General features: G+C 46.3%; 1 protein-coding gene across 1 annotated transcript; it reads left to right on the top strand.

The window, feature by feature from the left end:
* The first annotated feature begins 30,114 nt into the window (after positions 1-30,114).
* LOC125941143 (uncharacterized) lies at positions 30,115-45,692 on the top strand. The gene is made up of 4 exons (XM_049658101.1): positions 30,115-30,315; positions 31,953-32,045; positions 44,804-44,988; positions 45,663-45,692. The coding sequence occupies exons 1-4, from the start codon at positions 30,303-30,305 to the stop codon at positions 45,690-45,692; spliced, it is 321 nt and encodes a 106-aa protein (XP_049514058.1). The 5' UTR covers positions 30,115-30,302.
* The last annotated feature ends 26,397 nt before the right edge of the window (positions 45,693-72,089 follow it).

The following is a 72,089-nucleotide window of genomic DNA, read 5'->3' as shown; positions in this document are numbered from 1 at the left end:
AAGAAGAGACGCTAGTGGGTTCAACGCTACTGGATCAAAACGCTAGTGGGTCGAGCGCTCTTGATCGGCAACGGCTCTCGTGCTTGAAAGCTGTTACTGCGCTGACCGTTGACGTTGCGCTGCTCCAAGCTCTGCCGAATAAACACCTTTAGAATTGGTGGAGGTGCGGGGTAACCTCAGTATATCATCCTGGAACTCCGATCCCGTACCCTACCATCTGCCATGCCCCAAGATGCCTCCGAGCAAACGCCTCATGCCACACCCACTGCGTGTCCCGGGGTACCTCGACACCGCGACCCTCCGATCTACACAGGAGCGGACGACACTGACGTGGACGAATTGCTCACGGCGTATGACAGGGTAAGCGCCCATAACAAGTGGGACGAAGCGGACAAACTGCGCCATGTTCTGTTCTACCTTGCTCGTGTGGCCAGCCTGTGGCATAACAACCATGAAGCAGAGTTCCAGACATGGTCCGAATTTAAGACTTCCTTCGCCGATGTATTTGGTCGCCCTGCTGTTCGCAAGATGCGTGCCGAGCAGCGTTTGCGAGAACGAGCTCAACAGCCAGGTACATTCACCAGCTACATTGAAGATGTCCTCGACCTATGCCGGAAAGTCAATTCGACTATGGCGGAGTCTGATCGACTCCAAAACATACTGAAGGGCATTGATGACGACGCCTTTAACATGTTGCTGGCCAAAAAACCGCGCTCTGTGGCCGAAATTATCCTGCTGTGCCAGAGCTATGAAGAACTCCGCAGGCAGCGATCACTTACCCGTCGATCTCTACGGGACGAACACCTCGCTGGTTTGCCTGCCATGTCCGACCAGACAGCTTTGCTCGCAGAGATGAAGGCGTTCGTCCGCGAGGAAGTTGCCCGGCAACTCTCGTTGATGGATTTTGCACAGCCGCAGCCGGTACACGCGCCAACGCCGAGTTTTGGGCCTCCGCTTCGCCGCGCCATAGCGCAAGAAATCAACGAAGTTTTGCCTGAACACCACCAGCACGTTCCGGCGGCTGCACCACACAGCTACGCTGAAGTCATGGCCAGACCCCGACAGATCCCGACGGCTGTACCACTCAGCTACGCGGAAGTCGTCACCCAGCCCCAACAACTCCCTCAACGGGGCCCTCTCACCTACGCCGAAGCCCTCGCTATGCCTCGACCACAACCTGCCATGCAATCATTTCACCAGCCGCCCCGTCCAACCCGCCCTCCCACATGGATGGGACCTGTCGCAGCGACTCGGTGGCGTACAGCGGACAATCGGCCGATATGTTTTGCGCGCGGCTACGCAGGCCACGTCGCACGCCACTGTAGTCGCGTGCAGTCGCCTAGCGCTACACCATATGCGCCAAGTCGTATGGTGGATTCACCGCGCCCATATTACGATGATGAACCTCGTGTTGCGTCACCACCATTCCGCCGGTCTGCCACCATCCGCCGCTCACCTTCTCCACGTCGACGCTCCCCATCATCAATGCGGCCTCGTCCCGAAGATCGGGAAGAGGAAAACTAGTCGTCGCAGTCCATGAGGCAAGGGCTGCGATGCCGTCGAAACGCGAAAGTCCTCAACGTAGCCCGACCAATGTGATAGAAGTGTTAGTTGACGGTGTGCGCATATATGCCCTCGTAGACACCGGAGCCGCTGTATCAGTTATGGACGCAAAGCTTTGTCGCTTCCTTCGAAAGGTCACGACCCCCCTTGCTGGATTCTCCCTCCGCACAGCAGGCGCACAGCGTATTGACCCGATAGCGGCGTGCACCGCTCGTGTTATCATCGAGGACGTTGTATACGCCGTCGAATTTATTGTGATTTCATCGTGCTCCCACGAAGTTATCCTGGGGTGGGACTTCCTTGCCCGCCACAATGCCGTCATTCATTGCGCACGGGCCGAACTAGAACTGTCGCCGATGTCAGGTATGACGCTTGCCGATAATGCTCCTTTTGTGAACAAACTACTCGTCAGGCACGATACCAACGTGCCTCCCAACTGGTCAGTGATTGTCGCTATGCATTGCAGCAGCCTCTCCGACGCCGTCGCACTACTTTCTCCATCCGGCCGCATTTATAATCGAAAAAGTCTGCTGCTACCTTTTGCGACAGTGAACGTGAAACAGGGCTCTACTGCTATTTTCGTCTGTAACCCCTTGCCATACCCTGTGATGCTGCTTCAAGGCGAATGTCTTGGCTATGTGGAAGCGATCGACGCCGTACAAATTACGGATGCTCCCGAAGACACGTCCTTAGCCAGTTACACCACGCTCGGTTCTATCTCCGACCCTTTACCCACAGCCACAGATGTGTTCGATTCATCTATTGCCAATGGTCTCACCCCAGCTCAGCGTTCTCAGCTCCTGCGCATCTTAGAAGAATTTCGTTCTTCTTTTGATGTTGGGCAACCTTCCCTGGGCCGGACGTCTGCTGTCACGCATCATATTGACACTGGCTCCCAATCGCCATTGCGGCAACGCCCATATCGCGTCTCTGCCGCAGAACGTCGTGTGATTAGTCAGCAAGTCGACGAAATGCTTCACCGCGAAGTAATACGACCCTCAAACAGTCCTTGGGCATCTCCTGTCGTCCTTGTTACGAAAAAAGATGGCTCTGTACGGTTCTGTGTAGACTATCGGCGCCTGAACAAGATCACTCGCAAAGATGTATACCCGCTACCGCGAATTGATGACGCTATCGATAGCCTACAAGGAGCTGAATTCTTTTCATCTCTAGATTTACGCTCCGGCTATTGGCAAGTGCCCATGGCTGACGCCGATAGGCCGAAGACAGCCTTTGTCACACCCGACGGCTTATACGAATTTAACGTCATGCCGTTTGGACTTTGTAATGCGCCAGCAACCTTCGAACGCATGTTGGGCACAGTTCTGCGCGGCTTGAAGTGGCACACATGTTTATGTTACCTAGACGACGTGGTTGTTTTTGCCCATGACTTCACCACTCACCTTCAACGCCTCCGGCGTGTTTTGACGTGCCTAACAAACGCTGGCCTACAACTGAACCTAAAGAAGTGCCGATTTGCAGCGCGGCAGCTCACGATACTGGGTTACGTCGTCTCGAAGGATGGAATCCTCCCCGATCCAGCCAAACTTCGTGCCGTCGCCGAATTCCCGAAACCGACGTCCGTCAAAGAACTGCGCAGTTTCGTGGGCTTATGTTCCTACTTCAGGCGCTTCATTCGTAATTTCGCCGCCGTCATATCGCCCCTGACGAAGCTCCTTGGAAGCAACGGACCCCTCCATTCGTGGTCATCCGAGTGCGACGAAGCGTTCGCAGAGCTCCGTTGTTTGCTGACGTCTCCCCCATTTTGCGTCACTACGACCCAACGGTACCTATTGAGGTACACACGGATGCCATCGGTATTGGCCTCGGCGCTGTCCTAGCGCAACGCAAACAAGGCTTTCCTGAATGTGTTGTGGCATGTGCAAGCCGTACGCTTACTAAGGCCGAGACCAATTACACCGTCACGGAAAAAGAATGCCTGGCGATCATCTGGGCGCTTACTAAGTTCCGGCCCTATTTGTATGGTCGCCAATTTGATGTCGTCACGGACCACCATGCATTATGCTGGCTGTCGTCATTGAAGGATCCCTCAGGCCGTCTCGCCCGCTCGGCACTTCGATTGCAGGATTACGATATCCGCGTACTTTACCGCAACGGACGCCAGCATGCTGACGCTGACGCCCTCTCACGTTCTCCCTTGCCTGACGACAATGCCTGCGGCTCACTATCCCAGCTTGACGTTTCTTCCATCGACATTGGGACCATCGCTTCCGGGCAGCGCAAGGACACCTGAATTGCCTCCATCATAGACTTCCTTGCTGATCCGTCATCGCAGCCAACCACTCGTGCATTGCGCCGTCAAGCTCGCCATTTCTCCATTCGCGATGACCTGCTTCACCGACGCAATTACACCTCTGACGGAAGCCAGTGGTTATTAGTACTACCTCGAAGCCTCCGTTCGGAAATCTGCGCATCGTTCCACTCTGATCCACAGTGTGCACACTCGGGACTTTTCAAAACTTACCAGTACATCCGACAACGCTACTACTGGCGAGGAATGTACCACTACGTTCAGAAGTTCGTTCGCTCATGCCCCGACTGCCAGCGCCGGAAATCTTCACCCCAGCTCTCGCCAGCTGGTCTGCAGCCTCTACCCTGCCCTAACCGGCCGTTCGGTCGCGTTGGAATCGATCTGTATGGACCACTTCCTTTGACATCAGCTGGTAACCGCTGGGCCATTGTTGCAGTCGACCACCTCACGCGATACGCCGAAACGGCCACCCTTCCGGCAGCAACAGCGCGCGACGTTGCCACATTCCTGCTTCGCCGATTCATTCTGCGGCATGGTCCACCTGAAGAACTGCTCAGCGATCGCGGACGCGTCTTCCTGTCGGAGGTAGTTGAAGCCATCCTGAAAGAGTGCCACGTTGTTCATCGCACAACTACGGCGTACCACCCTCAAACGAATGGCCTCACGGAACGCTTCAACCGTACGCTCAGTGATATGCTTTCAATGTACATCGCCTCCGACCAACACGAACTGGGACGCCATCCTACCCTTCGTAACCTACGCGTATAACACCGCTACGCAGACCACCACTGGTTTTTCACCATATTTCTTACTGTATGGTCGGCACCCTTCGCACACCATCGACACAATTCTGCCGTATCGGCCGGATGCATCAGAGTTCGTGCCTATCTCTGCCACGGTAATACATGCACAAGAGTGCCGCAACCTCGCTCGGGCATTTACTACCGAAGATCAAGAGCGCCAGAGGAGCACTCGCAGTGACGCCACTTTCAAGCTCACCTTCGATCCGGGAGCGCTCTTGTGGCTCTCAGTCCCTTTGACTGCCCCTGGCCTCTCATCAAAACTGGTTCCGAAATATGAAGGCCCTTATCGTGTCATCGAACGGGCATCTCCTGTGAACTATGTAATAGAACCAGTCGAGCCATCTTCCGACATGCGCCGCCGTGGACGAGACATTGTCCATGTCGACCGTCTAAAGCCTTACTACGACCCACTCATTGTGACGAACTGTTAGGTCGCTGGACGGCTCCCTTATCGCTCCCGGGGGTGATTGTAGCGAAGAAGAGACGCTAGTGGGTTCAACGCTACTGGATCAAAACGCTAGTGGGTCGAGCGCTCTTGATCGGCAACGGCTCTCGTGCTTGAAAGCTGTTACTGCGCTGACCGTTGGCGTTGCGCTGCTCCAAGCTCTGCCGAATAAACACCTTTAGACAATAAAAAAGGGGACTCTCAACGGCAACGCCGATGGCTTAAGTCGAATCCTCTAACGCAGGAATGAGATTCGATGATATCTACCGTCTTTCTTCCCGACTCAAGTTTGGGAACATAAGCTTTTATTTTACTCTCTTCGATGAGAAAGCGTTTGGCAGGGCGGCTAATTCATGTGCGATTTTAGTGCTGCCGTGATATTTTGACAGATTAGCGTGACATTGGAATGGGGAAATAAGCCTGGTGAAGCTTAGCGAGAATGTCTCCTCGTCCGCAAGAAAGACTCCGGCGGTGTGCGTGCCATTACCTGTGCTCTGCCAGTGGCGATTAGAGCAACCGTTGAGCTTTCATGCGGTGGCCTCAAGCAAGGAGTGTTCGCTCTCTCCTTCCCCTGAGCGAGGGCGTTCCGGACTCTATACAGCCCGCCCCCGCCAACGAACTTCAGCATTCAGCTTTTCGGCAAGCTTGACTGTGGGTCGTTATCCGAGTGGAGGCTTGTAGAGCTGACCGCTCCGTAAAGATGTATTAAACCTTTTGTTACTCTGTTACGTGGATCGCCTTTCGTATTTGCCTGGGCGCCTTCATGCTGGTCGAGATCCACTCTGCTATGCCCGCGCCACCTCCACTATGCTGGGTGAACGGTCTTTAACAAGGCTCATAGAAAAATGTCTTACAAATAAGAAACAACACGCTGTACTCTAGCAGTGTTTTAACACGAAAGTGTTTTATGCCGGGGTCCACCAAGACTTCACTGACGTATTTCCGTCACGGAAATACGTCAGCTTACAATGTACACGAACATAATACAAAGAAAGAAACCAGAAGAAAAAGTTCCACAAACATGCAAAATTTGGAAATCGAACCCACGACCTCTCGGTCCGCGACGATAGATCGCCGAGCGTTTAACCCATTGCGCCACAAACGCATTTGCAGAGAGCTACACAGACGCGCCTTATATATCTAACACTCCTCCGTGTACCCGCGCTCTTGCTCGATGCGGTGCCGCCGCCTACGAGCAGAAAAGAGAAGTACTGCATTATGACACTAACGCGCACCGACAGTGAACGCTTCGGTGGTCTCAGCACTACGACGCCTCGATGCCAGCATTCGAAGGGATGCTGGCATCAAGAAGCACTACCAACGCCACCTAGGTGGCGTTCACCGTACTCAGCACAGCGGAGCGTGGCCTCCGCAATTAGCTCTGAAAATGTTTCTGAAGTTGATCGCGGAGGCTGCAATTACGACGCGCTGTACGCGCTGATTTGACTCGGTGACGATTCAGTTACGTGCTTTGTCTTGCGCGTTGTATTAGTGTGTCAGTTACGTGCTTCGTCTTTCGCGTTGTGCTAGCGTGTGCAGCGTAGTGCAGCTTCCATATGCACGACGGTTGCTCATGGTCATCGACGTTGGTAGTCGTGATGGAGGAGACGTGCCACCAGGCGTCAGCGTGGGTGCATCAACGCCTAAGGGCGCTTTAGCCACAAAACACCAATAGACATTATATATCAATGTGCAATAAACATTACACTACTTCTGTGAAGACACGTTTCACTTTCGTGTTCTATACCGATTCCTATATAAGAGGGATCAACCACATTTTTTACGGACACTGATAGTTTTTATTTCTAGTGATCCAACTCAAGTAAATTCATAACGCTATAAAAATAATGAAGAGAATGATCTGTGTTGGGAACGTTGTAAATAGAGGATATCAACAGCTAATAACGCTGCCGTTCTCTTATCTAAATTTGCAGATATCTTGCACAGTTCGTTGCGTCATAAGTGATTGCAGTATCAAATCACTCTGATGTAATTATTGCGATCTCCGAGAGAGCAAGAACGATGCCGAGAAGCACAAAATGCAAAAGATGTTTGACTCAGAAATTAAGGTATGCGAGAATTACCACTGACATTCTTTTCAATTTGTTTCATTTTTTTTGGTCGTCTTCGCACTCATCATAGCCGCGCCATCGCGCATTGGCACTGGTAAGTACCTTAGTCGAGTGTCCTACTTGCAAATGTCTCCCCATACATTCATTGCGAGATGCTTGAGGACACTCACAAACTCTGTATTCAAAAGACGAAGGCATACTTTCCCTTCTGCAGCACGGTGTTAGGATTAGGTTTCCTGCAGTCATACTGTTGGTTCACGCTCTTGCGAGGATCCTAGATAAATCAGGACAGGTTTATTTATTTTGCTTGGTTTTAGTGATCACTTCCTTGTTTCACATACTAAGCTCATTCAGAAGAATTGACAAATCATCCCCCATTCCTAGTTAATTGGGTTACAGCATATTTAACTATAACCGCGCGCACTTTGCTGCTAATAGTTTTGCGTCTCGCCCATTACCCATTTCATCTAGCATCCCTCAAGGAAGAGTTCATCAACCCTTACAGAATTTTTATTTTTTAATAATTACAATGTTTACGTAGTTGAACTATAGCAAGTTGAAGTCATGATCTTTGCGGATGATTGTAGTTTGTATTCTGATAACTCATTACCACCAATCATCAGCTACTTTAGGCACAGCCTTCCGTCTCGAATTCTATCGGGTTGATGAACATCAGTATCAAGGTGCAACGATAACCAGCGAGCTAAGTTTGAACTCGCATATGTCTAATATTTATGACTCAGCGTGTCGCAAACTTTGTCTTCTAAGGCATAAACTAAAGCATTCTCGTGCAAAACTAAACCTTTAGCCTATGTGTCCATCATCAGATCTAAGTTGTAATAGGCGTACATTATTAGGGAGCCTTACACAAAAACTAGCTTCGACGAAATCGAGATTATATAGCGCAAAGCTGTTCATCTTACCAAAATATCGACAAGCAGGCTCTGCCACACCACTAATGAAAGGACAGGGCGTCCGAACACTCCAGACAAGGCGTAAAATTTATAATAATTCTAACTTCATACAACTAACTCCATGTAGCTAGAACGGCATCAAGCTCAGAATGCTAAATATGTTCGAATCGGAGATTAAGATATGCAAGAAATATCACTGATGTCTGTCTCATTTGCGTCATTTTATCTGTCCTTGTCCTCTCGCTCATCATAACCGTGGCCACAGGCGCACGCACGGGTAAGCACACGGGGTCAAGTGTGCTACCTCCAAAGTTCTCTTTATGTACTAACGGAACCTATAGCGCGGCCCAAACTCCAACGCCGCATACTCCAACAAATGCAAAACGCTAAACTTTTCTGAGGTAACCCCGTGGCCGAGTTTCTACTGACTGCTGGAAGTGTCATTTTGATTTATGGCCGAAGCTCATACAGGAGCTTGTATAAAAAAAATATTCGTCCAGCTAGACAAGTTTAACTGTCAAAACTTGGACAGAGTTCCTTGCCTTTACAAAGAACTCTAAACGATTATACAACAAGCACATAAACGTTACGGTACAGCACACAAGGTGTGCGAGAACATTGTGTGCTCCGCATTACTTTTATGGGCATTGGTGACGTCAAAATTAGTTTCGAGGCGTCATGAATAAAAACAGCTGCACAGAGAAAAGCATTGGGTCAATTTTGCAATATTCTATAACAGATGAGGCAACGTTAACATGTACGTTAGAACGCGAGGTACTGAATTTTTTTGATGAATGCCTTGCAGCATGCATTTTGCTTCGTAAGGTTACGACTAAAGACAAAACTACGGCGATATCGTGTGAATGATACTGACACACAGTCACGTGAAGTTTGAGCTCCGGCCCAGTGCCCGTGTTGGTAACGGCCTATACCCTGCACGGCTGCACTGACATGCGAAATACTGGTTTAATAAATACCAGTAATAGGAACAGTGTTAAGCTATTCAACTTTCAGTGTTAGCTATTCAAGTAGGCACCGCTCTGCTGTCATGGGGGCCCCTTTTAACATGTTTCACCCAACAAGTTTTAGCCCAAAACCAACGAAGCATTGATCGTGTTAACCCGCCGTGGTTCCTCAGTGGCTATGGTGTTGGGCTGCTGAGCACGAGGTCGCGAGATCGAATCCCGGCCATGGCGGCCGCATTTCGATGGGGGCGAAATGCGAAAACACCCGTGTACTTAGATTTAGGTGCACGTTAAAGAACCCCAGGTGGTCCAAATTTCCGGAGGCGTGCCTCATAATCAGATCGTGGTTTTGGCACGTAAAACCCCATAATTTTTTTTGATCGTGTTGTTGCGTACGCCAGTCGTCTGCCGCAGGCAGAATGTCTCTCTCGTAGCGATATAAAGCCCTACTGGGTGGGCTACATTTTTTTTCAGTGTCTTTAGCGTCCAAGAACTGTTGCAAGATTATCGCTTGGCTCAAGATACGCCCGCATGTACTTGAAGTTCCCAGAATGTTGTCACCGATTCAATATCGAGACAGCCTTATCTATTAGGACTGCTCGCGTGAACTGAATACTGGCGCTAATTCTCGGCTACACGTGAGGGCTCAGCCATTGAGTTAGAATGTACAAGCATTCTGATTAACCGACGTCGTGACCCGCACATTTGACTCCGTTGACGGACGTCATTGCGCGTAGCCATGCTTGTGCCTTAGCGTCACGTCTTTTCCACTAGTATGTCTTGTAATGAGTTCCTTTCCTTCTTTCTTGCATTCATCGTAGCGGTCCCATCTTGTGGCGCCACTGGTAAGCATTTCCATCGCCTCGCCTGAATATATATATAATTTTGAAGTCACATGTCACTATCAGCGACGTCACAGCACGGACATACATGTACGCACAGGCTCACTTCCGCTTATACGTCACCTCTCGGTTTGGGAGCGCGGCGCTCGCGAAGAGAACGGCAAACCGCACTTGGTTTGAAATTTAAGCTGTTTCTGCGGTGCGTAGCGATGTAATACATATCAGACACGACCGTTAGTGCTCGTTGTATGCACTGCGCGTCCCCGCTCACGATGGCCTGACCTGCATGGTGAGAGGCGCTGCTGTTCCCCTCTCATGGAGGCACTACCAAAAGTTCATCAAGACGGCATAGAAATGACGCCGAACTTTTCGTACTGTAGTAGCCTCCATGAGAGGGGCACAGCAGCAGCGATATATATATATATATATATATATATATATATATATATATATAGAGAGAGAGAGAGAGACTGCATAGAAATGGCGATGAACTTTTGGTAGTGTAGTAGCCTCCACGAGAGGGGCACATCAGCAGCGCCTCTCACCATGCATATATATAGAGAGACGGCATAGAATCCTAGATTTTACTGAAGCTTTCGACCTTGATTCACATATTAAGCTAATTCAGAAGACTGTAAGCCTTCCCCATTCCCAGTTCATTGGGTTATCGCATACTTAACAGACCGCAGTTTCTTGTTATTGATAGTTTTGAGTCTAACCCATTGGATTAATCTCCATCCCTCAGGGAAGCGTTCTCTGGGCCTTACATTACTTTTACAATTTAATAACAGCATTGTTTACGTAGATGATGAACCACTTCAAGTCAAGTCAAGTCAGGCTGTTTGCGGATGATTATAATGTTCCCTGAAGTCACTACCGCCAATGATCAGTGCAGCTTTCCGTGTCTTGAACTCAGTCAGGTTGACGAATACAATTATCAAGGTCTAACTATAAGCAGAAACCTAAGTTCAAACACGCTTACGTCTAACAATTATGACCCAGCGTTTTGTAAACTTTGTCGTATAATGCATAAACTAAAGCGAGGCACCATCACAGCCACTCCACACATCTGACTCCATAAAGCTAGAACGGCATCAAGAAGCACGAAATGCTAAATATGTACCACTCGGACAATAAGATAGGAGAAAAATGCCATCTTTTTTATTCGTGATTTTTTTCTCGTTGTCGTTTCTCGTTACTTTTCATAGGGGTGGATGCGGCTGCGCGCACAGGTAAGTACCCTGGCACGAAGGTCCCACCTCCGAATTTCTCTTTTATAGTAAGGAAGCTTTAGCTCGTTCCCAACTCCAACGCCACCTGTTACAATACAAGTAAGCGCAAAAATGCTTTTCTGAGATAGCCCCTGGGACACGATTTTAAGCAAATTTGCCTTTTGCATCAGCTTTTTAGTCTTTTTTTAGCACATGAAAATGTGCATTACTGCCGATATGACCAACATTTGCCCCATAAATGAATAAATATTTTTATAAAATATAAAGATAGAAAAAAGAGATAGGTGCGAATATGGGGGCATTTGAGATAAATTCTAGTGACTGTTCGAAGCACGAAACAAATCCGCAGCTCTGCATTTAGAACAAATGTCGGAGTTGTGTGAATTGCATCCTTCAAAACATCCAAAGCAGACAAAGAAGGTTTTGCCAAAGTGCTTATTACTTATTAGTAACATACCACTTATTGGTGGTGTATTTGAGATTCGTGTATCTTACGTCCACTTTATCCGGTTTGGAGGTACTATTATATGCAACTAAGAGAATTATTATCTTAATTTTTATTACTCAGAGTTGCAAACATGATTGTTTCGTTGTCTTGAAATTGGAAATTTTCGAAAGTTTTATTTTAAAAATCCGCTTGGAACATTAACCTTTCACTTTGTTCTTTTAATTGCAACGAGCCAGTCTTTATTGGGCCAGTTTTTTAAGATTGGCGCAGTAGTGCAATAAACAACACAAGGATTACACGTTTGTCGTTATTTTATGCGGCTTCACAAACCTGCACGATGCACGACAATGTCATGGGCATCCTAAAACAAATGCTTGAGTTGTACGTTGTTTACGGGGATGCAGCGTGAGCCCATGAATGCGACCTGCGTTGACAAGCGGCGACCTTTCTCAAGAGCTGCTGCACAAACATGCGTTTTCCGGCTCCCCAGGCCTTCCAAATCGCTGTGCTATATCGCTGCAAGGAAAGGGAAGAGGAATATTTTTGAAAATAAGAATCTTCCAGCTGGTGCCGAAGGAAGCGCCGCGGTCGGAATCGCATGCCAGTGCTCTTACTGCTGCCTGTCGCGGGGCTGTTCCTCAGTGCCCTATTGGCGCATTACTACGGCCGCCCTGCATGTGACTATTGGCCCATAGCTCACTCTAGTAAAGAAGGGTGCCTATCACTGCGCTTCCTGCTGTACATCACGAGACGTGGTTAACTAGACAGGCTAAAGTAACTGAAATTGTGTGTTCCGAATTTTGATAAGGACTTTGCGCCTCCGGAAGAAGCCTGCTGTAGGATGCTAACACTCGGACGCGCCCGCCTACGGATACAGGAATGAAACTTTCACCTCACGACTTATCAGTGTCGTGAATACCCTGGTGGAACCACGAAGAGGGGTTCCCAGTGCAGTCTTTTTCTTTCTTAAATGTGCAGATATCTTGCACAGTTCCTTCAATCATAAGTGATTGCAGTATATCAAACCATTGTGATGTGGTTATAGCGATCTCTGAGAGTGCTACAACGGTATGAAAAAAGCGCGAATTCCTATAAATGCTACAAATGCGAGAATTAGCACCGATATTCCTTTTAATTCGTTTCATTATTTTTTCGTTGTCTTCGCCCTAATTATAGCCGCGCAGACGGGTGCGGCTACGGGTAAGTACGTTAGTCGAGTGTCCTACTTGCAAATTTCTCGTTACATATTCATTGTAAGATGGTTTTGCACACGGCGGAAAACTTATAAACTTTTTCCTTGGCAGCACTTTTTTAACCAAGTGCTTTCCGCAGTCACCCGGTTTGTGTGACGGTTGTTCACTCAATTTCGACTAACCTAGTTAAGGCAGGACAGGTCGATTCATATTCATTTATTTTAGTGAAGCTTTCTACCTTGTTTCAACATTACGCTCATCCAGAAGAATGTATGAGACTTCCTCCATTCCTATTTAATAGGTATACAGGATATTTCACTAACCGCGCGCAGTTTGTTTTTATTGACAGTGTTTCGTCTAAGCCTTTACTGGTTTCATGGGGCGTCCCTCAAGAACGCGTTCTCGTACCGTTGTATTATTTTACCTTTTCACTAATGATATTGTTTACGTAGATGAACCACTTTAAGTTCAAGTCGGGGTGTTTATGGATGACTGTGTTCTTTTCGGTGAAGTCACTTCCACCAATGATCAGTTCGGTCTCTTGAACTCAATCATGTTGGCTAATACAAGCAACAAATTCTAACACTAATCGGAAACCTATTCGTATGTGTCAAAAAATTCTGACTCAGCGTTTCGGAAATATTGTATGCTAAAGCATAAGCAAACACTGACGCACTAGAGGACACAGCGAAAGCTGTTGTCCAAATATCGACCAATCGGCTCTCTCACGCCACTAATAAAGAAACGGCGTCCCAACGCTCCAGAGATGCTGTAAAATTGAGATTAAGGCGCTTCTTCCAGCTTAAAACAACTTTTCTTAACCCAGAAGTACAGCTCCATATAGCTAGAACGGTATCAAGAAGCACAAATGCCATTAGATGTTCTACTCGGAAATAAAGATATACGAGAAATATCACTAGAGTGTTTTAGTTGAGCGTCTTTACGGTCCGCTCCGCTCCGAGTTGCCCCGCTAAGCCATAGCGGAGCGGCGGGCGATTTTCACGTTTTAGTTATGCGTGTAGCGTAGCGGAGCGGGCCTTTCGTAGTTGCAGCGCCCTCTGGCCAAATTCAGCGTAGTGAAAAAAAAAAAACCCGTTTTGTCACTTTTATAAAGTAAAACGAATATATATAACTTATGTGTTCATGAAGTATCTAGACGGGTGCTTGTAATGCGTAACCGCTCCATTTTATCGTGTGGAAAATGAAGCGTCGACTTGGTGAACGCCACGTGATAACCAGCAAGGTTGCATTTCGAATCCAGTCCAATCTTTTGTGACGCCAATGCACAGGAAACGTTTTTGTTAGCTGTGAGGTTCACTTTATTTCCTTAAAGAACCATTTGGAGGTGCATTACACAAGTTATTCGCGCTCGCGCGACTAGTACCTCGATGCAAGGTGCTTCGATGCACGCGCGAGAGAGGGCGCGTGCATCGCCCACCCTCGCTAGCGAAAGACGGCAGCAACGCTCCCCGCTCCGCTTAGGCAGCTTGTAAGCGGACCGTGTTTCTCGCTCCGCTAGCCCGCTTGCGGCTAAGCGGAGGACGCATGCGCATTCGTGCTTCCGCTCCGCTCAGCAGCTAAGCGGAGCGTAAAAACGCTAAACTAAAACTGTCTACTGACATTTCGTATTCGTTTGATTTTTTTTGTCGTCTCAATCATTATAGCCGCAGTGACACGCGTGCAAACCGGCAAGTACCCTGGCAGGAGTGTCCCACCTCCAAATTTGTTTTAACACGAAAGTGTTTTATGCCGGGGTCCACCAAGACTTCACTGACGTATTTCCGTCACGGAAATACGTCAGCTTACAATGTACACGAACATAATACAAAGAAAGAAACCAGAAGAAAAAGTTCCACAAACATGCAAAATCTGGAAATCGAACCCACGACCTCTCGGTCCGCGACGATAGATCGCCGAGCGTTTAACCCATTGCGCCACAAACGCATTTGCAGAGAGCTACACAGACGCGCCTTATATATCTAACACTCCTCCGTGTACCCGCACTCTTGCTCGGGGCGGTGCCGCCGCCTACGAGCAGAAAAGAGAAGTACTGCATTATGACACTAACGCGCACCGACAGTGAACGCTTCGGTGGTCTCAGCACTACGACGCCTCGATGCCAGCATTCGAAGGGACGCTGGCATCAAGAAGCACTACCAACGCCAGGTGGCGTTCACCATACTCAGCACAGAAATGGCAGAAGCGGCAGAATGAGAGAAATGGCAGAAAAGCGGTGGGCAAGGAGAGTTTTCAGTTATTTGTACATGAGGAATGTTGATACAAAATGGAGGAAGCTGACCAGAAAACTGTCAATCAAATATTTGGACTGCAGGAGGGGTGCAAACCAGGAAACAGCGGTTAAGAAAAAGGTTAAGGAAACAGAGAGGGGTCTGTGGAAAGCAGGGATGCAGACGAAATCAGCACTGGGCACATACCGAACTTTCAAGCAAGAAATTGCCAAAGAAAATATCTACGATAATTCTAGGGGAAGCTCTTTGTTGTTTGAAGCCAGGACGGGAGTATTGCGGACTAAGATGTACCGAGTCAAGTACCAAGGTATAGACACGTTGTGCTGTGCGTGTGGAGAAGAAGAGGAAACGGCTGAACACCTCATACTTTTCTGTAAGGGGCTTAACCCTACAGTGCAAGGCAACGGGGCTGATTTTTTCAAAGCATTGGGGTTTAGGGACAGTGAAGGCAAAATAGACTTTAAGCGGGTAGAGATAACCAAACAGAGGTTATCTGATTGGTGGATAAAATTAAGGCAGGGGTGAAATTTCACCCACCACAAAGTACAAATTATGTTGATAGCCATGGCTAGGTGGCGTATGCCACCGCCCGATTTAAAGGGTTGAGCCTCATCCATCCATCCATCCATCCATCCACAGCGGAGCGTGGCCTCCGCAATTAGCTCTGAAAATGTTTCTGAAGTTGATCGCGGAGGCTGCAATTACGACGCGCTGTACGCGCTGATTTGACTCGGTGACGATTCAGTTACGTGCTTTGTCTTGCGCGTTGTATTAGTGTGTCAGTTATGTGCTTCGTCTTTCGCGTTGTGCTAGCGTGTGCAGCGTAGTGCAGCTTCCATATGCACGACGGTTGCTCATGGTCATCGACGTTGGTAGTCGTGATGGAGGAGACGTGCCACCAGGCGTCAGCGTGGGTGCATCAACGCCTAAGGGCGCTTTAGCCACAAAACACCAATAGACATTATATATCAATGTGCAATAAACATTACACTACTTCTGTGAAGACACGTTTCACTTTCGTGTTCTATACCGATTCCTATATAAGAGGGATCAACCACATTTTTTTCTACTAAGAAAGCTTTCACTCGGCCTACTCCGCCTATTCAAATACATGTTAACGCGCAAATGCTTTCCGAGACAGCCCGTGGAACAATTTTAAATTTGTGGATTTCATAAGCTTTTTAGTCTTCTCAGATTTATGAAAAGATGCCAAACCGTCAATATGATTTGAGCGAAAATGCTACATTCTCGAGACTGCTATAAGCGTAATTCATATTTATGGCCTGACGTTTTTACAAAAATTGCCAAACGTTCGTGAGTATGAAAAAAAAAAGCACGAAGTTTACAAATCCAGAGCTCTGCACCTAGAACACATGTCGCAGTTCCGTGAATTGCTCACGCGAGAACATCCAAAGCAGACAGATGTGATATACGAATTTGTATCTGATGTGAATTCGTTGCAATGTTTAATATTTTCCCGAATACTCACCTTTAGTAGTGCATTTGAGAGCCATGCATCTTACATTTTATCCGCTTAGATGTACGGTGAGATGCAACTGAGAATTGCGATATGGTTTTCCATCGTTAAATAAGAGTTGTTACTCTGGTTTCCTGAAACCTTGCGACTTTCAGCAATGTTAACTATACAATTCACGGCCTAAATTAAAGAAATCGCCACCAACAGCATCTAGATATCATGTTTTCCTTTTAGATGCAGTAAACCTCATGAAATGTGGTGCGGTCGTTGCCAAGAAAAGCAATTTCTCCGTTCAACACAGATGTACGAGATATCATTTAGGTGAACTTAAGATATTCTTAGCAATTGAGCTGCAGCGAATACGTGCTCATGCCCAGCAATTTCGGACATTGCCCGTGGGCATGCTGTGGACCTTCACCGCAGTGCGCCAGAGTAACTGATAGAGCCCAATATTGAAGGAATTATATTTTAAAATATAGGCCGAAATTCACATAAGCACTTACGGCATTTCCTCGCAACATTCCTACTGCGTCGGAGCAATCTTTCGGTGACGGATGAGTGGTGAAGTCACTCTAAAAAGCAAGTCGTTTTGCACCCTCCCGGCAGAGGCTGCCTTGATTTGAAGATGCCCCAAATCTAAACCGTAAAGCGATTTATTACAGCTGGAGTCGGAACACGGTATGACAGAGCGAGTGCCATCCTGTGGTTTTGCGCGCGCACAATTTGAGGGGCGGCAGGGAGTGAGTGAGTGATTCCGCGCCTGCGCGCTTTGAGCGTGCTTGAGCGTTCTTGCCTGGGTGTCGTCGCACGTATTAGGTTATGTTAGGTTAGGTTAGGTTAGGCATAGACAAGGGGTGTTCATGCTTTACTGTCAGAGTAACATAGCAAAGCATGTCAATGCGATCCCATGAGCGATGTCTGGATCCGCGGAATGCTCAGGAGCTCATCGAGAACATATGCGAAAAAACAAGTGAACAACAACACTGATACGACTTATTCCTTTTTTTACCTCCATTCATGCCTCCATCATAGTGGCTGCGACGATGGCACCTGGTACTATGTGCCCACGACAATTAAAAATCTAGTGTAGAAAAAAATGTACCTGAATGCTCCTTTCTGTCATTAAAAGATGCAGGTAAATGAAGACAAACTTCCGGTCAAAACCGCCCGTGTGCTTGCGTTGTAGTGCACGTTAAAGAACCCGACGTGGTGAAAATTAATCCGGAGCCCTTCACTACAGCGTGCCTCATAATCAGAACTGGTTTTGACACGTACACCCCCCCCCCCCCAAAAAAAAAAAAAGACGTAGTAAAAATTCATTTTATGTTTGCAAACAGAGTTCGTGGGGGACTTCCGGTAAAGCTCCCTGGAACAACACCAGTTACAATAGCTTATATATTTTCTATGCTGGCACTAGCTCGGCAGTCGAGTTGGAGCGATCGAAAAGTTATTAACCTATTTCTTAACTAGTTATTAACTTTTTTAGTTATCGAAAATAATTTTATTAACTCCAACAAAAAGCACATACATGAGCTGGACGCATGACACACGTCATGATAAGTCATGTCTGAACACACCAAAAATATGTGCCTACATTATACTATGTGACAGAATACTTCTTTTGTCCAGGACAAGAAGTTTTCTAGGGTCTTGAACACACTGCTGCCACAAAGCGGATAAAAGGGTCTATAGTTTGAAACGCAGCGCGCCAGTCGTCAGCGATAAGATAACGAACAGCTATCATGTTGTTTTTTTTTTGGCTTCGCAAATACACTTGCACCCTTTAAATTATTTACGCGATAATTTCCTTGCGAGCTTTGAGATTTCGAGGCGAAGTTAATTATGGCATAAATGTGAAATATGCTTTTTTTTGCGTAGTCAATAATGCTTGACATTTCACCTGGTAATATCGCTTGCGAGGATAAAGTTTCTTCTATAGGTATATCTTTTTGACACATGACGCAATGGCTTTTTGCTATAAAGAAGTGGTAAATAATTTAAATTGAGCTGATACCTCATTGTCAGCTCAGCGTCGTCGTATCAATGCAAATAAGAGCTAACAAAACACCAACATTGGCGGTACGAAGGAAAAAAAAAAGATCTCCAATGGACGAAATCTCCACTGCCAGCATCCCTTTCAGTGCATGAGCGTTGTCGTAACTCAATATCCAATAGAAAGCGTCATAGCAAAGGTGAAGCCGTTGCGGCAACGTCCATTTACACTGCAGTTATAGTGCATTTTTTGACCAATTTTTTCGAAATACCTGCAACATTTATTCCAATTTCATCACAAAATATGCAATATCTATGCCGCAAATATATCTCCGGTACATGTTTATTCAAAAAATTTAAGGCAGTCGTCAAATTTTGCAATGAATTTTTAACTTAAAACTGACGATGTAGACGGGAAGCACTGGTTGTACACTGCATGTATCTACGTCAGGTAAACATTGTTAGATTTTTCAGAAAGCTTCAATTAACGATTCAGAGTTCCACGCGTAGTGCATCATGGTTGTGGAAAAGTTGCTGTGCTTTTCTACTGACATTACTAAAGGAAGAGTGCCAGCGCAGACAGTCACAAAAGTATGGTCAAACAAAGTGTTTCAACGCGATTAGCAAGAATGTCGGATCGATGTCTTCAATCACGCACTGCGGAAGGGTTGATCGATAAATTTGACATGTAGAACAACACGACAAGCTTGGCATCGTCAATAGATTTACGCGGCAATTCTTGCTACGCGCACTATTTGTTTGTCACTAGAGCTCACGTGTGGCTCAGTCTGCGGGGACAACGAAGCGGCTGTCATGTTTTTGGATTGCAATTAAAATTCACCATTTGCAAGGTGCACCTTAATTCACTGGGACACCCCAGATGAGTTTATTTAGAAAACCAGTGTTAACCTGTGTCATCGATTGTGATTTCTTAGGCGCACTGCGCAGGTACGTTTTTGCGGTCATTTTTGGCGTTGTGAATTGAATTGCGCGGCAAAAATCTGCGCTTCGTCGCCGCTTCTCGTGTTGTTCAGCAACAGCAGCGCGCCAGTCATCGGCGTTGATATCGAGGCAGCTGTTATGAATCCAATTGCCCACTTCGAATTCGCTTAGGAATTCGGACCTTGCTTGCTTGTGAATTTAATTTCAATTTTTTTTCTTCTAACTTAAACAGCCGATATTTGCTGATGAGATAATACGACGTCTCAGGGCTGCGGTGGCACCATGCTGAACATATCTGATTAAGAAATTTCACCTTTCAACAGCGACCGCTTTTCACCGGCTAACAAATGTTAAACGTTATCGCCCGCCGCAGGACGCGCCTGCATGTATCGGGAAGTTTCTCGAACGTTATCGATGCTTCAATCCGTTGTCTGTTGTCGCCGACGCTTACGTAATCTGATTGTATGAACGACGCGAATTGTCTAGTACTTTCTGAAAGACTAGGGACGCGATCTTGTACGCGTTCCAAAATGGAACGGAGGCGTTCCGTCCCATCGAGCCGCACACGATTGGTCAATTTGAACGTCGCGGTTGAAATTGACCAATCGTGTGCGGCTCGATGGAACGGAACGCCTCCGTTCCATTTTGGAACGCGTACAAGATCGCACCCTAGGGCACCAGGGATTACCGTGGAACCTTCGATGACTCGTGTAGAAAAGCCGACGCGTTTCGCCGCTGATCAAATTTAGACATCGCGGGATGTGTTCGCCGCTATCGTTGTGCTTCGAGTGCAGCTTGCTTTTGTGGGCACAGGTTCGCCCAATAAAAAATCAGTTTCGTCATACGCAGGTTTACCACTGTTTACGTGCAATATGCAAATGCCATCGTAATCTCCCTCCTTATGCTCTTATTTCTCTCCCTTTTTTCTCGCATCCATTAAAGCCGCCGCAGCCGCCGCCGCAGCCGCCACCACCGCAGCCGCCGCCGCCACCGCCGCAGCCGCAGCCGCCGCCGCCGCCGCGCCCCCTCCAACCGGAGGTACGTACATTGGTCAATAAAACTGCGGTATCATCTCTCCTACCTCAAAATGATCTGCATTGGTGTAATAGCTTTCATCACAGCAATGGGGCACTTTCCATTGCTTGAGAACAGTTGCACACCACTGCCACTTATGTGTCATCAGATTGCCTCATGCGGCAGGCGTACTGTACAAGTCATGTTTTTACGGCGATTTTGTTATTGTGAATCAACTTAGGCGACATTCACCGTACGCCCGAAATAGTGGAGCTTCAACACTGCTTTCGCATTATTATGGATTTTTACTGACGTCATGTTTATAACGGGTTGGTGACAGCTAATGGGCCGTTTATTGGGAATTCGCTGTCTTAATGACACACTTCAGCGTCGTCCTATTGATGGTGCTCATCGAGTATATCTGACGCCGACTCCGTGCCAATATAACTATGTGCAAATATTTGCTTCTTTGCCGCTAGAAGCTTGCACCTCAGGTACAATGCCTAAAACAGTGCGAATGTTGTTTAAACAATGCCAGACCAAGCCTGTCATAGTATTTGGGTCTGCGCTACTGATACTATTCCTTCCAATAAAAAAATGTCATTAATACAGGAGGAAAAAAATGTTGCATTTATTTATTTCTGGTAGACGGTGTGGGCAATTAGGATAAATAGTTCGGATATATTCACTGCAAAAGTACACTGCTTAGAAGGGTTGTTTTATGCATATCGTTAATGGAAAACGTTTGCCACAGTCACAGCAGCATAACTGTTATATAAATATGAAAATATTTCACAAATCTGACGCTCGAAAACAAGTTTTTTTTATGACATCTGCGTTTTCGAACGATTTCTTCAAACCAGCAGCACTGGAAAAAATTCTACTGAAATGTTTTTGCCTTCTTGTTTCTGTTTTCTTGCATTCATTACAGGCGCCCGAGAGCCCGCGCGTGAGTACCTTGTCAAACAAACCACGACATTGAAAATCCAATCTCCCGAACATTGAAGGACAGAAGTTATAAATCAGCATAGCACGCCAACCTGAAATAGCGCTAAAAGCCTAGTTAGCCTGAATACTGTAAACTGGGTGATGCATAACTTTTTCCCTCCTATACTCTACATAATTTTTGTGCCATGGTGATTGAGACTCCACTGAAAGAAAATCAAGCTGGTAGAATGACTCTTCGTGCATTTTGTGATGTCATCATAATTAGTCATGCTTCATAAGGAAGACTGAACCACCCGCTCAAATAACATGCAGAAGTTATTTATTGGTCATAAGCATTTCAAGGAAGAAAAATATTTAGAGCTTGCTACCGACATGCCGCACGTCAAACGTCACGTAAAACACGGTAGTGACTTCACCAAAGTGGTACTTTGTAACGATACAAATTAGTCGGAAGCAAAATGAAAGTAATATAGGTTAGCAGAATGTTGAATTTACCCTAAGCTTAACGTTCGTGCTCTATTCCTTGCTATTGCTGCACAGAAGTGGCAAAAATAGGTCGGGTCCACTAATGTGGATGCCGTATGTGAAGGGGATAATTAGGAGCACCCTAAAAACCAGCAATACAAAAAAAAAACCCTACTGAAACGTGTTTGCCGTTTTCTTATGTCTTCTTGCTTTCATTACAGGCGCGGAAGCCGCCGCGCGTGAGTACTTTTGTCAAACAAACCATTGCATTGAAAATCCACCCTCCCGAACACTGAATCAGCATAACGCGCAAACAGCGCCCTAGAATAAGATCTAAAAGCTCCGTTAGCCTGAATACTATAAACTGAGCGACGCATATCTTAGGCCTAACATAATAGCCCATTTTTGACTAGTCCTTTTAAAGAGCCTTTCACCAGCTTCGGATATTACAAAAAAAAAAGCAATAAAAGAAACTCGGTCGGTAGATAACGCAGTGCGAACCGCGGCTACAAATATGAAATGGCTGCGTGTTGCGACAATGCTCTAAACTGGTCCTTCTCTAGGGAGCCGCAGTTCCAGCAAGAGTGAGTCACACGCACAAATGCCTCAACACGCGAAGCACCACTTGCAGCCTCACTGATTCGCTTATTAATCCACTGCGGTGTGCGCAATGCCAGCTCTGGAAATGCACCGCGAAGCAACATAACAGAAGAGAGAAGAAATAAGAAAATATTACTACCGAAAATATAAGGGGCAATTATGGTGGTGCTAAGCTGAGCGTTATTTCCTCTTTATCTGTTTTATTATGGTAGCGCTGTGTATGTCTGGTTATTTGTGGCCCCTGACGCAGAAGCAATGCTCACCTTTTCTGGGTGGAGCACTTTGCTGACTCTGATGTGGCCGTGGTAACCAAAGGACCAGTGGCGCACCAACGCGGAGCGGGGGGGGGGGGGGGGGGGGGGGGGGGGTTGCACCCGGTTACAACAGAGCGCAACGTGGAGCACGACTGAATGACGAAGTAAATTTTGCGGCCCGCCGGCATTGAAGCGCTAGCGACATCGACGACACAGACGCTCTTTTTGCGGCCAGTTTCGGTTTCACGGAGTCTGCCAAGGGAAACTAATTGTTCGCGTAGCTCCCCCATGAACTCCGCTATTCAAGTTTTCATCGTTGGGATAGGTAGTGTCCAGGACGTGCCCCATAGTACTCATTTGCTGTAGCCACCTGCTGTTGATAATTTGAAATTACCGTAACTTCGCTAATTACGCACGTAAGTGCGGAAATTGCTCTGTATCCAGAGGCCGCCAATCCGTACACTCGAATGCTAAAGATAACGTGACCACGATTTATACGTTTCTAAGTTTACAAATTTGGTGCAGCTAAAAAAACAAAACACTGTATATTAGAAGGCCTAGTTTATTATTGCTACATTATTTCGCCGGATTGTTAAGCGGGGAATTCTGTCAATTCATTCCAAGTGGACACGCCTGACAAGCTCACCGGCTACAATTCGTAAATTGCAATATGTGTCGTAATGTAATTCACTAAGAAGTTAGTTAATGAATGTTTGTTAATTAATATGTGTTTCGATTGCTTGTGCTTCTAATGTCCGCCTCATCGAATAACCTAGCTCAATGATAGGAGTTATGCCGGCTGCCACAGGCCATTCTTGAAAATTCTGTAAAGCTTAAAAATGAGTATGTGCGTGTGTGTTGCGGGGGAGCGGGGGGGGGAGGGGCAGTAAACGTTTTAAAAATTAAATTATGGGGTTTTACGTGCCAAAACCAGTTCTGATTATGAGGCACGCCGTAGTGGGAGACTCCGGAAATTTGGACCACCTGGGGTTCTTTAACGTAAATCTAAATCTAAGTACACGGGTGTTTTCGCATTTCGCCCCCACGGGCAGTAAACGTTGTCGAGCCCTTTCGGCACGTATACGACATCGCTTTCCCGACTGTTCTTTGCTGAGGATCCGTTTCAACGTCATTCTTGAGCTTCCATTGCTTGCCGCCCCGATTTTTCGACCAACCACCGCAATCTAAGTAACCGAAAGCGGACCAATCGGAGACCGCGGCACCACCCTCTTCATCCAGTTATCTATTTTCACTGCGCTCCTTCGGCACAATCAAAACCGCCTCTACTTGAGCGTGCTCCTCGCCTCTTGTCAGCCAATTCGATAACAAAAACCGCTTAGTGTAGGCGATGTTATTCGTTTTGGAAGCGAACAAAGGTGACCCCCTCTAAACGAGGACAGTGTTTGATTAGGCTGTTCAGACAACGCCGCGGGTCACCACCCGATGCCTGCGTCGGCGGTTACGTAAATTTGACGTCAGGAGATTGAAATAAAAGCACATTGGATTAGTTTTACGTTATAGGACCCCAGGAACGTGACGCGCCTGAAAACCTGTTAGTTAATGAATGTTTGTTAATTAATATGTGTTTCGATTGCTTGTGCTTCTAATGTCCGCCTCATCGAATAACCTAGCTCAATGATAGGAGTTATGCCGGCTGCCACAGGCCATTCTTGTAATTCTGTAACGCACGCGGAACTCATGCCAACATTGGCCTTGGTGGCAAGATTTGTAACCGCCTGAACGTCGGCGATCTCCAGCTGAAGATATGACAGCATCGCATAATTTAAGCTTTGCATTGCGCATCAGAAAATTTTAAGCGTCATCTGCCATTGCCATAAGCAAATTCCCGACTTTGCCTTTCTTAGATATTTTTTCGTTTACTTGCTTACGTGTATTCAATATCTGCTCGACCGGCCTCTACAATAGCCAACGTGTAGCGGCGCACTCTGCGTTAGTGTCTGCTCTACACACTTCATTCATTTTTGCGTCCAAGAGTTCAAAACATCCTATAGCCTTTATTCTATGCCAGAATTGACGGCTACACTCATAGTCGCCAGAAACCTCGAGCATCTCCTTCGTCGCACGTGTCAGCAACAGTTTACTCGCGAAATTTCAAGCCCAGAGAGCCATCTACTCCGGCGGGATTCCGGTGCTTCCGTGTCAGCAATTAGTTGTGTGCACCCATCAGCCCTATTTCACCTGTTTCAATTCCTGCATCTGTCCTTTTGTGCTTGCGTGGGCAGCACATTAAGGTTGTGTGGTGTCTCAATAAACACACCCGTGAAATCAGCGCGTTTACTCCCTGCACTAATTTTAACACCATTTTTGCTTTCGCAGCTTGTGAACCGGCGCAAGCCCCAGTGCCGGAGCAGTAAGCACCATTTGCCTCTTGCATAGGCGCGATCCTTGCAATATTGTCACATTGAGATGCCATATAAGGTAGACCATGGGATATAATGAGTCCCGTCTATGCCATGCACGGGTTTAATTCGCACTGTATTTCGTTGGTATGACTTGATACTGCAGCCCACTGCTTCGGACATAGCGCGGTACGTTTTGTGTAAAGAGAATATTTATGTCGTAAGTGGTTGAAGGATGGCGCCATGGTCCTGTGGATCGCTGTTTTGAAGGAGTCCCAAAGTGTCCTTCAAATTCAGAAACATCAGCACATCAGGAACCTTACTAGGTAGGGAAGGCGCTAATTTCGCAATGGACGCTATAATAAAAGTGTTTTTATACGAGACTGGCCCAATCGCCTTCACAAGTATGTTTGCTCTTATGGTTAGGTTTTAGTGGACCGAGCACGATTCCTGTAATATAAGGAGAATGACGATTCGCTGGCGTCTATCCTTTTACAAACCGGTGCTTACTTACAAACCCCTATGTGAATGTGACGAACGAAGTAGTGGGGGATTCCAAATTAATTTGGAGCAGCTGGGCTTGCTTACTGTTACACAATGCACGGTGCAGAAACGTTATTACAATGTGGCCCTACGAAAATGTGGCAGACGCAGTGGTGAATCAAACCCGCAATTTCCGGCTTACCACTGCGAAGCCATACCCACTAAACTACTTCGGCTCGCTTCACAATGCCTCTAAGCGGCTTCTGCGTGAGCCGGCGTTCCGTGCGTAGCCAAACCACGGCACCACGGCCGTGGATTCGAAAGCCTTAATTCTACCTTTATTGACTATACCTTCACCTTAACACCCCCTGTGCTCCAAGGGGGTGTTAAGGTGACGGTACATTTAATTAAGGTAGAATTAAGGCACTCGAACACACGACCTTGCGTTGTGCGAACCTTGTGACGAACAACGTTGGTCGCGTGACGTTCGCGGCGTTTGTGCTGACGTGTCCGCTCGGGTCACGTGACTCCGCCAGTGGTGCCCCCGGACATCGCCGCGCTTCTGCAGACGTGGTCGCAATGCTGTCGCATTCGTCCACGTAGGGATAACTTAAGTGCCTCTTCAGGTATTTTGCTTACCTTCCACTATTTTATCTTCTTTGTACAATCTATCTGGTTTACTACTCTTTTTTTCCCATTTCATTCATCTTCCACGGCGGCCTGGGTTAACCTGGTGTTAGGTTACCAGCCTTGGTTACAACATAAATGGTTATAGTGACAATGTACATCGGCAGGGCTTGCTTCCCCACATAACCTGCCGTCTCCCGTCATTGGGCTCCTTGTTAGGTAAATGGCACTGACCTCGAATATCCGATACATTTTGAGATCTTCCAAACACTTCTCCACTGATCATTCCTCAAAAAAGGGGGTGCATCGATGCTACATTCCAATTATTTTTAGAGAACACGGAGACATCCCCAAAATAGGACAAGAAAGCCAGAATGATTTTGCTTTTTGCTGTCCCATTGTCTCACAGAGACCATTGTAAGTTACTATGAAGCCACCGAGTGAGCCAATGGGGACATTATACCTAAAGTCGGAGACCAATCGCCGTGCGTTAAGATAACAACAAACCTTGTGTCCTTTGGAGATGCCCTTATCACCGTAACAACACACCGAGTCCTGAATACTGTCAAAGGCGTAAATTCAGAGAATGAGCTGCTAGTTGATTGCGTTGTCATCCTTGCAGGAGTTCCTGGAAGGATGAAAACGCAATCTACAAATGATCAAGATCAGACTCGACGACAAATAGCTACCAACTAAGTATCCAATCGTCACATTTAGTTTAGCACATTGCAGGAGGCAGAGAAACAGGGTACATACTCCAAGGTCAGAGTACGACTGTACATTCCAAATCGGTGACAATACTTTTAAGCGCCAGGTGTGTTGGCCATGCTTCTCCGATCTATCGAGGGTAGCTTACCTCTCCGAAATGTGGTATTAAGGAGCATTCTGCTGACGATTGGCATACCGAGCTCTATTACACAATTGTGATGGTGGCCATGCTGCATACTCTAGATGTGCAGTTTGAAAGAAGAAAAATAAGATAATCGCATTAGCATGATAATCGCAAATGAAAACGTAACGTCTGAGAAGCACGACAGCAACAGTTGCACAGAGCGCATCCTTCGCCACAGTGGCGCATCGGGGGGCAGCATCACAACGGCAGTTGGCTGCCATCCACGTCACGCCCAGCAAGCAGGCGGCATCGCCAACGGCCTACACGGTAGGAGCAGCCGAGGCTGCCCTACCTTCCCAGAACTACCCCACACCAGTAGCCTCTGCTAGCACTGGTAGCACCGTTCAGAGGCTTCGGTGTAGGGGTGTGCGATTAGTGTATTCTTTCGTCGATTTGAGCATATCATATCCTACACTAAAGCCGTACCTCAGGTTGAATGTTATTGAAGATCCTTATCGCAGCGACCACCTTACTTACAGTGCTGAACGCAACAAAGTAGGATAAATGATTACCACACGTTCCTCGGTTGAAGGTCGAATTCGCTGACTGGAAGCTGTTCAGAGAACTCTCACATTTATCGAGGGATGACATTTGCGCCTTAAGGATAATGTTCTTGCATACTTAACAGCTTCTGTTACTTATGGTGCAGTGAAATACATCGCAGAAACAAAGGAGTGGCTACCAGAGGGCGAGTTCCACGATGGAATGATGAATGTACGAAAGCGCAGAAGCAGCAAAAAAAAAAAAGCGTGCGGACGCCTTCACAATTCTGGAACTTCGAAAAACCTAATTTCTAGCATGGTAAAATCACGCGGAAAAAGTCACCCCAATACGGTAGGAGGCACAACTATCTCCGGTACAAATACTTATACGGACAAGTGAAAATTATGGAATAGAGATAATAGAAACCAAGGCCAGCAGGCAAACCTATTACATTCGGTGAATACGGAAGTAGATACGGAAGATCCGAGGTATTTTCCGCGTGTACATTTTCAACACGCGTGTACATTTTCATCTCCAGCGCCTTGAACTTTTCCGGAACAATCCTGAGCTCAATACACACAAGCAGAACCGTAGTCTTTCGAAAAAAAAAATGCGCACCAATTGACACATACAACGATGCATAAGCTTAGCGGAGCCCCAGACATCTTGAACTGCTGTAACACTGCTCCATTATCCCGCCAAATTATTGATGTAATAAGACACCGATACACTGAACCCCAGGAAACTCTCCGGTCTCTTATCAACGCCATATGGTCTTCAGAGTATATCCCATCTTCTTGGAAAGATATAATCCCAATTATCAAATAGGGCAATGGCCATGGACCTGGTGCCAGTTTTGCTTGAAAAATTAAGAAACTATTGACGAATCTCACACTGAAATGTCAAATAAGCTGCTTTTGATTGAGCCGGATTGGGAATATTAACATCCAATAAAAAGTACGACAAAATGAGCTAATTTTGTCTCAACCTTTTACATATCGGCATATTGCACACGCTCTGATTTGTTGAGCCGTGAGGAACCTCCTATCTGTGGCAAGTGTGACGATACGTTCACCATCCTCCACGTCTTGTTGGAGTGTCGGGAAGCAAACAATGAGAGAAAAAAAGCACTTGCCTGTAACTTAACGACAGCAAACGCCACTACATCCGGCAATACTTGTTGGCACACAACCTTTTTTTTACAGTGAAGCAGCTTTCAACTTTACGCACGGCAACTGCCGATTTTACCTTGGCTTCCGCGAAGTGAGGAAGTAATGGTGTGCCGCTTAGGCTTTCATATACGTGTTTCATTGGAATGGCTGATAGCGCCAAGTGCAATCCCTACAGTGTCGTTTAGAACACCTACTGTGATATGCACATCTTTTGCAAATGAAAGACATCTGTACAGCTCTGTATTACTTGGGTAGTCAACAGTTCACCTTGATCAGGATCTTGGGACCATGACCTACAATAAAAAAGTACGATTGGATCGTTGCTCGTTTGAAAAGCGCTGCTGCGATGTTTAAAAACTGCTGTATTGAGTGGCCGTCTCTGATACGGACTGTGTGACTGGAACGTATATAGAGCAGAAAACTGTTACCACGTCGGCGATATCCACAGTGGAGTTTCTATTTTTCTCCTAATCTTTCCCTCCCCTTTTCCCTTTCCCCAATGTAGGGTAGCCAACCGGGCTCAGTCCTGGCCTCCCTGCCTTTCATTTATTTTCTCTCTCTACACGAGCAAAAATATTCGGAACAGATGTTCTCACTGAGGGCTGCTGCTACGATATAACGCTTTGTAGTTCATGTGCTTCCATGCCCTTGCGTTCAAGGGTCCTGCCTAAGCGCATATGTTTTAGTATCTCATCCCATCGTTGCATATCCTTTATATATATCACACGTCTCGCACCTCGCGTGTGATTTCCATAGTGTTATTAGCTATTTTACGCACTTTCCAGCGAATGCATTTAGGCCTCTATAGAGCCGCGTTGCATCTACCCATCGAAAATCATTTCATGCACCACTGGAATGACTTACCCTATGCATTTAAATCATCATAACCTTTGCATACATATAAATATCAACTTTAAATTGTATAAGTAGTTGTCCTCTTACACACTTTGTTACATAAAGTGTGTACTTCATTTGTTATAAAGTTTGTACAATTTGTATTGATAATGTGCATAATTTTTATTTACATGTATGACTCCTTGTATATAATCGAATCTATTCATATCCACTACTACGTTCACAATATATTTACTTGTAGATTGCATATTATTTATACTCCTCTATCAATTAATCATTCTGTAATCTTCTTGTTAACCGAGGGTCCCGCTGCAGTCATTGGACTTTGAGAACCTCGCCTGTTTACTACTAACAACCAACCATGCATCTTATATCAATAATAAACTGAAACTGACAGCTAGTCGCCATAGACTTGGCGCTATTTGGCCATATTCGCCCTTGCACTTATAACATCAATAATGATCGCCAATGCTTTACGAACGGGGGTCTCAACTTCCCAGCTTCCTAAACAGTTGAAATCTCATTCTCTAGTTTAATGGCCCAACGTAATACCCTCGGTACATGAGAGGGGGCGGCTAGATTAAGATTCATTTTGCATGCATAATGCAGGCTCCGTCGAGAAGTGTTGCAAGCTAAATTAACCTACTGTTGTTAACTGGCAATGCAGCGACCGGTCACAGTACGTGGCCAGCACAGTCATCGTACTGTGCATCGTAGCCCTGGCGCTGGGCTACATTTTCATGACGACAGAACGTAAGTGAAAAACTTCAAGCTTCGTTAAACGGCGTTATGCGGCATTGACTGAGAGGTAGGGGGAATGAAGGAGGGGAGGGTTATACGACTTAAATACTGCGTGTCGCTTGGTAGACTGCGACAAGTTTCTGCACATGAACTTGTGCCACGATAACGAGCGCAAATGACGCTCTTACATTCTGTGCTTACGAAGGCTTTCAAGAGTATAGAGCGGGCTGGGTTTTATGGGGGCGGGTGTATCTTTACAAAGAAGGCGCTTTATTCCTGTGCACATGCGCTATTTAGGCGTTTGTTCATTCGGTCGCTGACGCCGCAATAATTAGGTGGCCCTGTGAATAGTTTTAAATAAAGCTCGCATTATGTGTGAACTTGTCTGCTGGTCGGCGACACGTGGCGTATACGAGCATACCAGGACTATCGCACTACTGTCGGCAAGCTGCCCCACCTAACCTAACCTTAACATAACACAACCTAAACTTATAGAACGAATCGAAAGAGTGAAATTCTCTCGCAATGTTGTCCCCGAATAACTGGATAACGCTCATACGTGCTTTGCTTTACATTGCTTTTGAGAGTATACAGGCGTTCATTTTCAAGAACACGGGTGTAGCTTTACATAGGGAACACCTTATAACTATAGTAACTATAACTTGGTTCTCTAGGAAGTATAGGAATTTGTGTATCTAAACCCGTTTCTGGTGTGTACGGGTGAGGGTTCTGGTGAATATCACTGCACGGTTTCAAATTTGCTTTCAAAAAATGCTTGAAATGAGGCATTTTATAGTGAATATTTTCAGTAAGTTGGGAATCCAGCAAGCGTTTGCATTCTTTGATACCTACCAGCCCTTCAAACGCACGCGGCTATTTCAAGGGCATGTGGCCTGCGTTCTTGAAAGATCTGTAAATTTGTATAGCGTAAAAATAATAAAATTAGTGAACGAGCTCTGTAATATTATGTATAGGCAACGTTATTCAAGCATTGCACCACCAGAAAAAAAAAACGCATGTTACGTTTTAGGAAGGGAAGCGATACAGCTACCTCTAAATTTAACGATGTGGTGAGTATTGTGGTCAGCGCGGCTTGAGAAAACTCCACATCCCACGGGCAGATTACCAAAGGCATGCATAGCCACACAATATTAGGTGACTGGTTTCCAAGGGCTATTTTAATTCATACATTTTAGTTCATAAATTCACGCACTGCTAAAAGCTCCTCCAACGTTACAGCGCGTTCCGGTAGAGATAGTGGCATATAGTGGAAAGCTACACAAAGCATATTTATTTGTCAATATTAAGAAATTTTTGTGTCCGGCTTCTATTGGGCCTTAAGGCTTGCGCTTCAAGAACTGATTAACGACAGAACACATCCTATTTCTGGTAAAACGGGAATATCATGGTTTTCGAGGTCAAAGGGACGGTGTGGGATTAGCAGCTGCTGCGGTCCGATTCGTGGGGATTGCATGTCTGCCTCCAGTACATGAAGTGAGCCTGCATAGTGTAGGAAAAGTGGAAAAAATGTTAATTTTGATGTATCATCATCATCATCAGCCTATTTTATGTCCACTGCAGGACGTATGTATATCTGGTTGCAAATATATTGAAAGGCGTCTTATAACTTTGCCTATATTGTATCACAGGCCCGACATCCACGGCCATCCCGACAGCGGGGACTACTCCAGCACAGCTGAAGACAACCACCTCGACTACCACGAGAGCTCCAGCCATTACAGGTGAGAGTTGACAACACGACGCATCGCAAAGATTCGCGGAGCGATAAATAGTAACGGGAATTAGAGTGGGGTTAGTTTAGTTACGCGCCAACGGACGGCACGTTCATCCACGCAACACAAAGAGAGCACATGCATAGATGGGCCCATGCCGAACACATAGTGCTTCGTGTGTGTGCCTCTTTTGCGCATCAAATGCGATCCCGTGCAGCAGTGTGGTTTTCTTACACGTGAGCGTATAAGACGCCCCTTCCTGTGAAATCGGCGAGTTATGTGTGACCGTGAGGGAAGCAAGCGCCTGAGGAAGAAGGCGCCTGGAGGTGAAGAGCACCACCGGGTTTGGTTCCTTTTCGTTCGGGCTTCGACGCCATGGTGCTCGCTGTGCATATTCGCGTCGTTCATACGCTCGCGCGTAGCCCGCTTTCACGAAGTGAAACGTCACTACCTTTTTATTTGCAAATAACTTATAGAAGCTTGATTTAGACGCTTACTATAGTGAGAAAGTGTCTTCATGTTGGTATTCTTAGCAGGCACCTTTCGTGTTGGTCTCCCAGCCGTTATCCACTGATACCGAATCGTCAAAGAAAACTTAACATTAAACAAATCAGCAGCGACGGACACGGCATGTGCATTTACTAGTGTGCTAAGTACGCGCGATCCGGTGCTGACTGGCGTGGCTCCAAAAAAAAAAATATTGCAGTTTCGTAAATTCACGCATTGCTAAAAGCTCCTCCAACGTTCCAGAGAGTTCCGGTAGAGATAGTGACATATAGTGGAAAGATACACAAATGATATTTATTTGTCTGTTTTAAGAAATTTGTCTTACGTTCTTTACGGGACCAATGTCATCATTTGAAACATTTGCTTTGATCCTACTAAACATTTTCTCAATGATATATATAGCACTTTGATTTGCATATTGCTTAGGCCTTACTCTGGTTCCCTTATATATCCATGCAAATCTACCTCAAGCTCGTTACATACAAGTGCGTTCACATATTGCACTAGTAAAACACCATAACATAATTGTCAATATATAGGTACAAGCAACAGGCGGGAACTCAATATTGCGGCACCTGCGAGCGCTTGCCAACTCGCAACTTGCAAACTTGCGCTAGCCAACTTGCAACGAAGCATGCGCACGGTGTCGATTCATGGAATTGCGAATGCACCCCCTCTCGTTCACATCGGCTGTCCAATTCAACCCCTTCTGGACAGTCCGCTCATCAAAGTCGTGAAAAGAGTGACATTTGTTACACTGATTTCCTTTATTTCTTCCGTGAACGAAGAAGCAACCAGAAGCACTGCAGACAAGCGAGTTTTTTTGTTGTTGTTGTTGTTGAAGTCAATCTTTTAATACAAAAACGTGGCTACGTTTATATGCGGTAGCTCAGTTTCTCTGAATTTGTCCTGCTGAACGCAATGGCGTGGGTACAACTTCCTTCAGTGCTGTCTGTGCTGCTCTGCAGGCAGACGAAAATAAGCGCCTGTACTTGTATTGAGCTAACCGTAAAGAAAAACTGGTTGTATCGCATATTCCATAGCCTTCATTGCGGTATTTCATACAGTGGTGTTGTTGATTTTGGGCATGCCGCCGAGGTTGCTTAATGGCTTTGGAGTTAAGCTGCGAAACACGAGGTTGCGGAATCGGACCCTGGCTACGGTGGCTGCATTTTGATGACGGTGAAATGCAAAAACACCCGTGCATCGTGCATTGAGCGCATGTTAAAAGAGTTCCAGACGATTAGAACTAATCCAGAGTCCTTCAGTATGGCGTGCCACATAATCGCATCGTGGTTTTGGCGCGTAATACCCCAGAATCTAATTTTTATTTAAGACACGATGCAAATAAGGGAAAGGGTTGAAGCATGAACAGGAAGTGGCTGAGGGTAAAGCAGGCGCCACAAAATGCAACAAACGTTGTTGCGTTCGTGTACGGAGCCATGGCATGGCAGCCCGCTTGGTGCATTAGCTAAAAGCTGACTATCAGCGGGTAAGAAAGCAGGACGATATTAGTAATTTTTAAAGGTAACCATGTCGCTGAGAACTGTAGCCGTTCGCAAACGGCCAAGAACGGGGGCTAACTCGAAACTTGAAATCGGTGCATGCCACCTCACGACTCGCTCTGATGCGAAATTATGGTAGAAGCGCAGAAGATGTTTCGATGCGTCATAAATAACCAGCGCGAAAACACACGGACCACGAGAAAACAATAGTGCACTCTACGTGCATTTAAAATTTGATTGTAAAAACAAATATGTATTCATAAAAAAATGACGAGGAGCGCTCTTTTTTGCTTCGTGTCTGTCGCTGTTCCGTGTGCCTGTGAAGTGCAAAAAAGCAAGGACAGGAAGCCTCTTTCCTGGTTCTGCGCTATCTTGCGCACAAGATATTTACGATTTCAATGTACACTTACATTGTGTGTCTTATCTATTACCGTTGCAATATTTCGTGTTATACGTTAACAGTAACAGACCAGACACACAATGTGAGTGTACATTCAAATCGTGTCTGGTCTGTTACTGTTAACTTATAACACACGAAATGTACATTCAAGTCGTGCCCGCCGTGGTTGCTCAGTGGCTATGGTGTTGGGCTGCTGAGTACGAGGTCGCGGGATCGAATCCAGGCCACGGCGGCCGCATTTCGATGGGGGCGAAATACTGAAAACACCCGTGTACTTAGATTTCGGTGCACGTTGCCCAGGTGGTCCAAATTTCCGGAGCCCCCCACTACGGCGTGCCTCATAATCAGATCGTGGTTTTGGCACGTGAAACCCCATAATTTTTAAATTCAAATCGTAAATATCAAGCGTGCGAGATAGGGCAGAACCAGGAAAGAGGCTTCCTGTCATTGCTTTGTGGCACTTCACAGACACGCGGAACAGCGACAGACACGGACAAAAAAAGAGCCGTCCTCGTTATTTATGAATACGTATATATTTGTTTTACAATCAAACAAAGTTCTAAGTAGAGCGCATGCTATTGCTCTCTTCTCATGGTCTGTGTGTTTTCGCGCTGGTTATTTATGACGCAATCAAATCATCTTCTGTTGACGTGGACGTCAACACGTCTCCTGATCTATTCTCCTACTGAATTGCTTCGAGACGAGAACTAAAACTCCTTAGCGCAATTGATGTGCACTACCTGCCCACGGCGCTTGCGTTCAATTTATACATACAGAGAATTAATTTGATGAGCACAGGAGTGTGCCATTACCGCTGACGTCTGATGAATCGACACATCGACAGGTAGAGCAGCCGGAAGTTTTTGTTGATGCCGTTCAATTTAAGAATTAAAATTAGCCACATTTTTAAATACCGCTCTGAATGGCTTGCGGTCAGTGAAGAAATTCTAAGGGAACCTAATACTGGCATGTTTGCAGCCAAGTAGCGTTCGCCCGTTTATTTTTCTCGGCTGATACAAGAACGCCACAAAAATTAAATATACCACGTGACTAACCGTCCGCCCGCATCAGAAAGCAGCTCCTTCAAAGACTCCACACGAGTTACTGGAGATCGCAGGGTGATGCCTTCGTCCTGCAGTGGACATAAATATATAGGCTGATTATGATGATATAGCTGATATAATTCATCCCCTCGGTTCAAAGCCATGTCTACCAAAAAAAAAAAAAAAAAAAAACGTCGCGCTTTGAAATGCCTTATGTCATAACGCCTGTTCAGCAAAATCCAGGTACAGGAGCTTCATTTCGTTCGTCCCTGTTTGCATACTGCCACCTCTACACGGAGTTGCAGTGGACATTGCGTGCACTACAAGGCTGGTACATCTTGTGCGCTAATGCCTTGTAATATAAAATCACATGTTTTCTTCTGCAGCGCTTCCTGTTGCTTCTGAGTTGATGGAATTCGAGAAACAAACGCAAGCCATGATTGAACGTGGCTTCGGGTTACACGATGCTAAAAAACAAGGCCTCGGGGCGCTGAACACCCCACCGCCTTTCGCTGCTTTCTGCTGCAGTCCGGAGAAATAAAAGTTTTTCTCGCATACATAAAACTGACGTGAGGAGATGATCTGGGGGATATTTCAGCAAAAGAGGGTATATGCGTAACTTCCTGCGTGTAAGCACGAATTTATAGCGTTTTGCAAAATGCTTTGATGATGGCTCCAAATAAAACGTGTATGAGATAGACTATATACGCTCTCACAGTAATTCACCATGGTCAAGTATGCATATCACTAATTCGGAGAGAAACTCGCATAGGCAGCGCAAATTAGAAAATCGCTGAATGCCATTTTTCCGGCCGCCTGTTTCTGCCAGCAAAAAATGTGTAATGGTTTAAAAAAGTGTGAAAGGAGTTTTATTTTGAATGATCTGTCAAATACACAATAATTTTCTATGCCGTAGAAGCTATTGTGCATCTTGCCTGCGTTGAAAAAATGAGATTGGTTATGTTATGCAAAAAGCTAAGTGTTGTGTACACCCCATATGACTGTCGGTATATGAAACACTCAAGAACACAATTTCGTTATGCCATGATGACGAAATAACGAGGCTTTTCTGTTCTAAGTGCTCTTTGCCATTTTCCGCCCTCCTGCGCTAAAACGTCCGGCATCAGTAGCGGTTAGATGTGCACTTACGGAGAGGCTTTGCACACAAGGTTTGTGTTCTAAAGCGTAGTTGCCCCCCCCCCCCCCATTTTTTTTCAATCGTCATATCGACACTGGTAGCGACGAAAGCGAAGGGGAATGAAAATTCGGCAAGTCGTTTTATTTCTTAGTCTCTGAAAAGCCCTACGTACACAACTTTTGGTTTATTTGCCCGTGTTAGAGGGCTGGGGGTTTGCTTTTTTCCGTGTTGATTGAGGGCCAACTACATTGAGTGAGCTGCAAGATAAATTGCTTATAAATAAGTAGCAGTTACTGATTCAATGTTGGCAAGGCTGAAGGGCAGGAAAATGTAGATTTTTTGTTTATCTCGCACATAAGGAAACACGTCCATCAGGTTATTATAGGATAAGGTGTCAGCGCTCGCACGTGCCCAAGCCCCACTGGTGGTCATTGTTTTAGTCATGCAGCACTTCTTTAAAACAATAAAGTCGGTGTTTTTTTAACACGAAAGTGTTTTATGCCGGGGTCCACCAAGACTTCACTGACGTATTTCCGTCACGGAAATACGTCAGCTTACAATGTACACGAACATAATACAAAGAAAGAAACCAGAAGAAAAAGTTCCACAAACATGCAAAATTTGGAAATCGAACCCACGACCTCTCGGTCCGCGACGATAGATCGCCGAGCGTTTAACCCATTGCGCCACAAACGCATTTGCAGAGAGCTACGCAGACGCGCCTTATATATCTAACACTCCTCCGTGTACCCGCGCTCTTGCTCGGGGCGGTGCCGCCGCCTACGAGCAGAAAAGAGAAGTACTGCATTATGACACTAACGCGCACCGACAGTGAACGCTTCGGTGGTCTCAGCACTACGACGCCTCGATGCCAGCATTCGAAGGGACGCTGGCATGAAGAAGCACTACCAACGCCACCTAGGTGGCGTTCACCGTACTCAGCACAGCGGAGCGTGGCCTCCGCAATTAGCTCTGAAAATGTTTCTGAAGTTGATCGCGGAGGCTGCAATTACGACGCGCTGTACGCGCTGATTTGACTCGGTGACGATTCAGTTACGTGCTTTGTCTTGCGCGTTGTATTAGTGTGTCAGTTACGTGCTTCGTCTTTCGCGTTGTGCTAGCGTGTGCAGCGTAGTGCAGCTTCCATATGCACGACGGTTGCTCATGGTCATCGACGTTGGTAGTCGTGATGGAGGAGACGTGCCACCAGGCGTCAGCGTGGGTGCATCAACGCCTAAGGGCGCTTTAGCCACAAAACACCAATAGACATTATATATCAATGTGCAATAAACATTACACTACTTCTGTGAAGACACGTTTCACTTTCGTGTTCTATACCGATTCCTATATAAGAGGGATCAACCACATTTTTTTTTCTTTTGCCTCTTTTTCAGCTTTATTGTTGCAAAGCTTCCTTCTCCAAGGTCTTCGTAATACAAACATCCGTATTTCGGGCGCGAAAGTTTGCATGGAGGCTGCTCTGTAGCGGCTATTTGAATCTTAGACTTTTTTCGTGGTTGAAGTTATCATTTTATTTTGCGTAACTATGACGCCCATGCTCAAGAAATAGAATATTGCCAGCTTCTTCGCTTCGCGCGGCACTGCAGGCTTTGCTAGCGCTTCCCTTTTCATTAACCAAGAGGTGGTGCGCCTTGTGTAACCGATAGACTCCAGAAAGGGTCGCCAGATATTTCCAGTTACTTCATGGCACTCCCCAGCTACTCAGTTTCGAGAACAGATTAAAAATTTTTCCGCAGTACTCAATAGAATTAATTTCTGCTCTTTCTTCTAATTCGGGGTCAATTGTGAGCAGCATAAAATCTTCCAATTGTTATTAGCTACCAACTATAATCAAAAGTGTACAATTATTGAATTCTACTGGTGCTAACATATGGGGCAGAAACTTCAAGGTTAACAAAGAATCTGGGGCCGAATTCACAAAAACTTCTTACGCTAGAATTTTTCGTGAGACGGAATTCTAGCCAATCAGGATGCCAGCCATATCATTAGCGAAGGCGGCTAGCCAATGGCAAAGCGAACTTGTGAAATATAAGCTTTGTGAATCTGGACCCTCGAACAGGTTCTTGACCGCAAAAAGAGCGATGTAAAGAAAAAGGTTAGGTTAAGAGACAGGAAGAGAGCCGTGTGGATCAGCGAGCAAACGGGGTTAGCCAATATTATAGTTGAGATTAAGAGAAAGAAATGGAGCTGCGCAGGCCATGCAATGCGTAGGGTAGATAACCGGTGGACCATTAGTTTCACAATGGATACCAAGAGAAGGGAAGCGCAGTCGACGACGGCAGACAACTAAGTGGGGTGATGAAATTAGTAAATTTGCAGGCGCAAGTTGGAATCGGCTAGCGCAAGACAGGGGTAATTGGTGATCACAGGGAAAGACCTTCTTCCTGTAGTGGACATAAATATAGGCTGCTGCTGCTGATGATGATGATCATGATAACTAATCAACTTATCATTAGAGAAAAGGTAGCGATATGGATTACCGGCTTTTTGATTCTCGCACTTGCTCTGATACTCGGGCTCACGTTTTATGAATGTTCAGCGGTCTTAGCTACCACACATGATATACTTCATCGGGTTTTTCTTCAGGTCTCAGAAAGAGAAAGCATTGCTGTTGTCTATGGTCTACCCATTATAGCGGCCAGACAAACGCATTGCTAGCGCTGTTCAGCCTGGGCGGATGGAACGCCGGCAATTTGATGGGTGACGTGCTTAAACATATCAGTGAGCCGTCTGCCATGACGGCCACTAACAAATAACTGTCTAAAACATGAGTACTAATATGAAGTAGGGGAGCCGGAAAACTGCGGTGTGCCCTTTCCCGCTAAGAGGATTATAAAAAATTTAGTGGTGATAAAAATTACGCATCATTTCTGAGGCTTACCCTGCCGAAAGAGATGATAGTAATGTCGGCTTCGAGTTGAACTTGCTTGAAAACGCAGTTCTCATTCATGCTAGAGGTTATTCGATATTTGGTGCTGCGAGTACATATGGCCCAAAAACGGCACCCGCATTATTCCCGTCATATTGGTACATTTGGTAATATATAGGTAATATATCCTGATCAATCTAGGGCACGCACAGTCGGAGTCTGTATAATACTAATTATGGCATGTTAACAACTTATATCCATAACACTCGCCATTTAGCTTGTATTAGTCTGTATGTGTTTCTACTTGCGCTGCATAAAAAATACAAATATATGGGGCTGTATTTTTGAGGATATGCCATATAAACAAAGCCATCAAGCTATCCTCATCGAAAACCGGAGCAGGGAAAGTTTTTTTGCTGTATTTTATGCGATTGTGATTACCTTTCTTTGCGCCAGAGAATAAGTGCTTTTATATTTCCAGTTAGCGTTTGTTGAGTAGTGACGCTGCGTGTATGGGATGCTGCACGCTGTCTCATGAGAAGTGCAGTGTATTCTCAGTTCCTAAAATGTCTAAAAAAAGCAAACTTTCTGGTCTTGTTCGTCTGCAAAAGCGCATGTGTGAGATTGCTTCACCATTAACGTGAGCCTAGTCAATGATGTTAATATCGGCCAGTATGCTCTCTTGAAATGGTGACGCGCAGCAACGCGAGCATCACTGTCTGAGTGGTAGGAGCCACTGCATTTTTGAGGATGTCCAAAAAAATATCTGCCCTTTTAAAGCATGCCAGCGTCGTGACACCATTGTCGGCATTCTTTACCACAACGTGCCTACCATGCAACAATGAGCCACCCTGAAACAACGTCGCGCAAACGGCTTGAAATCCCTGCACTGCAGTAGGGGAAAACGTGGCATTCCAGGTGACCAAGACCAACAATGGAAAAAAAAATCTTATCGTTATATCCGTCCTCGGCATCTCTTCCATAGGCTAAGATTTTTTCATAATCCCGATGCCCTTTGTGTTTCTTCCTTCTGCAGACATCGCAGTGTCATCGCGTCTAGTAATCAGTCTTGCGCGTGCACAGTTCCGAGAAGACCACACCGACAAAAAAAAGTTTTAAAAATTGCTTACTGGCTTTGGCAATAAAAACAGTTTGCCTCGAATGGCATGCCTTTATTTGTGCTAAAACCTGAATACCTGAAATATCATTGTAATTACTCGCGCTGTATGGGTAGAAGTCCTTTTGCAAAATAGATTTATCATAATTCATTTATCATATAAGGTACGCCTTGCAATGTGAAGGAATATAATTCCTAAACTACAATGTATGGCCTAAATGAATTAGTTAAACTATTATTTTGTGAATTCTATTGCGTTTCTCCTTTACCGCAGAAGGTTGGCCTATTGCAGTGGTGAAAGTCATACATTAGGGTTTCGGTACATGCCACAGGTGAATTTTTTAGGAATGCCTCCCCTCCAAATGTATACGGTCTCGTACCTGTATTTGTTTTCCCCTTCCGGCTACCGAATAATGGTGGTGGTTGATCCGTTTCAACGTCCGAAACTAAACATAAGCTCCGTACTTTCATGGCCCTACACAAGCTCTAAATCTGAAGCACTTTATGCATTCGTTAGAAGTACTGTTCCACACACGCTGAATGTTATTGCTAACCAAAAGTATTCAGCGTGATGCGGATAGTCCAGGAAAAGTGACTGTTCCGGTTTACAGAATATACGTCGCTTAGCAAAGTACTCGCTTGAAGACGACGTAATTTTGTCTAAATAAAACGGGCATACACATTTGCCAGCAAGCCCTATATTTTCTAATAGAACAAAAATTGAATTATGGGGTTTTACGTGCCAAAACCACGATCTGATTATGAGGCACGCCGTAGTGAGGGACTATGGAAATTTGGACCACCTGGGGTTCTTTAACGTGCACCTAAATCTAAGTACACGGGTGTTTTCGCACTTTGCCCCCATCTAAATGCGGCCGCCGTGGCCGGGATTCGATTCCACGACCTCGTGCTCAGCAGAGCCCAACACCATAGCCACTGAGCAACCACGGCGGGTATTTTCTAAAAGTTTCACCAACTGTTCCTACAGTTAACGTTGAGTTGCAGGTTCTAAATAGTAGCGCAGTACAAAAGCCCCCTTCTCGCATTGTGGGAAAACAGTGTGAGGGTATAGGGCGAGAATTAAGGTGATTGGCTTGTAATAATCCGCTCGTCTTCCTGCAACGTTCGCATGAAATTTTCCTCTTGATTTTTGTGCAATAGATTTCTCACTTGAATATAAGGGGTCTGGGATGGGGGCACCTTGCAACATCGGATGTGAACTAAATTTACGAAAATGTTTCAGGTACGATCATCTGCATAATAAAAGCGATAAGTGATGAAGATAAGCTCCAGAAGACAACAAAGGCTCTGAATGAGCTGTGTACTACAGTTTTAGTTTTACTAAATCTTGACGTTAGGGAAGAAGAAAGTGAAGAAGCAGGGCGAGGTAAGTACAATATTTCTGCAGAAAAAGAGCTGTAGCGTCTCGTTCTGTTTCGCTGAAACAGAATATGCGGGACCACGATAAATTAGCGTTATAAAGCGATCCAATTTTCACCGACGCAGTAGCGCCAAAATTGCTGATAAATTGACACCCTCATCGCGTGTCACCCTATTTTTGTCGAGCTTTGCGGTTTAGTTGGTGCTGTTAAACTCTTTAATACAGTCCATGAAGGTGCACTTCAGTTATTACAAATAGTTTTTCTCGCGCTAACCGGAACTGGTGAATAGCGAAGCAAACCGTCAATGAAGCTAACGAGAGGAACAACTAGGAACGTTTTGTGTTGAAAACATAGAATCTGGGGGATAGATTCCTGCGTAACCCCACATTGTGTGTGCGAAGCACTACCAATTTGGCGTCACGAAGTGCTCAAAAGCAATGAATGAGCCATTGCGGATAAGACTGCGAATGCTTGCAATATAGGCTGCAGTGAAAGTTCCCACTATGGGTCGGTGCGGCTTTTGCTACATTTACCATGATAGCCTTGTGGGGGAGCTGTGCAGAGAGATTGTTGCTGTTCAGATAAAGCAACTACAGACTAGACCACTAAACTAGATCGTACTGGAGTATTCGCTTCTTTGCAATTATGCGAGAAATGACGGTTGATGCTCATTTATGACGCTTTTCAAACCAATAGTTTCAAAAGTGCCATTTGCACATCTGTCCTGAATAATGCCCCGCTCTATAGCCAGCTCCCAGCGACGCGTTTTTCAAGAGCCCGCTACCCTCAATAAACGTCGCGTCGCCCGTTCTCTCTCAAGTCACGTGACAATATTGACATGGTGTAGTGAGCAGTACGAAAGTGTACGCATTCGTGCTACGCCGCAAAATTGTTACTGCTCGCGTTCCCTTAACACATATGTCTGCACGGACGGCGAGAGTGCTTTTCTACCGCATATTTTGTATTTGTCGCTGAACCTCCAGTCAGAACATGAGAATTTGTTGTATTTGTTAAAGCAACTGGCCATTTGTAAAGCGATGAACATCGCAGCCAAATGTGCAGAACCAGAACCTCTTTTGACACTCATATACTTGCGAAGGTCAGCACCATGAGGAATTCGGTGCACCAGTTTAAAGCCTTACGCTAATTCTCAATAAAGCAAATACATGTGGTAAAAATGCCTAAAGAAGGTATTCCGGAATAAATGACGCAGTCGTGCTCTAATTGAATGATCGAAGAATAACAGTTAACAGAGACACGCCGGTGTGCTTTGTATTCGTTCCAAATGAATGTGTATTAACTATCCCAACAGCAATATTCTTCCAGTGCACCACGCACCACCTTTGCTTTGCTCATCTGTTAACTACACCTATTATTTTGTACCGTTACTGCAATGATCATCTTGCAGTGCGTGTATGGCATGCTACATACCACCTCATGAGAAGTGCAGGGCATTCTCAGCTCTTAAAGTATCTAAAACGATAATATAGCTAATTTGCTGGCCTTAGTCGTCCTCGAAGGCATATATCCCCTTCATTCAAGGTGTACACATTTGTGTACGCGACTTGCAATTTTGGTACAGTTGTGGCGAGGAATCTAATCTTAGTGTGAATTAAACGTTCTGCTTACCTCAAGTACCTCCATTTCACTTCTGAGGGAAATCTGTCGCTACCGAAGACCGCTTTGGAGAAGGCACTACAGTGTTTCACGGGAGGTGTGACGTGGGACGTTTCTGTAGCAATTGCGAAATAATTTTTCTTTCTAGTAAATCTTGCAACCAATAATTAACTTGTGCAGGTAATTGACACTAGTGATTCAGTTATTTTTTATGAAGAAACGTGTCGCAATAGAGTGCACAATAATTAGATACTTATTCACTCTATAATTATGGTGACATCATAAAATGTAGAATGTCATTCTACCATCTTGAATTGCTTTTAAGGGGGGAAGTGGGTATTAAAAAAAATTTACTCTTCAAGATATGGTGCTGAAAAGTCGTACATATATGCAATGATGTGTGCTTTTGTTGAATATGTAGTCCATTTTTGGGTTATCTCCTTTGGTTCTAATTTTATATGAGCTTCTTTGAAATAATTTTTTGCGTAGGTTTGCAAGATATCTTATGCTTAGATTTCTCAAAATAGGGTATCAATGGCTTCTGTACGATTCAAGCAGTGCCGTAGGACCAACCTTATTGCTCTGCCTTAACTAGAACACGAGTTGCGAGACTTCAAAACACTCCTACGAGTTTCAACTTCAAAGCCTCGCAACTCATGTTCTAGGTAAAGTAGAGCAATAAGGTTGGTCTTACGGCATTCCTTGAATCATACAGAAGCCATTGATACCCTATTTTGAGAAATATAAGCATAAGATATTGTGCAAATCTGTGCAGAAAATATTTAAAGGGCACTATAAAAAAAGGGGTCCAAAGGAGATAAACAAAAATGGACCTCATATTTGAAATAAGCATAAAGAATTACATATACATACGAGTTTCCAGTGCTATACCTAAAAGAATAAAGATTTAAAAAATATTCGGTCAAAGGCCCACATCTCCCCTTAATGAAGTCTGCAACACTCATAGGTTATGTAAATTTATACATTTATCGACAGTCGATCATAATTCATGACTGTAGGGGATATGCGAGAAATTTTCACGAATAACATGAACCCACTGAATGACGTCAATATCGGCGAGTGTTCGCGTAGAGTGTGTACAGTGGCCTCAAGTGCGCGTAACAACGCCCCCTTTACCGTGGTGTGCCACTATTTTTTTCTGCTGCAGGTCTGCTGTCCTTGGAAAAGATTCAAGATAAGTTGAAAGACAAGTTCATGACTGCAATACAGTGGCAAGAGAACCAGGAGTTCAGTTACTTCGAAGCTGTGGCAAAGAATCCACAGTGGAAAGTCTCTTCTTTCCATGCAATAACGGAAGTGAATCTGACCAAACAAAGCGCACAGAAAGTTAAGGTGGGTTTAATAGCACGCAAACCACTTTGAGTGTTAATTTGCATTTCCGTCCATACCAGTAGAATTACACAGGTGAAAAATTTACATGCACGAAAATAATCAGCATGACGTAAAAGGGTTATGCGAAGCGCTTCGCACCTGCGGAGAAACAGCAGTTCCATTCAGAGGTGCGGGGAAGATTCTATAATATAGAAGCATTACGCAGCGCTGTTTCTTGGTACATTTCAATTGCTTGTTATCAACCTGCCTACGCACAATGCTGTCTGAGCTTGTTGGTTCACGGCTTAAGCCCTGTGTTAACCACGTAATTAAAAGACGCGACAAAGGGATACAGACTAGGATGTTTCCGATTCAGTCAGCGCTGGTGAGCTTTTCATTGCAGACAAAGGCGGAGCGCTTCTTTTGATAACAAATCCTTCATCTCGCATAAGCAGGAAAGTGGCACAGTTGCTACAAGGGAGACGCTGGTTGGGTTACCATATCGAACGCTGGGTCACCAGTGACCAGTCAACCAGCACATGAAAACGAGGAAGCAGCATCCCGTAGTGATAGTCGTGCTATGCGCAAGTATTCCGTTCCATGACATCGACAGTATTCGCGGAGCCGGCAGAAGGTCAGAAGTTCAGAAGGCAGAAGGAGAAAGATGCTTCTCATGATGGTTGTTCACAAAACAGGAAGAACTGATTGAGGAGCGGAAGGCTTAGGAGTTGCAGCGACTTAGGCTGCGAACCCATGGCGAGCTGCGCGAACAAGATTAGAATTAACCCCAGAGGACCTGCATCAACCCCAGCGTATGCCCTTCGAAATAGGACAAAAAAATTTCAAGTCTCCAACATACCCAGGAATGTGCATCCTGAATGTAACAGGAATGTGACACGATGTAACAGGAATGTGTCACATTCCTGAATTTAACACGCTCCGCCACATAAGAGAGTCCGAGCAACCGTTAAACTCGCCATATTGATGGCGAATGCCGCGAGGTGCATGCGAACATATATGCCAGTCGTTCCGCAAACTTTAAAACGATATTAAAATATGTTCAAGTCTACGCTCGCCATTTATACTCGGTCAGAGGTACCTATGTATGCGGGATAACCGAACGTCAAACATTTCCGAAGAACACAAGCAATCGAAAAACGTAAAGAAAGTTTAGAAGAATATTTATGTGTAGCTTATGGCAATGACTGCCTTTAAGCCGCACTCTTAAGTAATACACAATCTTCGTAGTTTCACCGAATTTTCACTCTTAACTAATGCGGTTAACCTAGGACATAAGACATGCATCACACAAGATCGTAGAACACTCGTTTGCAGAAGCAATTTACTGCAATTGTTGTACGACATACGTTTGACATCGCGTGCACACGAGGCATGAGTCACTTTGTTTTCTACAGCTGTAGGCTCGTTTGTGACTTCAGCTAGCCGATGACATCACAAAAAGTTTTATACACTCACTTCGTACAGCACCTGAAAATAGTGACATCTCCATAATTACATGCAGAGCCCTTAACTCGCAAACATCAGCTGACGTTTACAAACATGCTACGGCTCAAAATCATCAAGCAGTGCAGTGAACTTTCCACGCAGCGTAAACCACTCGGAGGACCCAATGAACAGACTGTCAGTCAGCGGCGTATTATACCACGCCCGTGCTATAGACTGGAGAAGATGCGGCAAGAAAGTGGTGTGGGCCTGACCGTCGGCTAATCGTGTCACAAGCGTCGTCGTCCTTCGACCGTTGAGCTTGATAATACTGGCGGAAATAATTCAGATATCGTGCACTGTAGGGAAGCTGGTATGAAGGAGGCCCATTAAAAAGTGGCCTGTACCCAGTGTCATTAAGAAAGGCGACATCTACCCTGTGAAACATACATTGTGTTTCTTGACCATAAACCCGCCGGACGCCGCAATAAAACGATTCGCTATAACAAAGGCGTTCAAGGCACCTTTTCAAAGCACTGTGCCGCAGCAGAATTGACAGAACCATGCAGTGTTGCAGCAGATGCAACGCACCTGTGGGAATCTGTGTTCATCGAACTAGCTTCGATTACGCAAAGGTGGTCACTTGTGTTCAGGCATATGTGACACTATGTTCGAATTCAAACCGTATCTATCTACACAGGACATCTTCGTACAAATAAATAACTGGAAGTGCGCACAAATACACCTATACACACACAGGAACACCAACACTGTTCTGTGTTATAGCCAAAACACGTCAATTTTTTTGGCTGCGGTTGCAGTTGCTCGAGCGTTTTTTGTGTCCAATGGTTGCTACCCGGCGTCGTACGTTACTTGCTTAGAGCACTTAACGCAGTTCGTCTAAAGTTTCTGCTGTTGGGCAAGTGGGCGAGTGGAACTGGTTACCTCTCTCGTAGGTAGTCTCACCAACTGAGCTCCGCTGAGCTGAGTTCCGCTGAGTTTGATGAAGTTGTATGTGGGCTGCGTGGCGCAACGACGCACGCTGGCGCTCTACGGATGCTGCAGGCGTCGGTGATGGTGCCGGTAGCAGACAAAACCCGGAAGGGTATATTTTGACGTGTTCCTCATTGGTCAAGGCGCCCATAGTTTCCAGTTCTGCAGCTTCTCAGAGCATAATGGTGAGCTCGCAATGTAGTCTTGCGAGAAACGCCACCTGCGCTAGTCCATTGGCTTGGCGCTAAACGGGGTATAGAAGTAAGGTAGAAGCAGACAGCTTCGCTTTGAAAGAACCTGAGCTTATTCATAATTATTTGTGCGTGTAGAATTTTGTTTTGCTTCCTGCTCAATCGAGGCGCCACGGGCCCAAATCGAGGGTATACGAGGGACATCCCGGTGCCTCTTCTTCTAAGACCAAAGAACATTTATAAAAGCCATAGTTTTCTTTAACTCTAATCCCCCCCCCCCCCCCCCTTTGCGGTTTGTCAGTTTCTTGGCATTTATGGCTGACTAGGGGCATTGTCACTACAAATACATCAAGAGGCCGAGATCTCAGTCGTTTCGAACTATGACACCGCAGCACTGAAGCTCGATGTTCTAACTATTAGACCACGAACGAAAAAACGTAAAATAAATTTGTGTAAGCCAGCACATGAGACATTTGGAGCGCTAGGCGCATTGCATAGCAACAATATTAAAAATACGGGAGTGCACGCGTTTTAAAGACAATCACAACAAAGTCGCCGAACACCTCCGTCCATGAAATCCCTAATAGTTGCTATGGTACGCCGCGCAAAATCATGAAATCAACTAATTTGTATTTGTTGCGTAAAAATGAGTGCTTTAGGGATGCTGGAAAAGGCGAGGGGCCGGCGCTGTGGAAATACGTTGATCTCACCATCATCCCAAACGCTACCAGCCACTCAAGATACAAAACCTACGACCCATTTTCGTGACATCGTGTGCAGAGAAACTATATAAACACGCGGCGTTGAACAGACTGACGCCATACCTCGGGACAATGGACACCCGCATGACACTATGTTCGAATTCAAACCGTATCTATCTACACAGGACATCTTCGTACAAATAAATTAACAAGTAATTGATCAACAACAGATACACACCTTAGGTAACAATCCTCGCATTGTATGTCAAGGGAGCGTCCGATGATGTCCTCCACGACATGTTACATCACCTAAATCTTTACCACAGCGGTGAGCGAACATTCAGTTACATCACATACTTCCTAATGGACAGAACGGCAACGGTAGGAGCGAGTAACTTCTTATCCGACAAGTTCAAAGTGTCAATCAAGGGTACACCCCAAGCATCCGTTATGTTGCCCCGGCTATTAAACCTGGCAATGAGCTGCTGATCCGCGAGGTGGCGCAAAATTGAGGGAATAAGACGTGCACCTTACGCGGATGATCTGATCGTTTCGACAACAGGGGGTTCAGTCTGATGGCAACAAGATGCGTTACAAATTGCGGTCATTGCGACGGAAGACTACCTTATGGAATGTGGTCTCATCTGATCCTCAGATTAGAGCTCCTGGTTCAGTGCAAGTGGATGACTCCTCAAGCGATACCGGACCCACAGGTTACAGTGCGAGGTGCCAGCTTCTTCAAGACAACTGTACGCTCGCTCGGCATATTTCTGCACAAAAATGAAGCCGTGGAGCAGAGGTGTAGCAATTACACACGACGTCGACACAAGTTACAATCAAGAGCGCCATAATCAAAACAATCAGGAGCGCCATAATCAAACACCATGGACTAAAGGGGAAAACTATACAAGCACTTGCCACAAGCAGAATAAATTGCGGTATAGCCTTGCCTTTTGTGCATATTTAATTTCTTTATATTGACACCTAGTCCTCAATGGAAGCCACAAACATTGAAGAAATTGACATGAACAAGGCCAACATCATACCAAAAGTTTTAAATTTGCCATGGGACTCTCACCAACTGCGTCGACAGACATGCTTCTCATTATGGTTGTTCACATAACAGGAAGAACTGATTGAGGCGCGGAAGGCTTAGGAGTTGCAGCGACTTAGGCTGAGAACCCGTGGCGAGCTGCGCGAAAAAGATTAAAATTAACCCCATTGGACCTGCATCAACCCCAGCGTATACCCTTCAAAATAGGACAAAAAAATTTCAAGTCTCCAACATACCCAGGAATATGCATCCTGAATGTAACAGGAAACGCACACAAGCTCAAGCACCGAAGAAACTAGCACGCACAGCGCAACGAGAAAGATATCACATACACCGATGCGGCAAAACATGCGAGTGTAAACAGACATGCTATGAACGTGGTTGACAGAGAACTAAATAAACTACGGAAGCGGGGGAATCTGCTACTGCTTTCGCTATCAAAACATGTGGCAAGACATTCATCACCGCCAGAGACTCAATAAACCTGCAGAAGATACAGGATGGGAAGAATGTTCCTCAGCATTTTACCTATTCAGGGGCAAGCGCACCCAAAAAACGTGCATCTGGACACCGAGACATAGGTCGTTCATGGTGAACCAAGCGGCCCTTGCCACAGACCGAGATCACGTACACCAGGCCACCCCGCAGGGACAACGTCCTCTTGGTAACACCGAAAAAAAAAACGAATACCAACCAAGTACGCGGACATCCTAGAACACTACAAGAACAGAAAGACTACGCAGGTCAAAACACAAAGCTAACACGGGAACAAACCGGCAGATACATGCACAGAACTACGTATATTGCCACCCCCCCCCCCCCCCCCATAATTACCTTGTTTAGCGCAAAACAATGGACACCAGAAAGACGACAGGACAAGGTGCTACTCTCAGCGGACATCATTTTATTGCGTCACTCCTTTATATTGCACACATTACACCGGAGAAATATTGGAGAAGACGAGTGGGAGGCTCTGTAGACTTGCCAGGATCCTGAGGACGAGTTTCTGCTGCTGTAGAGGGCCAGGCTGTCTGCAGAGACCCACGGTTTGGTGGAATCAGTACGTCATCCTACTACGATGACACCAGCCTGGTCGTCACAACTGAGTTTAATAAATTCCACTATTGCATTCGGAGAATGATAGCTCTGGGCGTGCACTATGCACACAGCATAGTTCCACAACGAGAAGTGCTGTAGTTGTATGCGTGGCTATATAGGCCTAGGGCAGTGTAGATCAATGCATTATAAAATATTGTGGTATAAGTTGCCCGAGGAAAAGATGGCCGGTTCTCAGGGCTGCTGTAGATCCAGTACCTTTCGTGCTGGATAATTTGCGCTTGTTACAATTGCAGCCGCCCTGTGATGTCTGGAACTTTCCTGTCCGCGAAAGTTAGAAGCCAGCGAAGCTGTAACTACGGTGTGTCTGCTATAGTGAATATTGCTATAGTGAACTTATATATTATCGTTATTGAAAATATTGAGCACCGTTCGGCATGTTCGTCAAAGAGCAAGGACACCGGTGGCTTGATTTCAACCGGCACGATCGCCAAGTAGTGCGTTTCTTTCGCCCAATCCGCCCCATTGTCACAGACTAACGTATGGGTCACAGCGTTCATAGCCGTGGCACACTGTACGGCATCGTCAGCATCCACTATTGCTGTCAGGGCCCTAGGAGATGTGTTTGAACCAGCGTCCGTCCCAAAGCGAGTCCAAAGGGCAACTGCTGATAACAGCGCTAGCGCGATCTCTACGTCACGAGACAAACGGGCATAGCTATTGCTGGGACCGGCCGCCACCGAGTATCTCGACACTTCTGAAAGGGGCATCAGTGGTGGCAAGGGGTATAACAATGGGCCATTCATCATATGTTTTGACACTAGTGATAAGGCACAACTGGCGGGAAACCCCCACGCACATGGAACCAAAGCAATGCTGATATTTTTTTTTCTACACGCGGACACGATCCTCGGGAAACTAGCCCTTAATAGCTTCGCTGTAATTATCGTCACAACGTGTGCTGACGCCATTCGCAGCATTTGGTGGATCGTGTGATCTGTGTTAATTACGGGACAGAGCTGCGCTAGAGCTCAAGGCCATGGTTTAGAGATTATAAGGGCAAATAAATATTCGTTAAAATGCTGCATCTTGCACAAGACAATTTTACATGACGTGGGGAGTGCGAACTTTAAGCCGCATCTGCATTATTCCCATAGCGTTTGTGTATTACTTCGGTGCCGTCTTATCATTCTATTGTTTAAGCAGTCCAGAAATATGATTCCCGCTAATGGTGTTACTTGCGTTTCAGAGTACTGCAACCACAATGAAGATAATAAAAATAATTGGCCTCCAGCCGGCATCTGAACTGAATGCAACCCTGGAAGGACTACAGCTAATGAAGGAGTAAGTTCCTGTCAAGGAGCGTCATGAGCGCACTGCAAAACGCCAGGATACAAGTGCATTATGAAGAAACCTAAATCAATGTTTAGTTTCAGAATACTGTTTTTCAGCTTTCGTACGTGAAACGCGAGCACCTTTGCTGGAAGCTTGGTGCATATCGCTTCAGCATTCCATGTTTCACGAACAGGAACAAAGACTTTAGAAGACAGGGCACCATCTGGTGCCTTGTGCCAAACATAAGTTAAAATATGGCATTAGCAACCATCTTAACTGCACAGCCAAGGCAGGGTACAGCAGGTGTTCTTGCATTAAATCTCTATCGGAATGCGCGCCCCGTTGCTGGCAATCTATTCCATTGCGCTGTTCCAAGCAGAGCGGATTGAGTAAGTAGAGCGACTCTGAAATGAAAGCACAGAGTTCAAATACGGGTCCAGTGCTACAGCTCTTATGTTAACATTATTTTTCGTTTTTATTGCTCGTTTTTAACCTTCAAAACAGTACGTCATCTAGCTGTTTCCATAAAAATTTGGCTCCCAAGATTGAGAGGGCCTGCTTACATGCGAAGGTTCTTCTCTATTTTTGTATTCTAATTACCACTTAGGCAGTCACTTGCACCCCGCTTCCGTCACCAACGACGACTGCACCCTCTCGTTTGCTTAACATTTGGACATCTCTTGTGGCCAGCCGCAACGCGAGCGGCGCGCTGCTAGCGAAGCGATAAGCGGAGCGGACAGGCATGACATCCTTTAGGACTTCGCCTCGCTCCGGCAGGAGACAGGGAAGCGTTGGCGTCGACGGACTCTGAAATAAAGCACTGAGTTCAAATATGGATCCAGTGCTACAACTCGCCATAAGTTAACATTATAAGGGCAAATAAGTATTCGTTAAAATGCTGCGTCTTTCACACAAAAATTTTAGATGGCATGGGGAACACTCATTAAGCGCTCTCATATCTAACACGCCAAGAAAAAAGTACCCATCAAAGTATTTTCACTTATTGCGTGCGGCATGACCTAAATCTAAATAGATTGGTTGTAATACATTTTTTTTTACTTTCAGGCTGGAAGTGATCATGATCGCTTCGAAGTACGAAGCGCTTCCCTGGAATAAAACAGATGTCCTCGTAAGTACGATGTTCTGCGAGTAACAGTGGGTGAGGCTTTACTGGCCATTTGTACATTTGACGCCGCTCGCTACGCTTGCATGGTGGCCATATTGTATAAGAAAAGGCAGGCGAACCTGGTCGGTCACAACGGATTACATCAAGCATTAGCGTATATAGGCCGCCACCCATCCTGACAAATTAAAATAAATTTTGCAGTTTTATGCGCTAACGCTACGATCTGATCATAAGGCACACCGCAGTGAGGCACTCTGGTTCATTAACAACCTGATGTTGTTTAATGTGCACCCAATGCACACTACACGGGTCTTCTTGCATTTAGCGCCCATTAATATGCGGCCGCCGCGGCCGGGATTGGAAACCTTGCCTGCGTGCTTAGCAGGCTACTTTCAGGCTAATTCAGGCTCTTATACATGAAAGAAATTCCAAAATATAGAAATTACAGTAAGCAGTGGTCACGGTAGCCTAATTTATAATTTGAGAACTCAAAAGCAAGAAACAGTGCAAGAAAGCTCCTTAGTAGATAGAAAATATCAAAGGAAATTTTTGTGTACTAAGCGAGCAATACCTTTTACCAATACAATAAAAATGGAAGCGATATACCAAGTAATATTATTATAAAAGTCAGTTGTCTAAAGGAAGAGTTGTTGAAGAAAATAATTCTTGACATGGTTTTTAAATTACGTTCTGTGGCTTATGATTTAATGGAATGTGGAATATAATTCTAGAGTTTGATTGACGCTAATATGGTTGTGAACTACCTATAGCTTGTGCGCACTAAACACGGTTATCAAGGAATCTTCAGTATCTAGTGTCAGCGCAACAAGCGATGAGCGCCAATGTGACGCGTTATAAACATACTTATATGTGCTGTCGACCAAAGCTGCCAGCGGCACCAACCAATGTTAGTAATTACAAAAGTTTGAACGACAACACCGTTCATATATGCAATGTTGCGAAATAATTTATATGACAATTATATATGACAACTACGAATTTAAGCTGAAAATTCCACTAGAGAAGAGGAATATTTAAGGTCCAATATTGTGGGGTTACATTGGATAATAAACAACTGAAAACCATATCACGAAGCGCGGACTTTTTAGCCTTTCAAGTTAACTGAGATGTGTGAAGTATGTGTTGCGCATAGTTGATAGGCAATAAGATATATAGATATATGTTAAACAGGTTAATTCTACACCAGGAAGTTACGTTATGCAGGCACGATTAAGCTTATCGCGGTAGCTCGTCGGCAATATTAGCGCAAATAATAATGGTCGTGTAATGTGCGTGTGTGATTCAGTTTGTAATGTTCTTAAGTTGACCTAAGTTAATCTGAACTTGTTGGTGGCAAGTAGAAAGGATGGTGAAGCAAGGTCGGTAATACGGGATAAAACTGAAGAGATTTCACAATTGCAAAGTTTACGGGGATGAGGAAGGCGGACACAGTATCCCTATTGCAAAAACCAGCGTCTTCCAGTGCCTTCCAGTGTGAAATCAGCGCGCTTCTTTGACACTGGATCGCACTGGGGACGCTGGTGCTCGCTGGGAGTCACTGGGACAATCGTGAAATGGCTGGATAAGAACTGGGGTCACACTGGACGAGACGCTGGTTTCACTGATATGACGCTGGGGCGCACTGGCGTGCGCTGTACACGCACTGGCTGTCGCTGGAGTTCTCTGGCTCGTACTAAAAACTGCGCTGGTTTCGTTTGTGTCGCACTGCTGCAGTATAGGCCCTGTTGAATATTAAATGTTTGATACACTTTTATGGACAGGTCTCCTGCCCTAAATAACGCTATATTTTGGGGTCATAAATGTGTTTCGTGTCGGCGGCGTCGCAGCTTGGAATGAGGGTGCGTGAGCTGCCCATGTATAATGCGACATTGAAGATTCGTTTCGTTTTGTGCATTTCCCTTTTGACTGTGCGTATAGCTGCATTCGGGAACAAAATTAGGTCAACGCCGATAGCACCTTGTTTTCCAGTAGTTTGTACGCAACCGATAAGTTGTCGCAGTGTTGTGCAGTTGACAAGAATAGGGCGCGTTTAATATAGGCTTCCTAGACACGAAACGCAGCAACCGTTCTGGCGCGTTCGAACGGGCCCAAGGAAGCCTGCCGCTGATTGATCTAATCGCACCAATAACAAAGCTGAGGGAATTCGTGCGCTTCCACTTTCCCTAGCGTGCTAAAAATAATAGTTAAAAGTTTCTGAGGCTCAAATATAAACATTTTAGCATCCATCAGGTACCCGCGCCGATATCGTTCGCTTCCACCTTGTTAGGCCAACCGTACCCGCCGAGTCCATCTACACTCTATCGGCCCGTCTGGGCTCGGAAATCAACAAGTGTAACGAGGATAATCACTCTGTATTTCAGCTTTCCCATTGGTGTTTTTAAACAGACCATTCTTTCGTATCTAGTGTCAGCGCAACAAGCGATGAGCGCCAATGTGAGGCGTTATAAACATACGTATATGTGCTGTCGACCAAAGTTGCCAGCGGCACCAACCGACGCCTCTCTGACTGAGATGTGTGACTACACAGACGTGCCGATTGAAACGCATTGTCGAACTAAGGGAATGTTGTATTTCGCTTGCGCGAAGAACATGAAACGGCTGACAAAATCGGCAGTAACGGCCCGTACAGCGTCCCGGGACGGCGGTTCATTTAAGACTTAAAATACCAATTGCGAAAGTAAATCAGTTTTGTAGCATTGAAAACGGACAACATTTTCATTCTGATAGGGGCGTAAGTTTTATTTTCGAGGCGATAGCGCATCTACCATGTCTGTGCAAACTTAAACTGCGTATGCGTTATGACATGGCATGTTATGCATCGTTCCCCACGTACCCGCTTGGCATAATGATAAGGCACTGGGCTTGGGATCTGTAGGTCAGGCTATCGCATTTGGTGTAGGTGTATTTTTAAACATGTTTTTTTTTCTTTTTTCTATTGCATTAAAATGATCTGTTGCTTTCTGCCATATATATACAGGGTGTTTCAGCGAAGACTTTCAAAAATTCTTAATGTTTACCTGTGGCAGATAGCCGAATTCTAGTTAATGAGCCGGTCTACTCGAAGCGGCAGACATTACTTGCACAAGAAATTGAAATGCATAATCGAATAATTAACAGAAATTCACTAATTAGTTTTTAAGTAATTACCTGATGGTACCATATTGTAATTTACAAATTGTAGCCGTGGAGTTCGCAAGACGGATCCACTTGGAACGAATTCTCGGGATGACACCAGTTTCGGGATATTAATTCCCGAACTTTGCAGAGAAATGCATTGGCGTTGCAGTTAATTTTGTGCTTCACTGCATAAAGCGACGTTTTGTTAAGAAACTAACTGGAACGCCAATGCATTTCTTCGCAAAGTTCAGGAATTAATATCTCGAAAGCGGTGTCATCCCGGGAATTCGTTCCAAGTGGATCCGCCTTGCGAACTCCACGGCTACAATTTGTAGATTACAATATGGGGCATCAGGTAATTCGTTAAAAACTTAATTAGTGAATTTTTATTAATTAGTCAATTATGCATTTCAAGTTTTTGCGCAAGTAATGTCCGCCGCTTCGAGTAGACCAGCTCATTAACTAGAATTGGGCTATCTGCCACAGGCAACCTTAAATAAATTTTGAAAGTGTTCGCTGAAACACCCTGTATATATATATATATTGTTACGCTCACGCAAGGCGTTTATTGAAAAGCCAGCCAGGCAGAGTTAGTCGCGACGGCCTTGATTAGCTGAATGGCTGTCCAGATTCAGCGAGCCAGCCGCACGTCGTCATTCTCTTAACCCGTCTTGGATGCACCACATTCTGTTAAGGTGTAAACCTGGAAAGCACTTGTCACATTTCCCTCCGCGCAGACGAAGCCCACCGGCTAAGTCAAACTGGCTGTAGAGAGACGAAAGGCTTTAAACGGGCGACATGCGTAATTTCAGTCTTTGCTGACCGTCGGTCATTTGATGTGAGGCGTGCTCTACGGTAGGTCAATTCGCTTATACGATCCGTGATAACACAGGGCCCCACATAGTGGCCCAGTGGCTTTTCACATAACCCACGTTTTCTTGTTGGTTCCCACAGCCACACGAACCCACCAGGGTCACATATCACGTGTCGGCGTCGGCGGTCGTAGCGTGCCTTCGAGCGGTCTTGTGAAACTAGCGTGCGCAAAGAAGCAACCCGTCGGGCCTCTTCAGCAAGAGAGACGGTTTCGGATATACAAAGATTGTAGTGGCTTGAAAACAGGAAGATAGTGTCCAATCTATAACGCGGCGGACGAGCATAAAGAAGAAAGAATGGACTGTAGCCCGTAGTTTCCTGCTTTGAGGTATTGAATGCATACGTCATGAAAGGTAGCACGCTGTCCCAGTTCTTATGATCGGACGCGACATACAGGGACAGCATGTTAGTGAGGGTTTTGTTGGTGCGTTCCGTAAGGCCATTTGTTTGTGCATGATACGAGGTGGAACGTCGAAAACTGAAGCACATAGACGGAGCATCTCTTCGACCACGTCTGCAGTGAACTGGTGCCCACGGTCGCTGATCCCTCTGGGAGGTCTATGTCGGAGAATGACGAAACGCAGCCGAAAAATACACTTCTGTGGCAGTAGCCGATGGTATAGCAGCTGTCTCAAAGTAAAGTGTCAAGTGATCGGCACACACGACAGTCCAGCGATTCACATATGACCGCGGGAAGGGACCGAGAAGGTCGATGCCGACTTGCTCAAAAGAAGTGCTTAGGGGTGGCACTGGATGTAGTCGGCCCGGAGGAGCGCTCGTCGGACGCTTGCGGCGTTGAAACTCGTTGCAGCTGGACACGTACGGGTCGATCGTCTGACGCATTTTAGGCCAGTAGAAGCCTTCTTGCACCGGTAGAGCGTTCGCGCAGATACCAAATGAACAGATGTTAAGTCGTCATGCATAGCGCACAAGATGGAAACACGAAGACTCTCCGGGACCACTAGGAGATATCGTGGGCCTGTAGTAGAATAGTTCTTTTTGTACAGTATATCCGTCACGAACCCAGAAACGAGTGGATAGTGTTGATTTCTTTGCGGTAGTGAGCAGTGGCTCTAAAGTTCTGTCCTTTTGCTGCTCGATCTTGAAGGTATTATTATAGGTAAATTAATATCGAGAAATCCTGGCTCCAACGATGCGATATAGCGATCGAAGTGGTCCGCGTCGCAGTCCGTCGTCGGAAGCGGAAGGCGCGAGAGGCAGTCAGCTTCGGCGTGCCGTCGGCCGCTTTTATAAGAAACGGTCATACTCTTGTAAACGAAGCTTCCAACGCGCAAGCCAACCGGACGGATCACGGAGGTTAACCAGCCAGCAGAGAGAATGATGCTCTGTCACCACGGTGAAGGGGCGTCCGTACAGGTATGCCCGGAAGCGTTGTGCTGCGAAAATTACTGCGAGGCATTCTTGCTCTGACTGTGTAGTTGCGCTCGGTCTTGCTACGAGTGTCAACGAAACATTTGGTGCTTGTTTATGCGTCTGGTGTTGGCTTTGTCAGCAAACGGCCAAACCTAACATGCAGGATTACGTATGCCAGTCGAAAGGGAAATGTCAAGAGGGCGACATGTCACATGTGCAAAATGCATCAAAATGGTTCAGCGAAGGCACCTTAAGGTTCAAGAGGTTTTTTTTTTCGGAATAAACAAGACGTGTGTTCTTCTGCGTCCTTTGCAAGCCGCACGCCGCAGTATCACGGAAAAATAGCGAGAAATTAGTCGGCCCGGAGCAATCTTCTTGTGTTGGAGCACGAAACATTAAATGATAAATTATGCAAACATTTACTCCTCTATTAAGGCGTATAGTTGCCAGCCAAGCACGCATAAGCATAACTAAAACCAGTAAAGATTAGAAATTCTATTTGCACCGAAGAATAAAATAGTCGCTATTACGCATGCATGCTTATGGCATGTTTTATAGATTTATTTATTGTTCATTTAGATGTCTTCATGAAAGCATTCGGTAGGTTAAGTAACTCTTAACGTTATTTCAACAAGGCAAAAAGAAAAACCTTCACATAACTAAGGCAATGTTACTCAATATACCCGGAAATTGGGCAAGTTGATGTTGATACATGTCGGTGTCAATTAACACGAAAAAAATACATTATTCGCAAAAGGCAATATCGCGCAACATCAAACTCAACACAGAGAAAAGTAAGCACTGGACATCACAAGCATATATTATACAAAGGTCATTTCACTGCAACGTAGGCGTACAAACGCGAAAATTGCCACATCGATTGCTGAATCGCCGAAATACACAAAAACAGGAAGGAAACAAAAGATAAAAAAAGCTAGGCAGACAGCAATTAAGCTCTGCGATTTACGACAAGCTACCAATTTACAGCTAATAGACGATTCTGAACCGACAATTGATTAGTTTGTAATAAGTACAAGTTTTAGATACTTCAATATCAATGGCTACGCATACAGAAAGGTGTAGAAAAAAAATTGACTGGCCGTTCCGGCCCTGCAGAAGTGGATGTTAAGCGAAGCTGAGCAAAACCGCCACTTTAACTGGGCGGAATCGTTTCTGTGCTGAGTTTGCTTTTCCTTCATAGCGACGGATATGCTTTATAAACACGAAATCCGGCGATTCTTTGAAGCGAAAAATCCGGCGTACGTCTGATGGTATCGGAACCCATGTGACCAAGTCGTGACGTCACGTTTGACATGATGACAAAAACATCTTCGCGTGAAACGTCGCGTGATCACGTTAAACGTTACATTACGTGATAACAGCATCGTCACGGCACGATATCGCCTGATGACGTCATGTGACGCATCTTGTAGAAACAGCACACGGTGCCTTTCCCGTTTCTTTGCGCCGTCTCCGTGATTGGGCCATAATTACGAAACCTGATTGCGTCAACACGTCAAACGTCGCGTGATGACGTCGTCACACCAAAGGTCGCGTGATGGCATCACGTCAAACGTTACGCGACGATATCGCCTGATAACGTCATCACGTCAAACCTGACGTTACGCGATGACGTTTTCGTCAAGTGATGTCACCTGATGAGGTCATTGAATGCATCATGGAGAAGCAGCACAGTGCGCTTCCCGCTTTTTAGGGGCGAAGCTCCTTAGGGCGTGGGTCTGTCCTTCCTCCGTATGTAGCCACCTGTAGTTCCCTAGATGGCGTAAGTGGTAGCCACCTGAAGTGTTCACTAGATGGAGTAAGTCCGTAGCTCTGGTTGGCATGGAGACCGCTATGTATGTATGTATACGCATATATACATATATATGTATATGTATAGTATAACCGGAAGCCGACTTCCGTTTCCACTTCTGCTTCCGTTTCCGGTTCCGGTTCCGGAAGCCAGCTACCGGCTTCCGGAGAACGCTTCCGGCGTTTTTCTCTCTCGTCCGTAGCTAGGTGCGCTGCGGTGCACAAGGGCGTTCGTTCCCGACGCGCGCTCTCTTTCTCTCGTTCCCGACGCGCGCTCTCTTTCTTTCTCGTCCGTAGCTAGGGGCGCTGCGGTGCACAAGGGCGTTCGTTCCCGACGCGCGCTCTCTTTCTCTCGTTCCCGACGCGCGCTCTCTTTCTTTCTCGTCCGTAGCTAGGGGCGCTGCGGTGCACAAGGGCGTTCGTTCCCGACGCGCGCTCTCTTTCTCTCGTTCCCGACGCGCGCTCTCTTTCTTTCTCGTCCGTAGCTAGGGGCGCTGCGGTGCACAAGGGCGTTCGTTCCCGACGCGCGTTCTTTCTCTCGTTCCCGACGCGCGTTCTTTCTCTCGTTCCCGACGCGCGTTCTCTTTCTCTCGTTCCCGACGCGCGCTCTCTTTCTCATCCGTAGCTAGGGGCGCTGTGATGCACAAGGGCGTTCGTTCCCGACGCGCGTTCTTTCTCTCGTTCCCGACGCACGCTCTCTATCTTTCTCGTCCGTAGCTAGTTGCGCTGCGGTGCGCAAGGGCGTTCGTTCCCGACGCGCGTTCTTTCTCTCGTTCCCGACGCGCGCTCTTTCTTTCTCGTCCGTAGCTAGGGGCGCTGCGGTGCACAAGGGCGTTCGTTCGCGACGCGCGTTCTTTCTCTCGTTCCCGACGCGCGCTCTTTCTTTCTCGTCCGTAGCTAGGGGCGCTGCGGTGCACAAGGGCGTTCGTTCGCGACGCGCGTTCTTTCTCTCGTTCCCGACGCGCGTTCTTTCTCTCGTTCCCGACGCGCGCTCTTTCTCATCCGTAGCTAGGGGCGCTGTTGTGCACAAGGGCGTTCGTTCCCGACGCGCGTTCTTTCTCTCGTTCCCGACGCGCGCTCTCTTTCTTTCTCGTCCGTAGCTAGGTGCGCTGCGGTGCACAAGGGCGTTCGTTCCCGACGCGCGTTCTTTCTCTCGTTCCCGACGCGCGCTCTTTCTTTCTCGTCCGTAGCTAGGTGCGCTGCGGTGCACAAGGGCGTTCGTTCCCGACGCGCGTTGTTTCTCTCGTTCCCGACGCGCGTTCTCTTTCTCTCGTTCCCGGCGCGCGCTCTCTTTCTCATCCGTAGCTAGGGGCGCTGCGGTGCACAAGGGCGTTCGTTCCCGACGCGCGTTCTTTCTCTCGTTCCCGACGCGCGCTCTCGATCTTTCTCGTCCGTAGCTAGGTGGGCTGCGGTGCGCAAGGGCGTTCGTTCTCGACGCGCGTTCTTTCTGTCGTTCCCGACGCGCGCTCTCTTTCTTTCTCGTCCGTAGCTAAATGCGCTGCGGTGCACAAGGGCGTTCGTTCCCGACGCGCGTTCTTTCACTCGTTCCCGACGCGCGCTCTTTCTTTCTCATCCGTAGCTAGGTGCGCTGCGGTGCACAAGGGCGTTCGTTCCCGACGCGCGTTCTTTCTCTCGTTACCGACGCGCGCTCTCTCTTTCTCGTCCGTAGCTAGGTGCGCTGCGGTGCACAAGGGCGTTCGTTCCCGACGCGCGTTCTTTCCTCGTTACCGACGCGCGCTCTCTCTTTCTCGTCTGTAGCTATAGGCGCTGCGGTGCACAAGGGCGTTCGTTCCCGACGCGCGTTCTTTCTCTCGTTCCCGACGCGCGCTCTCTTTCTCGTCTGTAGCTAGGTGCGCTGCGGTGCACATGGGCGTTCGTTCCCGACGCGCGTTCTTTCTCTCGTTACCGACGCGCGCTCTCTCTTTCTCGTTCGTAGCTAGGTGCGCTGCGGTGCACAAGGGCGTTCGTTCCCGACGCGCGTTCTTTCTCTCGTTCCCGACGCGCGCTCTTTCTTTCTCGTCCGTAGCTAGGTGCGCTGCGGTGCACATGGGCGTTCGTTCCCGACGCGCGTTCTTTCTCTCGTTACCGACGCGCGCTCTCTTTCTCGTGCGTAGCTAGGGGCGCTGCGGTGCGCAAGGGCGTTCGTTCCCGACGCGCGTTCTTTCTCTCGTTCCCGACGCGCGCTCTTTCTTTCTCGTCCGTAGCTAGGGGCGCTGCAGTGCACAAGGGCGTTCGTTCCCGGCGCGCGTTCTTTCTCTCGTTCCCGACGCGCGCTCTTTCTTTCTCGTCCGTAGCTAGGTGCGCTGCGGTGCACAAGGGCGTTCGTTCCCGACGCGCGTTCTTTCTCTCGTTCCCGACGCGCGCTCTTTCTTTCTCGTCCGTAGCTAGGGGCGCTGCAGTGCACAAGGGCGTTCGTGTGCATTTCGTTTCGTGTGCGTTCGTTCCCGACGCGCGTTCTTTCTCTCGTTCCCGACGCGCGCTCTTTCTCATCCGTAGCTAGGGGCGCTGTTGTGCACAAGGGCGTTCGTTCCCGACGCGCGTTCTTTCTCTCGTTCCCGACGCGCGCTCTCTTTCTTTCTCGTCCGTAGCTAGGTGCGCTGCGGTGCACAAGGGCGTTCGTTCCCGACGCGCGTTCTTTCTCTCGTTCCCGATGCGCGCTCTTTCTTTCTCGTCCGTAGCTAGGTGCGCTGCGGTGCACAAGGGCGTTCGTTCCCGACGCGCGTTGTTTCTCTCGTTCCCGACGCGCGTTCTCTTTCTCTCGTTCCCGGCGCGCGCTCTCTTTCTCATCCGTAGCTAGGGGCGCTGCGGTGCACAAGGGCGTTCGTTCCCGACGCGCGTTCTTTCTCTCATTCCCGACGCGCGCTCTCGATCTTTCTCGTCCGTAGCTAGGTGGGCTGCGGTGCGCAAGGGCGTTCGTTCTCGACGCGCGTTCTTTCTGTCGTTCCCGACGCGCGCTCTCTTTCTTTCTCGTCCGTAGCTAAATGCGCTGCGGTGCACAAGGGCGTTCGTTCCCGACGCGCGTTCTTTCACTCGTTCCCGACGCGCGCTCTTTCTTTCTCATCCGTAGCTAGGTGCGCTGCGGTGCACAAGGGCGTTCGTTCCCGACGCGCGTTCTTTCTCTCGTTACCGACGCGCGCTCTCTCTTTCTCGTCCGTAGCTAGGTGCGCTGCGGTGCACAAGGGCGTTCGTTCCCGACGCGCGTTCTTTCCTCGTTACCGACGCGCGCTCTCTCTTTCTCGTCTGTAGCTATGGGCGCTGCGGTGCACAAGGGCGTTCGTTCCCGACGCGCGTTCTTTCTCTCGTTCCCGACGCGCGCTCTCTTTCTCGTCTGTAGCTAGGTGCGCTGCGGTGCACATGGGCGTTCGTTCCCGACGCGCGTTCTTTCTCTAGTTACCGACGCGCGCTCTCTTTCTCGTGCGTAGCTAGGGGCGCTGCGGTGCGCAAGGGCGTTCGTTCCCGACGCGCGTTCTTTCTCTCGTTCCCGACGCGCGCTCTTTCTTTCTCGTCCGTAGCTAGGGGCGCTGCAGTGCACAAGGGCGTTCGTTCCCGGCGCGCGTTCTTTCTCTCGTTCCCGACGCGCGCTCTTTCTTTCTCGTCCGTAGCTAGGTGCGCTGCGGTGCACAAGGGCGTTCGTTCCCGACGCGCGTTCTTTCTCTCGTTCCCGACGCGCGCTCTTTCTTTCTCGTCCGTAGCTAGGGGCGCTGCAGTGCACAAGGGCGTTCGTTCCCGACGCGCGTTCTTCCGACGCGCGCTCTTTCATTCTCGTCCGTAGCTAGGGGCGCTGCGGTGCACAAGGGCGTTCGTTCCCGACGCGCGTTCTTTTTCTCGTTCCCGACGCGCGCTCTTTCTTTGTCGTCCGTAGCTAGGTGCGCTGCGATGCACAAGGGCGTTCGTTCCCGACGTGCGTTCTTTCTCTCGTTCCCGACGCGAGCTCTTTCTTTCTCGTCCGTAGCTAGGGGCGCTGCGGTGCACAAGGGCGTTCGTTCCCGACGCGCGTTCTCTTTCTCTCGGTCCCGCCGCGCGCACTCTTTCTTTCTCGTCCATAGCTAGGGGCGCTGCAGTGCACAAGGGCGTTCGTTCCCGACGCGCGCTCTCTTTCTCGTCCATAGCTAGGGGCGCTGCATTGCACAAGGGCGTTCGTTCCTGACGCGCGCTCTCTTTATCTCTCGTCCGTAGCTGTGGATTACCAGAATGATCCCCCGGTGCTTTGCCCACTCATCATCATTCACTTCGTGGATATGCTGCGATTTTTTTTGTACGGTCTCCGGGATCTGCTCACATTTTTGTTTGAGCAAATGTCGCGCACGCGTACACAAAAAATCACGACAGCTAAAAAAAACTGCCTACGATATATCCTGCGAAAATGCACACGTTGAGGAGTCACGCGGTCTGCCTTATATACTCGTCTCCATGGGCGCCTGAGCGCTCGTTTAACAGCGTCCCGTGAGAGCAGCCGGGAGCGCTGATCGAATTTCACTTTTTTGCTGGGGAGTACACCGAATAGAATGGCCGGAGGAAAATCTGCTAGCGTGCGTCATCTGGGAGGCCACGTTGTTGCGCAGATATATCATGCATTTGACTATGAATAACGCAAACTTCTCTGATACCATTTGAATTAATAATATTTAATAATTCTGCCTCAAGAAAAACAGACAGGGGAGCTGCAGAAAAAGCTGCCATAAACAGCTTGACTGGGCTGCAGCCCCTGAATACAGAGCAACAGCGACAGGCAATGTCATTGCACACGTGACGGCTTCATGTTAAAATTAAATGTAAAAAATAACGAAATAGCAACAAACATTAGAAGACCAAACAAAATCTTATCTACTTATGTCTGCATAGACCAAATTACTTATCAGGAGCATGATGACACATATTTAAGACCATCGTAAATAACATGCGCCAAATAACGGCACGAATGACAAGAAATAATGAACACAATGTAAATAGAACAAAGAAAACATCCTATATTAAGCTCAACTATACTTACTCGGTGGAACAATCTTATACATATGAATTATACATGGAATGTTGGCTACAGGTAAACAAGTTGATATTAGCAGATTCGTACGCGTTGAGAAGGGAAGGAAGTGTGTGTTGGAGGCGCTCTTTCCGTGTATTGATGCGTGCTGTTGGCACTAGGTTAGTTTTCAGGGTGTCTCAAAGGGCAACTCTTCTTGCTTTCTTGTGTTAGTTTACTAGATGCCGAATGTAATTTATATTATCTATTGTTTCTATTTTAAAACGAACGCTGAGCCGACACTGATACCAATCAAAAGTTTTCGTTGTGCCAGTTTCAAGAAAAAAAAATCTTTGGTGGTTGTTGAATAGCTTGCATTAAAACATTGCGAAGGAACGTTTTTTGCCAAATATAAATTTACATTTGTTACCGCACATCATAGTTTAATATCGGAGTGCCAACTCCGCAGGCATGGCAGCTCGAATTATATAAAATTTTTTCTTGGCTAAAAAACTTTCGCATCATTAGGAAACACTAAGTCGAGTCAGATTAGTGCGGCCCTTCAAATAATTACGCAGATAGATATCGTCGGAGCAGAACAGGACCGACCTCTTATGTTACGGGGAGCAGGCGCGGCGGCTTATAAGAAAACTACCAGATGAATATTGTCGTCAGAAGCGTTTTTTTACACTTGATGCCGTCGCTATCCCTTATCTATGTATGGTGCTTAAAAACTTGTACAGGTTAACTTTCAAATCTGCCGCAGGCACTGGTGTTCCGCGCAAAACTTTGTCATTAACGCGGACGTTGCCTCCAGCGCACTCTTTATATTGGCAAAATGGTAGCTGGAAACTAAGTTTCTTTAGGCCGTCCGCTTCTTCCGTTACCGTCGTTATCATCGCGACATTCGGCGTTTTACCTCGAACCACCAAGAGAACATTGCGGAGCACCACCGTTTCATTTCACGCGGTGCAAGGCAGTGTTAGTAACTCGATATGACACCTGGATTTATGTATTACGCTTATTCCTATACTCAAGGCAAGAAGCGCGCCTTATATTTAATGTTTTCTGAGACGGTATACGCCGGACATGAGGCTGAATAGGTGCTATTGCGAAGCAGAAGGACGTTTCTGCATTGCAAAGTTGTTCTTTAGAAGATAGCGAGGTACTCTTTGGGAGCCAGCTGATGCCGCAGATAATCCAATGTTCCACAGAAGTGAATCAAATTGGTTGACATTCTTTTAGAAAAGTCAGCAAAATGCACATAAGGCAAACAAAAATGCCGAGAAGTTTGCTGACCGTACCGAAATACTATCGTTATTCTTCGTCTTCCTTTTTAACGCATCCCGGGCTTCTTCTTACCCGTCACCAAATATTGCGGCCCATAGCAAAAAGAACTAGCAGGGTGAATATAAAACATCAGAAGGAATAAGCTTTTGGGTGCGTTCTCCAATGCTCTATACGATATTCATTCGCAAGGGCAGTGTCACTAAATGTGTCCATGAATTATAAGACGAGCGACTATTGCAGGCCATTGTATTAACACAACCTATAGTAGCATGCGCACTGAGAGCTACGAAGAGAACACCCTAAGCTCAGTGTGCCTAGTCGTGTACAAATTTAAACGTATACGTGGTATACGTATGTATCGTTTTAATAAATGCTATGATATTATATGTTTTTCTTATCTCGCTTGCAGACTTTCTTTCACGCCTTAAAACGTAAAACCACACTGGGCATAGCTCTGTCATTGACGGCGGCTATATGGAAATCTAAAAGTCACAACGAAGACAAGTGCGACCTCTGGGAGGACTACACAAATCGTTTGATCGTAAGTTTGACAATGCTATTATAGCATCGAAATATTACCGAACTCCAGACAGGTTGTCCGGTTAGCATGAGCCGTGTCTTCAAGAATGGCGGATCATATTAGTACGCGAACAAAACTAAGTAGATACTGTTGACATTTAAGTGAAAAGCCGCCAGTATTTTTTATTGATTATTGACAAGACACTAATTAAGATGTTGTATCGAGATGTTGTATTGAATCCTACAAAACAAAAAAGAGGCGAATATGCAGGTTCAGTTTCTATAGAAGCAGCGACTAGTAAACCCATTTATTCAACTCGGGTAATTACTGAATCATTTAACTATTAGTTTGGGTACCTAACAACCCGCGGTAAATATTGCCGCACAAAAACACTGAAGCTACATGACAACAAATAGAAGGTAAATTACAATATACAAGAAGATATTAGCTAACCAGGTACATCAGGAACAACGGCCAAGCAATCACGCAAAATTACATTTTAGAACACACTCTTATACGGAAGGAGAGGATCAATGAGCAGGCAGGAGAGGAGTGCAGCTAGAAACGAAATGAGGATCAAGAGAGAAAGTGTATTTCCGAACTGAAAGAAGACGTGTTTTGAAAGATATCAAGATGGGGAGTGTGTACTGTAAGATGCGCGAACGTGTAAAGGCCTGTGTTCTCTAGCAGTCTTCTGTGGAACCAGCAGATAAATAAAAAAGCCATAAATTCCTACTGTTTAGGAACGAGAACAATAGACTCTGAATTGAGACTTCAATAGCTTAGAAATGGTAGGAAGAAGAAAAATCGTCTAATATTTAACATCGAACAATGATGAGAGAAAGAGGGGCGGGGGAGTGGCTGGACTTGTTCTGGCTTCCCCACGGAAGCAATAATTTTATTTCTGTGATAGAAGGGTTGGGGTATAGGTGTGAGCGTAACTTTAAACCTAGAAATTATGATGTCAAGGTTTAAAAGCCAGAACAACGACATGAACATTATATATGCCGAAGAACTGCATATTTCCCACAATTTCGGCTCTGGAAAGTAGTCCATTAGTGCATCTCGATCCCATGGCACCCGCGGTAGGAATGGCACTCGTGACCTCGAGCTCAGCAGCGCAATGCCATAGCCACATAGCTGGCGCGGCGGGTAGCCACGAGTATTGTGCTGCCGATCAGCATTTATGACACGTTAACGGCCGATCTACAAGGCGGCCTTTAGCATCAGTAACCCAATTTGGAAAGAAAGCACATGCATTAACAGGGTCACCTAGACCTAATGGGGTGGCGCTGCGCGTTGTGGTGATGTTTGTGGCGGACGGACGTGTTCTTGCAGGGATCCGTGGCGGCGACAAAAACATGAGCTTTTTGTGCGTGCTTTGAGCTTGCGTCTGTTTTTTTCATTTGCTGTTTTTAGCCTTTAAATAATAATTTGCTACTTAATTTCTTAGTAATTTGTTAATAATAGTAATTTGCTAGTAAATTTTTAGTTTGCTGGTGTATATTTGAGTTGCAGGATAGTCAGAGCGTCCTTTTGTACAACGTGTTTCAATACCAGGTACTATATAAAGCCTCTAAATAGTAGTTTGGAAATAGCATGACTATTAGCGATTAGTGGTTTTAGTGCGTGTGCATTGGCGTCAGCAATATTGCTTTGGTAGAACCATGAGTGCGTGGTCGCGTGTTTGAACACAAGCGAATGCTCGTGTTCATACACGCGGATTGAGGTTCCATGCGTATCGGCCTTTGCTTGTAGGTACGTGCTGTGAAAGCGTCTGTGTTTGCATAAGAAAAAGCCAAGTGCAACATATGTCAAGAAAGACGGTAAAGAGTGCAGCGTGTGGGGGGGTCCCTCAAGGTAGACAAGGGGTAGGATGAGAATGGAGAAAATCCAGTCGATCGGCAGGCGCTGTGATGTCGATGCTAGATTAAAGAAAATGGAGGATTTCCAGGATGAGCTTGTAAAGCTGCTCGAAGAGCTAAAAATGAGCTAAGTACCGAGCGTGATGCACGGAAGGCGGTGGAAAAAATAGTTTAAGCAGCCGAGGAAAAATCCGAACAGGGCCGCCATCATGAACGACAATGGTCGTGACGGTGGAATGACGTCTCCCGACGTGACAGGACAGGAAGTGCCAACAAAGCACGTGGAATGCGTGCAACGTGGGGTGGGGTTGCTAGAAACAGCGTCACCTACCTTGTAAGCAGACGCAAAGAAAAAAGCAGAAAAGCGGAGGTCAATGCCCCCTTGTCAAATCCGAATAACGTGGAAAATGATAAAAAAGGGCAGTAGGGAAGGGCCTCGGCAGTAGGAGAGAGCGAAAGGTTGTTTATCGCAGGCGTCTCAAACCTGTCTAGGTGCTCTGCGGAAATCGTCGAGAGTGTGACGGGCGACAAAACAGCAGCAGTAGGGACATTTCGAGGGCGGAAATTGGGCTCTGTCAAACAGATGCAAACTCGTAGTAGTAGCAGGTGGGCTAAATGAAGTGCTAAACGAAAAAGGGCGCAGGGCTACCTCAGTGCTTGACGGGGGTAGACGACTTGCGCGAGATGTCCCCTCCGGTGCAGATCGTGGCTTGCATGGCGCCGGAGGTGCCTTTATGTGACAGTAACGTACAAAGAGCTGTTGTGGCTGCAAGTGAGGCTATATGGCGATTAAGCCAAGAAAAAGTTTTCAAGGCTGTAGAAGTAAACAGGGAAGTGAGAAGTATGGTGGTTTTCAGTGAGGCGGGATAAACTTCACGCACAGGGTTGGACGAGATGTGGGCTGGTGACTTGCAGGTCGTGCAGTTTCTTTTTTGAGGGGGCCCACGGACGCTCAGAAGGCCAGGGTAAGTAGTAATAAAGAAGGTCCCCTAGGGGAAGCTCAGAATAGCATCGCCGTCAAAAACAGAAAAAGGAGGAAAAACAGGAAAAAAGCTCGCCATGCAATAGGCTTCACAAACATGCAGGGCGGCAGAAGAAAGAAAAAGTGGGTAGAGATGGAGGAGCCGTTGAATAGAGAGCAAATAGGGCTGTATGCGGTTATAGAAACGTACCTTAGAGACTCAGAAGAGCCGCCAGTGATTGTTTCGGAAGGATGCAACAGAAACAAATCGGAAAGAGAGTCGGAATGCTCATACCTCAGGGAGCCAAATGGTAATTCAAAATGTCAAGAGCATCTTTGTTTATTATGCACAATGAGTGGAAAGAAAACTTTGCTAGGCGTAACTTATTTGTGGACCGTAAGTAATTGCAACGAGAAGAATCAAGGGTTAGTCAAATGACTTAGTTCTGATATTAGAGGCTTCGGGAATGACGCCGAAGTTATCCTATTAGGTGACATGAATGCCCACATACAAGATGTAAACGGCTATACCGACAACGGAAGTCTGTGAGCAACATAACTTCTCTGTGAGCAACATAACTTCGTTATCGTGAATACAGGGCCTAAGTGGGATGAACAAACCATGTGGGAAGTAGGAAGCCGGCAATCGACCATTCATTACTGTCTGATGACAGAAAAAAATGTATAAGTTGAGAGAAATGGTCATTCACGAGGAAGGGTATATCAGCATAGGGAGTGACCATAAACGCATCATTTTGAGAATGGGATATGTAGTTAGGAAAATATGCAAGGAGCGAACAATGGCCAGTCCCAATTTCAGCGCTAAACAAATAACAAACAGGCACGAGAGTCGAGGAAGGATTTGGCATATGGCCAAGCAAAGAGTGGGAATATAGTGAGCTTTTAAGTGTAATTACGACAGAAATACGACAAGAGAAGCAACATGCGCGTTGGAAAGGAAAAAAAGAAACCGAAAGGCTGGTGAAACAAGGAGATACGAGAAGCGTTCGCCGAATGACAGAAAGCATCACGAAGAACACACGCACACAAGAAGCGCAGTGTTGTCGCAAGATGAAGTGAACAGAAAATGGGAAATTTATCGGGTAAAAAAATTTGTTGTTCAAATACTGGTTCAAACAAAAATAAAATGTGAATGTGAACGTTGATCATCGGAAATACGTGAGAAAAGGAAGGTCGCACCTAGAATATATTGCGCCCACATACACTTATTAAGCAGGAAGTCTGGAAGAAGACAACTGCATGTCTTAGACGAAGATGGAAACAAACTGGAAGGGGTCACGGCATTAAATAACATCCGAAAAATAACATTCCAAGTCAATGACGAGGGAAAACAAGAGCATTAAAGAAAACCAGATAGAAAAGGAGCTGGGGCTGACAAATTTCAACTGGAAGAAAGCCGAAGATAAAATTCCTGAGCACACAGCCACAGTGATAAACGAGGTTCCCGTTAGGCTGATTAATGTACTAGGATTAAAAGTAAGGAAGCTCTCGATTACATCGGTTATATACGGAAGAAAGGTGACTGCTATGTGCCACTTTTTTAGACATTACCGGCGGAGGGTATGAGAATGTAAACTAACATATTATGGGATATTCTGGAAGGGGAAGGCATACGCAATGACTGTACAGCTTTTGAGAGATTTACCTGGCAAATACAGTTTGCGTTGGATGGGAAGGCAGGAGGAGCGAGGATCAAGGAACTGACAGGGGACAGGGATGCGCTCTGTCCCCGCTGCAGTTTATGATGTCCATGGTAAGCATGGAAAGGGCGCTAGAGGGCAGCAATGTCGGGTTTAATCTCTCGTACAAACAGGCGGGTACGGTAATAGAGCAGCAGCTAGCAAACAAGCAAAGTGATATGCAACGTCTGGCTGATATCTGTGGAGAAGAATGCGAGAATTTAGGATTAAAAATCTGGTTTTATGGTATTCAATGAAAACAGTGCATCATTGTTGATACAGGGCCAGGAAATACCTCGGGTAAAAGACTATAAATAAACGAAGGCAATAGATATATGGAAACTTAGAAAAAGAAAAACAATAACAGCAAAGGGGAAAAGAAATGCCGCCATAAGGAAAAAGAGCGCTATGGGGATACGATAGGTTCGAGGTGCTCCTGGATATGTGGAAAGGTGTAATGGTTACAGGACTTACATTTGGAAATGCGGTTGTTTGCTTGAAGTCAGGAGTATAATGAGGACTCGATTGCAACCAAAGGTCAGTGGGACGCCTCTCATTGGGCGCTCACGGGAATACTACAAATGAAGATGTGCAGGGTGATAATGGGCTGGACAAGTTTTGATGTGAGGGAAGTTCAGAGTAATGTTGATTATGAAGAACGAGTGAGAAATATGGAAGAAAGCAAATGGTCTGCGAGAGTGTTCAGATATTTCTACGGGAAAAAGATTCA

This window comes from Dermacentor silvarum, chromosome 10, assembly GCF_013339745.2.
Source record: "Dermacentor silvarum isolate Dsil-2018 chromosome 10, BIME_Dsil_1.4, whole genome shotgun sequence".
In the NCBI taxonomy this organism is placed as follows: Eukaryota; Metazoa; Arthropoda; class Arachnida; order Ixodida; family Ixodidae; genus Dermacentor; species Dermacentor silvarum.
This window is presented reverse-complemented; position numbering and strand designations above follow the sequence as displayed.

Excerpts from the sequence above, each read along its gene's own strand:
- LOC125941143 (XM_049658101.1), top strand. Across the intron at positions 32,046-44,803 it reads GAGAGCTCCAGCCATTACAG|GTCTGCTGTCCTTGGAAAAG; the intron begins GTGAGAGTTGAC and ends TTTCTGCTGCAG. Across the intron at positions 44,989-45,662 it reads AAAGCGCACAGAAAGTTAAG|GAAGAACTGATTGAGGAGCG; the intron begins GTGGGTTTAATA and ends TTCACAAAACAG.